Raw genomic sequence first — 54,100 nt, 5'->3', positions numbered from 1 at the left:
TTATGGGATGTTGTTGGATTGATTTATTGAAAGAATACCCAAAATGTATTTTAAGATGGCATTTCAGGCATTAATTAAATCATCAAAATAGTGTGTGGTTGTATTGTGGTGGGAAATATGTAGATTTCATTACAGAAATGTTACATGAAAGTTCAGGGATAAAGCACCCATAAACCTGCAGTATCAAATTTGATACACACATTTTTTGCTTGATTAAACTGTAATATAGAGAATGAATTGTTAGGTAATTATGTATTGTTTCATTACAGAAACTATTCATTTGAAACAATTAGTAACAATAGAAATGTTATTCTTACTGTAACTTCTTGAAAATGAGCAAAGGTTTTCCTGCAAATCGCGTGTGGATGTTTTAATGACGGCGACCATATTAAAGGCCAAAAAAAGCTTTTTAGGCCGTGGGCCAAGTCTGTTTTTCTCCTTTAGTTTTCGAATTGATAGATCTCCTCCAGGGAACTGGTTCATTTTTTATAATTAGCTATATAAATTGTTGTTGAGCACATTACTGCTTGTTTCCAACGTCAATTGTTGCACATTAAAATATAACGTAGATATAATCTCGCTAGCTAACCACAAAATGTTAGCCGGATCAATCAGTCGTCTACCAAGATAAAAAAAAATATATAGAATTAAGTTTTGCATATACAAATAAGATAAGTATATGCATCATAAAGGGCCTCTGATAAAATATAGACAGTGGACCATTCAACATTGTTAGTAATTTAATAAACTTACCTCAGAAGTTAGCCTACTCCACGGCCAGCAATGGAAATCTCCACGCGTTGAATGAATTGTTTCGAACTTCCGGGAACTTTACGAGGCTGCATACCCCGGAAGTAGGCGGCAAAACTAGCCACTGCACTAGCCATTATTATTAATCAAAGGAGATGTATGTGTGTTTTCCAAGCATTAATGACCTTTATTATACTTGTGAGCGGCACATATGAGGAGTTTCTGGGTGTTTCTCCCTCAGATCTGCTTCGAGGTCTTGATTGTGGCATTTATTTGAGGTTTAGAATCCAGTATTCCTGAACGTGCTACTACATTTCTCTCTGAAACGGTAGGAAATTAATTTAGATTTAATAGAGGAATTTAACTGTGACAAGATGATTGACAGGGCAGTTTAAGTGACAGATCCGTCCGATGAAGATGACGAAGTAGTATGTCCCAAAGCTTGCCTACTTTTTTGCTACACATTCAAAAGTAAATACCTTTTCCTCACAAAAAGAGTACATACTTTTATGGCGTAGTGTAAATTAGGCGAATTGGGACGCAGCATATGGCTTTACACGATGCCGATCACTCTGATTGGGTTTAGGTCTATCCAATTGCGCCCAGAGGCATTTGAGCGACGTCCGTTGGTAACGCCCCTTTGGAAATGAGTTATTAATGAAGCTTTGCCAGACCATAACTCAGTTACTACTGAGAATGGTCTGGTTTTAACCAGGCTAGGCTTTCAGTGAAAATGTAATAATCGTCTAAACCATCGCCCAAATAAGTGAAGAAATGAAACCAAACACCTTGTAATCACTGTTGACTTGGCTTACATGATGAAAAATCACACATCTCGCAAGTTATTTTGGCAAAAACGACATGTAACCAAATTCAAGGTTATTTTGGCTAGAAGTGTGTTGCTCATAGCCGGAGTATATCGGGTCTATAGTTAACCTAGACGGTGAAATGACGGCTATTGCTTGCTGGAAATGTAGAATGTACTGAAATAAAAGTGATTATTCCTTGTCTTGCTGTATATAATGGTGAGCATAAACTTCTAGATTTCACCTTGTTCACCTCTCATGCATCTGTTTTCACAGAGAGATTGAATTTGGCACAGTTGCAGTGGACTTTGTTTAAAAGTCTCAATAAATTATTTGATGGCGTAGCAGTTGTCAGCGGTCTGAAAGCTCAGGCGTCCATCTTCTCCTCAGATCATGAAGTCTAACAGGTCACGGTTCCTGAGCATCACACATTTCACCCATGAGCGAACAGGACTCTCCAGCGCCTCAGGCAAAGTACAGGCCCAGTGAATAACTCAGGTCAGGGTAACAGGTCCCGTCACTCGCTGAAGTTCAGCTGCAGTTCTGACAGAACCTGAGAGCAGACGCCATGGAAGAATGACGGGGTCATGTGTTATATATTTCATCATGGTGGATCTATAAATACAGATGTTGTCTGATAACATAGAGAGCACTTTCAACAATCCTAAAAATAAATCAGTGTTTTTTTGTTGCATTTAAGCAATGTGTCAAAAGCCATTATGCGATATTGTATACAGCGAATGTGATTTTCTAAAGGTTCGTAACATCTGACATGGCAAAAAATAAATAAATAAAGTTCCAGCTGTAAATGTCCCCTTTTGTCTCTGCTGTTCTCGGAGACGACACACACATCAGGCGGAGGTTTCCAAGCTGAACCAGACATTTATTCTTTAAAATACTGTTTGACACATAGGATCACTTATAAGTGTTGATACGCCACACTAATGAGGAAACGAGTGAAGAAGATGTTCATAAAAATTACTAATGGAATTACTAAATTCTCTTGGTAGCAGTTACTGAATTTATTCCACGTTTTGTTTACAGGCTTTGCACATTTGTTTGTGTTTGTGAGTTAGAGAGAGAGAGAGAGAGAGAGAGAGAGAGAGAGAGAGAGAGAACTTCAATCTGGCTGTGAATGAACTGAAAGCAAAAGCAATGAGAGTCTTCTACATGATTAAAAATACTATTCGACATGAAATTCCAATTCAAACCTGGCTAAAAATCCTAAAAGCAATAATTGAACCGATTGCTCTGTATGGCAGCGAGATATGGGGACCTCTGAAAACCCAAGATTTCTCAAAATGGGAAAAAGAGGAAATTGAAACTCTGCATACCCAAATTTGTAAAAGCATCCTAAAAGTAAACAGAGCGACACCAAACAACTCGTGCAGAGCAGAATTAGGACAATACCCCTTATTGATCAGTATCCAGAAAAGAGCTGTGAAATTCTCTTTGAAATTCGCAGTGACCCGAGCTCATACCAGCTGAAGCCCTGCGGTGTCAGGAGCAGAACCGGCACCGGAGCGCAGTGACCCGAGCTCATCCCAGCTGAAGCCCTGCGGTGTCAGGAGCAGAACCGGCACCGGAGCGCAGTGACCCGAGCTCATACCAGCTGAGGACCTGCGGTGTCAGGAGCAGAACCGGCACCGGAGCGCAGTGACCCGAGCTCATACCAGCTGAAGCCCTGCGGTGTCAGGAGCAGAACCGGCACCGGAGCGCAGTGACCCGAGCTCATCCCAGCTGAAGCCCTGCGGTGTCAGGAGCAGAACCGGCACCGGAGCGCAGTGACCCGAGCTCATACCAGCTGAGGACCTGCGGTGTCAGGAGCAGAACCGGCACCGGAGCGCAGTGACCCGAGCTCATACCAGCTGAGGACCTGCGGTGTCAGGAGCAGAACCGGCACCGGAGCGCAGTGACCCGAGCTCATACCAGCTGAAGCCCTGCGGTGTCAGGAGCAGAACCGGCACCGGAGCGCAGTGACCCGAGCTCATCCCAGCTGAAGCCCTGCGGTGTCAGGAGCAGAACCGGCACCGGAGCGCAGTGACCCGAGCTCATACCAGCTGAAGCCCTGCGGTGTCAGGAGCAGAACCGGCACCGGAGCGCAGTGACCCGAGCTCATACCAGATGAAGCCCTGCGGTGTCAGGAGCAGAACCGGCACCGGAGCGCAGTGACCCGAGCTCATACCAGCTGAAGCCCTGCGGTGTCAGGAGCAGAACCGGCACCGGAGCGCAGTGACCCGAGCTCATACCAGCTGAAGCCCTGCGGTGTCAGGAGCAGAACCGGCACCGGAGCGCAGTGACCCGAGCTCATACCAGCTGAGGACCTGCGGTGTCAGGAGCAGAACCGGCACCGGAGCGCAGTGACCCGAGCTCATACCAGATGAAGCCCTGCGGTGTCAGGAGCAGAACCGGCACCGGAGCGCAGTGACCCGAGCTCATACCAGCTGAGGACCTGCGGTGTCAGGAGCAGAACCGGCACCGGAGCGCAGTGACCCGAGCTCATACCAGATGAAGCCCTGCGGTGTCAGGAGCAGAACCGGCACCGGAGCGCAGTGACCCGAGCTCATACCAGCTGAGGACCTGCGGTGTCAGGAGCAGAACCGGCACCGGAGCGCAGTGACCCGAGCTCATACCAGCTGAAGCCCTGCGGTGTCAGGAGCAGAACCGGCACCGGAGCGCAGTGACCCGAGCTCATACCAGCTGAAGCTCTGCGGTGTCAGGAGCAGAACCAGCACCGGAGCGCAGTGACCCGCGCTCATACCAGCTGAAGCCCTGCGGTGTCAGGAGCAGAACCGGCACCGGAGCGCAGTGACCCGAGCTCATACCAGCTGAAGCCCTGCGGTGTCAGGAGCAGAACCGGCACCGGAGCGCAGTGACCCGAGCTCATACCAGCTGAAGCCCTGCGGTGTCAGGAGCAGAACCATCACCGGAGCGCAGTGACCCGAGCTCATACCAGCTGAAGCCCTGCGGTGTCAGGAGCAGAACCGGCACCGGAGCGCAGTGACCCGAGCTCATACCAGCTGAAGCCCTGCGGTGTCAGGAGCAGAACCGGCACCGGAGCGCAGTGACCCGAGCTCATCCCAGCTGAAGCCCTGCGGTGTCAGGAGCAGAACCGGCACCGGAGCGCAGTGACCCGAGCTCATACCAGCTGAAGCCCTGCGGTGTCAGGAGCAGAACCGGCACCGGAGCACACTCTCACAGCTGATGCTGAAACTACAGCCAGACCAGCACAGCACTATCTGGCCCAACCAAATTATAAAATTACAAAAACAAAATTACATTTCCTATTGGAAAGATGCTACTAAATCACAGAAGAAGATGGAACTCTATTTACACCTGAAAAGAGATTATAAACCAGCAGAACACCTGAGCTGTGTGAGAGAGCAAAAAGTGAGAAAGACCCTACAGGCTGAGTGACCACAGTCTGGCTGTAGAGAGAGGTGTGTGTGTGTGTGTGTGTGTGTGTGTGTGTGTGTGTGTGTGTGTGTGTGTGTGTGTGTGAACAGAGACTGTTCACTGTGCTCTCAGAGAGAGGTGTGTGTGTGTGTGTGTGTGTGAGAACAGAGACTGTACTCTCAGAGAGAGGTGTGTGTGTGTGTGTGTGAGCAGAGACTGTTCACTGTGCTCTCAGAGAGAGGTGTGTGTGTGTGTGTGTGTGAGAACAGAGACTGTACTCTCAGAGAGAGGTGTGTTTGTGTGTGTGTGTGTGTGTGTGTGTGTGTGAGCAGAGACTGTGTTCACTGTGCTCTCAGAGAGGTGTGTGTGTGTGTGTGTGTGTGTGTGAGAACAGAGACTGTGCTCTCAGAGAGAGGTGTGTGTGTGTGAGCAGAGACAGTGTTCACTGTGCTCTCAGAGAGAGGTGTGTGTGTGTGTGAGTGAGCAGAGACTGTGTTCACTGTGCTCTCAGAGAGAGGTGTGTGTGTGTGTGTGTGAGCAGAGACTGTGTTCACTGTGCTCTCAGGGAGAGGTGTGTGTGTGTGTGTGTGAGCAGATACTGTGTTCACTGTGCTCTCAGAGAGGTGTGTGTGTGTGTGTGTGTGAGTGAGCAGAGACTGTGTTCACTGTGCTCTCAGAGAGAGGTGTGTGTGTGTGTGTGTGTGTGTGAGCAGTGACTGTGTTCACTGTGCTCTCAGAGAGAGGTGTGTGTGTGTGTGTGAGCAGAGACTGTGTTCACTGTGCTCTCAGAGAGGTGTGTGTGTGTGTGTGTGTGTGTGTGTGTGAGAGCAGAGACTGTGTTCACTGTGCTCTCAGAGAGTGTGTGTGTGTGTGTGTGTGTGTGTGAGCAGAGACTGTGTTCACTGTGCTCTCAGAGAGAGGTGTGTGTGTGTGTGTGTGTGTGAGAGCAGAGACTGTGTTCACTGTGCTCTCAGAGAGAGGTGTGTGTGTGTGTGTGAGCAGAGACTGTGTTCACTGTGCTCTCAGAGAGAGGTGTGTGTGTGTGAGCAGAGACTGTGTTCACTGTGCTCTCAGAGAGGTGTGTGTGTGTGTGTGTGTGTGTGTGTGTGTGAGCAGAGACTGTGTTCAATGTGCTCTCAGAGAGAGGTGTGTGTGTGTGTGTGTGTGTGTGAGCAGAGACTGTGTTCACTGTGCTCTCAGAGAGAAGTGTGTGTGTGAGCAGAGACTGTGTTCACTGCTCTCAGAGAGAGGTGTGTGTGTGTGTGAGCAGAGACTGTGTTCACTGTGCTCTCAGAGAGAGGTGTGTGTGTGTGTGTGTGTGAGAAGAGACTGTGTTCACTGTGCTCTCAGAGAGAGGTGTGTGTGTGTGTGTGTGTGTGTGTGTGAGTAGAGACTGTGTTCACTGTGCTCTCAGAGAGAGGTGTGTGTGTGTGTGTGTGTGTGTGTGTGTGTGTGTGTGTGTGTGTGTGTGAGAAGAGACTGTGTTCACTGTGCTCTCAGAGAGAGGTGTGTGTGTGTGTGAGAGCAGAGACTGTGTTCACTGTGCTCTCAGAGAGAGGTGTGTGTGTGTGTGTGTGAGAAGAGACTGTGTTCACTGTGCTCTCAGAGAGAGGTGTGTGTGTGTGTGTGTGTGTGTGTGTGAGTAGAGACTGTGTTCACTGTGCTCTCAGAGAGGTGTGTGTGTGTGTGTGTGTGTGTGAGAAGAGACTGTGTTCACTGTGCTCTCAGAGAGAGGTGTGTGTGAGAGCAGAGACTGTGTTCACTGTGCTCTCAGAGAGAGGTGTGTGTGTGTGTGTGTGTGTGTGTGTGTGTGTGTTCACTGTGCTCTCAGAGAGAGGTGTGTGTGTGTGTGAGAGCAGAGACTGTGTTCACTGTGCTCTCAGAGAGAGGTGTGTGTGTGTGTGTGTGTGTGTGTGTGTGTTCACTGTGCTCTAAGAGAGAGGTGGAGACAGAAGAACACTTCCTGATACACTGTGATCACCATCACAGCATTAGATCAGACTATTTCACTAGAGAGAACTCCAGCTCAATCACAACAGCAGCACAATATGTAACAGCCACAAACTACGAGTCAGCCAGTGGACCAAACTAAAGTCAGAATCATTCTTATCTTGTCTGAATGTTGGTACAAATGTACAAAGGTGGGTTTTTTTGTTTTTTTCTTGTTTATATAAATGTATTCATGCAATTGTTTACTGACTGATTTATTGACTTTATTGATTATTTGTTCATTGCTTATGTAATGGCCAATGCTTTGGCAATACTGTACAAGTCATGCCAATAAAGCTCATTTGAATTTGAGAGAGAGAGAGAGAGAGAGAGAGAGAGAGAGAGAGAGAGAGAGGAGAGAGAGAGAGAGAGGTGAGAGAGAGAGAGAGAGAGGAGAGAGAGAGGTGAGAGAGAGAGAGAGAGCGAGAGAGGAGAGAGAGAGGAGAGAGAGAGAGAGTAGAGAGAGAGGTGAGAGAGGAGAGAGAGAGGAGAGAGAGGTGAGAGAGAGAGAGGTGGAGAGAGAGAGAGGGAGAGAGAGAGGTGAGAGAGAGAGAGGAGAGAGAGAGGAGAGAGAGAGGTGAGAGAGAGAGAGGAGAGAGAGAGGAGAGAGAGGTGAGAGAGAGAGAGGTGAGAGAGAGAGAGGGAGAGAGAGAGGTGAGAGAGAGAGAGGTGAGAGAGAGAGAGGAGAGAGAGAGGAGAGAGAGAGGAGAGAGAGAGAGAGTAGAGAGAGAGGTGAGAGAGGAGAGAGAGAGGAGAGAGAGGTGAGAGAGAGAGAGGTGAGAGAGAGAGAGGGAGAGAGAGAGGTGAGAGAGAGAGAGGAGAGAGAGAGAGAGGAGAGAGAGAGGTGAGAGAGAGAGGTGAGAGAGAGAGGGAGAGAGCGGTGAGAGAGAGAGAGAGAGAGGTGAGAGAGAGAGAGGTGAGAGAGAGAGCGAGAGGTGAGAGAGAGAGAGGTGAGAGAGAGAGAGAGAGAGAGAGGTGAGAGGGAGAGAGGTGAGAGAGAGAGGAGAGAGAGAGAGAGAGGAGAGAGAGAGAGGTGAGAGAGAGAGAGGGAGAGCGAGAGAGGTGAGAGAGAGAGAGAGAGAGAGGTGAGAGAGAGAGAGGTGAGAGAGAGAGAGCAAGAGAGCGAGAGAGGTGAGAGAGAGAGGTGAGAGAGAGAGGGGGGAGAGAGAGAGAGCGAGAGAGAGGTGAGAGAGAGAGGAGGAGAGAGAGAGAAGGAAGAGAGAGGGAGAGAGAGAGAGAAGAGAGAGAGAGGAGAGAGAGAGAGAGAGAGAGAGAGGGAGAGAGAGAGAAGGAGGAAAGAGGGAGAGAGAGAGAGTTTGGCTGCAACAATGACAGACAAAACTGTATATTTTGGTTGAACTCTTCATTTAAATCTTCAATATAAATGTAATTTGTACAATCTGTGATCCCAATCCGGTTTTCTTCAAGTTAATACTGAAGAGGAGTAACAAATAAAGTCTGTGTGGCAACAGTGCAGTGTAGCGCCTCACGCTGATGAATACATGAAGCCAGAGCTCGTGTGGTTTGAGCAAACACAGCTTCGTTTTCTGAAGATTGTGTTTTTGTTTCTAAATCCTCCTCAGATTTTGTTACAAACAAGGGTTTTCCAGGCTGATTTGGAAATGTTATCACAACACCAGGAACACACCTATCCGAGGATTAAAGGTGTGCTTTGCCTAATGGAAACAGAGACATTGTTTCCATGAGGCAACCCACAGCCAAAGGTGATTTGTTTAGTTGAACGTGTGAAGGTGTAAACACTGTCAATCTTTTGGTCTTGTTCCCAATTTTTTAGTAGTAGAAGCACTTCTCATTCTGTAGTTTCATTTCATTGCACTCTGGTGATTTTATTTGATCTTTACTGTATGTATTAAAGAAAGTTATATAACATCCAGTGCCTGTACCAACACAGACTAAACTCTATGGCTAAACTCTATGGCTATGAATTTTGACATTTCTGGTACTTTCATTTATGAAAACTCACCAAGATTTTGTATTCACAAGAATCAACTTGACAACCAAAAACAAATAATATTTACATTTTCTAATTCTAATTTCATAATATTCTATTTTTCCAATCCAAGGAGATGTCAAGCCTATAGATGTCAGGTCTTCAAACTGTATGTATTAACATGATACTTGTTGACTTGTATCCTAATGCAGCAGGTCATCCAGTTATTCAATGCATACAGAATATATTTGTAGCATGGCACACAATATTTACCATACTATACTGAAAAAAACATGAAGAGTAGTATGCATGCCATTAAAAACAGCCATTCTTTATTGCAATGTCATTTGGAGTCACTGGTTTAACTTTGTTTAAAGCAAATTGTATTGCTTTTTCAATTGGCTATGAAGAGCAGAGGCTCCAGCTTGGTCTGCCTGACACAAACACACAATTATCAAAAATAACATTTGCTTTAATTGGAATTAAAAGCAGAATTTCCATTGTTGAAATTCCACACGCAGTCAATTATGATTTTTTGTTTTGTTTTAAGAATAGTGATATGACTTGAATCTCCATCACAAGGAATAAATTACTGCACCTTTAAAGTCTGAATGGCTTTTTAGCGCAATTTTCCACCGGACAAAATTGCGATTGTTAACTCATGTTTTCTGTTCTGTCTGTGCGCACCAATCTTGCACTTCTATCTACTCCTCAACCAGACCACCTAGAGACTTCGGGTTTTCGGCATTATGTTAAGGAAGGTCTAATCTCGGGAACGCACAAAAAAAATCCAGGAAAAGATTTACTATCTCTAAGTGTTCTCTAATCTCTTAGTGTTGTGATCCCATGAGGTCAGAAAATTGCGCTAAAACACTCAACGAGTTTTTATTACTTGTTTAATTTACAGTTAAATATAGAAATGTTGTGAAAAAAGTTTCAGATAAAAAAATAATAATGTTAAGTCAGAAACTGAGTGAGTTTTGGAAGTTTGTGTGTTCAGACATTGGATTCAATGTCTAGAAATAAGAGTGAGATTTAACAAACAGCATCAAGCCTCATCCTCTGGAAATACTGTACATGATCAACAATGTGCAGAAATGTAATAATCGAATGCATTACCACAGTGTTTGAGCGGTTAATTACCTTCACTGTCACAAATCTTGAGCATTTACTCAAATTCATATATTCCTTTACTTTAACTCAATGCATAATGTCTACATTTTTACATTTATAACACCAGCAGGCACGTCATTTCTAAAACACAATCCAGAGTGGTTCCAGTTTTGTAAATGAATGTAATGTACAAGAGACTCTGACGCAAGGCCATTAACGCCCACTGGTGAATGCAGAACGTTACGCATTACGAGAGTCCAGACTCTCATGTTTGGAGAGTGATCCTTCGATTGAGTCTCTATGATCAGCACCCACGGCCTCTGCTACACACGTGAAACCTTGTGCCCTATTAAAAAAAGCAAAAACAAATGTGTTTAATACCATTATGTTTGTTGAAATTTAGTAGGAGTGTAACGGTGCACAGAAGTCACGGTTCGATACGCGTTCAGTACAATAGGAAAAAGCAACAGATCCCCAATGCTAGGTTTCTTACATATTTTGAACAAAAAGTCGTGCAAATTACAGTTTGTTCCACCTAGTGGCATTTAGTCCCCTAGTTGGTCCAGTACAGCCTCCTTTACACCGTGTCCTACAGGCCTGGAGTGGGTAATCGGGAGAATCGGGAGAATTCCCGGTGGGCCGCTTCACTTTTGGGCTGGTCGAGGATTTATTTATTTATTTATTTATTTTCACATTTCAATGTCACGTTAGTTACATTATAGGCCACACGCGTTCCGCATTCTGACACCGCAGCGCGCAGCCTCTGCATGGGTTGTACCATGTGAGGGAGTTCTCCCCTACCCTCCCATAGAGTTGGTTGGGTCCATAGCCCGTCTATTCCAAAACGTCTTCTCAGGTAGGCTACCGCAGCACCGCCGGCGCCTACCGATAGCTGGGCCGGCCCTACCGTAACGGTACGCGTCAGGGAGGATGGATGGGAGGAAGAGGCCAGGAGGTATGGAAGCTTGTTTCCGCCACAGAATAAAACATTTTAAAAGATAATTGCGACTTTTTATCTCACAATTTCGAGTTTACATCCCGCAATTCTGACTTTATTTCTCAGAATTGCGAGATATAAAGTCAGAACTGCGTGAAATAAAGTCGCAATTGCGTGTTATAAAGTCAGAATTGCGAGATATATAGAGTCAGAATTTGCGTGATATAAGTCGCAATTGGGTGTTATAAAGTCGCAATTGCTTATAAAGTCAGAACTGCAAGATATAGAGTAAGAATTGTGTGTTATAAAGTCGCAATTGCGAGAAATAGTCAGAATTGCGAAATATAAGTCAGAATTGTGTGAAATAAAGTCGCAATTGCTTCTTATAAAGTCTAAGTGAATTATTATTTAACCTTTACATTATTTGTTAACCCATGGTATTAATATAAACTACACAATAGTACGAGCTGAACTGTTGCTTCATTTATCCAATTTAGAAAAAGTGCTAATTTGGAATTCCACCATGGAAAAAGTGAGCCGGTCTTGGGCCTGAAACTCCCGGGCTGAAAAGTGGCCCCACTCCGGCCCTGGTGTCCTAACTACACGCGACGCGCGATAAAACGCCTCTTCTCCATGTTAATCAGAGTGTTTGTCCTAACCAGCCGCGACGGCGTCACGACAACAACAAACACAAAGTGTGGCGATGATAATCTCAGGTGCTGTTTATGTGCTTTATTTAATGTTAAAAGCGTGTATGTGAGACTGAATATCATTTAGTGCTCCAGCTTTGTAGCTGTAAAAGCAACGATGGATAATTCACCTCAGATCTTGAAATTAAACAAATGGAAACAAGAACGTTCAAACTGTGAACAAACAAGTGTATTCTTTGACAAAGATTGTTTTAGTAACTCAGCCTATGTATTTTTAATAACGTTTAAATGGTGTAATATTTGTGAATTTGATTATGTAGCTTCTTATCCATTTTTGACTCTCTGGTGCTGTGCACTCGCCGCGAGACTCCGCCCACACGCTGTTCTGATTGGCTGTGGGTTTTGATTGATTTTAACGCATCTCACAGTCGCGTCTAGTGTGGACAGACACATTATTTGTCGCTGGAATCTTATCGCATCGCTTCAGGTTAGAGTATTAAGCACTGAGCAGTAATGCACTCTTGCAAAAGAGTATTTGGTATTTGATCACAATCAGCTATAAAACTGAAAAGTAGGTGGAGATTTATAGCCTTTTCTCACAGCACTTGATATAATTAAACTTATCAATGGCGGATCCAGAAAGGTTCAAACGACAATCACCAGGAGATTCACCCGTTGTAAAACGCAAAAGACTTCGGAGAGGCTACAGAAAAAAAGAGACTGCAACGGCCCGTGCGAAAACAAGGATAATATCGGAAGGGCATTAAATGTAGTCACGCAATGCTGATGTTCTTAACATTAACAATTTGAGAAAGTATAATTTGCACAGTTTGACGTGACATGATAAGCGATCGTTAGATTTAATCGGCGCAATTACTCCTTAGTTGATCAGAACAAAAGTGGATGTTACTTGTTCAGACGACATTTTCCGGTGAAAATTCTTATGTTGGTCAAACTTCCCAAAAGTAGAATCTGTGATTGCGAATGCCAGGATCCACACCGGACTGACAGCTGCACATTCTCCTCAAAACATCGGATTAATCGGCTCTGTGCCGTGCCGAGGCACAACCCACGTACAGTTGATAATTCCGTGAATAACTACAATTGCAGATTTCGAACAGAGATGGCGACAAAGAGGAAAAACTACGGACTGCAGCTTTAAAATACTCCGGCATTTAACAGAAATTGAAATTGTGAATTGAAAATATGGCCAATGGAAACATGCAATTTTCGCATAATCTCCCATATATTGCAAAAAAAGTTTTCACGCTTTCATGAGGTTTTTTTTTCAGGCAATTCGAAATAGGAAATATGTGTGCGGCGGCTGTGATACACGTAAACCTACTAACATCCGTTGGAAAGACTTATCGCAAGAGAAAAAAACAAGACGTTTTAGTCGCATAACATCAGTAAATGGAAACGCTGTCATTTTGCAATCGTTTTTTATCAACATTAAGAAAATATCGCGAAAGTTTTGCGCAAATCTGTAATGCGCAATCTGTAATTCAGTTTCATCTGAAATACCCCGTTCTCCCGTTATTCAGTGTTCTATTTGACTCGAGGGAAGCCTATATTCGATTAAATCCTTGCTTATCGGGCTTATGCTACTCTGAATAATGCCTGAACTTCGTATTTTGAGCACTTCTTGCGTTGTTTTTGTCTCTTCACGATGACTCGCTTAATTTAGTCCTAATTTTTAAGTCGCTATGGACAAAAGCGTCTGCTAAATGACTAAATGTAAATGTAAATGTAATGGAAACGCGGCTTGTGTAAGTCGTCTGACTGTACGCACCGAACCGTGACGTTTGAGGCGAACACTTGTACCGTTACACCCCTAATATCTAGAGAAATGTTAAAAGCATTGGTATGCTCACTTCAACAGGTCGTCCAGCTCTCTCTTGATTCTGTTGACTACAGGCGGACCCTGGTACACGAGAGCCGTGTAGAGCTGCACGAGAGATGCTCCCGCGAGGATCTTATCCAGAGCGTCCCGTCCACTGGCCACTCCACCCACGCCAACAATGGGCAACTTCCCTACAAACTCACACAAAAGATTACTTCCTTATTAATCAAATTCACATGTACATTTCAATTAGGACTGACACGATATCTGAGGTTCACTACATCTATAGAAGTCTTGAAAAAGAATTATGCTATCAGTCAATGATTTGTGTTTTTTCTTTGGCTAATCAATCATACTATTACATACAAAAGAAACAATTCCACTTGTTTGTTACCTTGAGACTAAAAAACAAAACTGATAAAAGAGTATGAATGAAACCTAGGCATTATGGAGCGCTAAACTAAACTCTCACATCACCTTATTTATTGTATTTTATCTTTATGTGCCATATTTTCATATGTGTAGTATTCATTTTTAAATATCATGATTATCGGCAATACTGTTATATTGCAACACCCCTAATTAACACGATAATGTATTTCAATAGCACAATTAAGACAAATTCAAATGCTTGATTAAAAGATTTTGCCCATGTCTATTTTTACTACCACATAAAAAAAGAAATCTGAATACTTGATTAATCGTCAAAATAATCGACCGATTAATCGATTACCAAATTGATCGTCAGACAGCCTTAATCACGATTATCGACACCCTAATTTCAATCTATCAGTCTAAATACAAAAGAAGTGTGTAAAGATGAAAATAAGGCTTTAAGGCTACCTTGAGTCAGTGTGTACATCTCTCGCACGGTTTGAGTCGACAGCTCCTTCAGAGGCTGACCGCTGAGTCCTCCTATTTCATGCTTTTTAGGGTCTTTAAGAGTGTCTGGTCTGGAAATAGTGGTGTTGGAAACCATTAAACCATCAATGCCAACCTAAAAACCACACAAAACAACAACAATCCTGTAATTATGCAACTTGCCCATCTTGTAAATGAATCAGCCATAATATTTTCCCACATATTTTATTGACCTGTGAATTATGTGTAAGACTGACCTCCATGATGACCTCAGCAATGTCTTGCTTGTCCTGTGTAGAAAGATCTGGAGCGATTTTCACGACCACAGGCAGACGCTTCTCCATCCGCAAAGAATCACGCTCTTTAAGCACCTGAATAACCACCAACACCAAGACCAAATGAGGAAATAAAATATATAAAAAAAAAATGTTAAGCTGATTTACACACAGGACGAAATAAGTTCATTCGTTTTAATGCAAGATACAACCTGTATCTGACAATACAGATTTCACTTGTTTGAAGTTTATTTTCACCAGAAAATAAAAGATTTCACTCACTTTTATATAAAAATAAGATTCAACACAAATCGTACTAACTGTAGTGCAGCGACATCATGATGGTGTGAATATACCGTAGGACTGATATGGATATTAAACAGATTTATCCGCAATTTCTTTTCATATAACTTTTTTTTTTTATTGCACATGATTTAATGTTCCATGTACTTTGAGACGGCAGCTATATTTACATCCAAAGTGGAGAATTTAACTTGTGCGCAAAATTGGAATATCGCATAAAACACTCGCGGAAAAAAAGCAGGTCCCATCCCATGTGTTCAAGAGAACAAAATCATCACTTCCTGGGAAACTGGCTAAAAATATCTGCAATAAAACTGGAAGTTGCTCAAATCTGGCTCTTTTATATATACCGAAATAATATCGGTATTTTGTCCGATACCGATAAATCTTTATATTCAAAAGCCGATATACTGGCCGATAAATCTAAACCCAAATTTTTATATAATTTCTGAGAGCCTGAATATAAAAACAAAAGTCTCACCATTAAATAATTGTGTAATAATAATAATAATAATAAACAACAATTGTGTCCCAAGCACACAATTATAATGTTCTCATTATAATTTAATGCAGCCTATATGACTGCATTTTCCTTTTTTTGAAGTGATTACGATCATATTTTAAGCAATTCATCTGAAGTGTCTCAGTTGTACGAAATAATAAATTATTTATCGGCTGTAATATATCGGCCAAATTTTCTTATCGGACCGATAACGATAACATTACAAATTAACATATATCGTCCGATACCGATATGGTGGCCGATATTTCGTGCATTCTTCTTCACTGATGGCCATTCAAAACCAACCATGTATTCTAACTAGGGCTGTCAAACGATTAATCGTGATTAATCGCATCCAAAATAAAAGTTTGTGTTTACATAATTTATGTCTGTGTACGGAGTATAATTATTTTCTATATATAAATACACACACATGCATATATATATTTAAGAAAATGTGTTATTTATATATAAAATATTTATATATAATATAAATTATATATAATATAAATATATATACACAGTATATACATGCAAATATTTCTTTAATATATACATGCATGTGTGTGTATTTATATGTAGAAAATAATTATACACCGTACACACATTTATTATGTAAAAACAAACTTATTTTGGATGCGATTAATCGCGATTAATCGTTTGACAGCCCTAATTCTAACAAAATAAAATTAGTTTCAAGCAGTTTAATTTGCAAAATGTTTACTATAGCAGATTAAAGCTGACATATATACACAATATAATGTTTCAACAGGAAGAGATTCTTCTAGACCGTGGTGGATGTTGTTGAGAGCAGCTACTGGGTTAGTTCACCAAAACAATGACAATGCTGTCAGTAATTACTCTCATGTTGTTCCAACCCTGTAAGACTTTCGTTCATCTTCGGAACACAAATTAAGATATTTTTGATTAAATCTGAGAGCTGTCTCACTCCTCCATAGGCTTACTGAAACTTGCCGGCCCAGAAAGTTAGTAAAGACAATGTTTAAAATAGTCCAAGTGACTACAGTGGCTCAACCTTAAAGGATAATTCCGGTATTTAACACTTTGAGTCTATTTTGTAGTTTGTTTTGGATGAACAAGAGTGGTGGACAAAGAAATTTTGACAATGGTTCCTGTCTCGACTTTTTGACTATTTTAGAATTGCCCCTGACCGCTTTAGAATGGGAGTCAATGGCCATGCACAAACATGTCCTTAAAACAACCCTTAACGTTCGTTTTCAAAACTGTGCAACTCACAGAGTGGTTAGTGGTGTTCGTTGATGATTAAAAACAAATATATCCGTGCAATGTATGATTTCAATCCGTTTATTTTTCTATAGTGGAACTATTTTTTTCAGATACCTCACATATACCGCGTATAAACTTCCGCAACTTCCGTTGCTCTGCTCACGCTAGCCTTCTGAGAGACACCACTAACCACTCTGTGAGTTGCACAGTTTTGAAAACGAACGTTAAGGGTTGTTTTAAGGACATGTTTGTGCATGGCCATTGACTCCCATTCTAAAGCGGTCATGGGCAATTCTAAAATAGTCAAGAAGTCGAGACAGGAACCATTGTCAAAATTTCTTTGTCCACCACTCTTGTTCATCCAAAACAAACTACAAAATAGACTCAAAGTGTTAAATACCGGAATTCTCCTTTAAGTTTATCAAGCGACGAGAATACTTTTTGTGCGCAAAAATAGTGACTTTATTCAACTCTTCATTTTCTTCTGTGTTTCTCTGAGTGAGTTCACGTAGTGTAACAGCGCAGCGCTTCTGGGTTGTACGTCAGAACGGAGGCTCACTATTGGCCGACGCTGGTCATGTGTGTGATGCTGGCCAATAGTGAGCCTCCGTTCTGACGTCCACACCGTTCTGATGTGGGCCAACTCTGAGGCCCACACAGAAGAACATGAATAGTGGAATAAAGTCGTTATTTTTGGGGGGGTTTTGCGCACAAAAAGTATTCTCGTCGCTTGATAAATTTAAGGTTGAGCCACTGTAGTCACTTGGACTATTTTAACGATGTCTTTACTAACTTTCTGGACCGGCAAGTTTCAATAACAGAGAAGCCTATGGAGGAGTGATCCAGCTCTCAGATTTAATCAAAAATATCTTAATTTGAGTTCTGAAGATCAACGAAAGTCTTACAGGGTTGGAACAACATGAGGGTGAGTGATTACTGACAGAACTTTCATTTTTGGGTGAACTAACCCTTTACTGCAGTTTTCAGACCTGGAATGGAGTATCACCTTGTCCAGGAGGTGGCGCAGTTCTTCCTTGCCCTGTAGGTCTCTCAGGCCGGGAGTGTTGGGACTGCTCACATTCACTACCAGGTAGTCAGCGAGAGGACCCAGTGTCCGCACACCCTCCACATAATCTGACACCGCGTCTGCAGAAAGCTTGTTCTTCCCCAGATTCACGCCGAGAGGTTTACCCGCTGAGATTAGGCATTCATATGGTTACAGAGAAGCATGACTTTCCTGGCGAAGCCACTCGGATGTATTCAAATAAGTAGGAAAAAGCAGTGAATGTCTTTTTTTCCAAGGCATTAAGGGAAATTATATTATGTAAAGATATTTTCACCGATAAGATTAAAAATGGAAACTCAAACCCACATTCCCCTGCTGCCTTCACAATACATAAGAGTGAAATTAAGTAGTTGTGTGTCTGTTATTTACCTTTTGTTAGTTCTGACTGCACATGCTTTCTGGCTTTCAACCTTTCTTGCACCGCAGAAAGGCCACAACTGTTGAATCCATATCTGAAATATATTATACAGTAATTAATTATACAATTATAATATCTGACATTTACTTATTAAGTACCATATTTTGGAGAAACTATCAGGATGGTATTCTTCGAAGCACCATAATATTTGAGTTTGATAATCATAAGGATACATTTCCATCAGTACCATGGTACTACTACAGTGTTACCAATTATTGTGAGCCAGGTTTAAGTTTATTGGCCTATTTGCAATTGCTTATAAAAAAAAATAACACAATTGAAGCCGTAATTGATGTCCATAGCATAAACAATCATGGAACGTGTGCAGTTTAATATGCATGTGAGGGGTTTGTTCAGATCCTACGCATTTTAAAAGAGAAAGTCCAGACTTAAACTTTCAAATGGCGAGCAGCATTTGGCATTCAAAACCGGCAACATGGACAAACAGCATGACTCCACCCTGGTTTGAATGCCTGTGAAGAACATGTACACAACACTGGCCGACAGTATTGCTGATATTAATGACATTTATATTGTTTGATGTTGACATCAGCAAAAAATAGAAATTAGAAAACCTCATCAAGTCAGAAATTAGGATTCAGTTCAAGCTTATTTATAGAAAACAACAACAAAAAAACCCTATATACTTATTAAATTTAGCAATAAACTTCATTCACACTTAAGTATGAATGAAAAAGCACACCTCACAGATCGTGCACTGGAGTTTCAGAAGAGATTATAGAATACGGCTGTGAAAAGATTAAAATCATTTCAAGACATTTTCTATATCCTCACTGTCTCCAAAAAACACTACTTTTCAGGAAAATAATAATTAATAATAAATAATTAAACACTGCACTGTGAAAGTTGATATTGTGGCTTTATATGTATAGTCATTCACTCGCATGTGTCGTTATATTATTAACATTTTACCGAAATCAAGCTCAAATGGAGTTACAAGGTTTTTGAGCAGTGAATGTCAGACGTACGTGCATCTGTGCATCGCATTACGTTTTCATGTACTAACAGGTAATTAAGTTTATTGTAGCAAATAAATAAATATTAGACATTATATATATATATATATATATGGCCAACATTTATGTTAAGAAACACTACATATTTGTGTGTGTATATATATATATATATATATATATATATATTTATATATAGTGTTTCTTGAATAAAGAAATGTTGTACTTATTCAAACAACCAGTTCTTTACTTATCATTGCATTGCAAACAAGCAGAGACGCTTCAGAGGTGGGCGGAGTTATGAGGTTTGACTGACAGTTTTAGGCCAATGGCGTTACGAGGTTTAGTCACAAGCTCTCTACAATACGTTTCAGTGGTTTAGATATTTACAAAACCCACAGACAGACATAAAGGGTGACCAATAGAAATGATTTACGGATTTAAAAAAAAAGACGAAATATGGAGATACGAGGCAAGACAGCGACAATTGATAAGAAAGAAAAGAGAGTTGTGTTCTGTAATTAATTCTATAAATAATGCACTATACTCATCGCACAATATATGTGCAGCACAAGACGAAGAGGACTTTGAATTATGATTATTATTGATTATGGATACCCCGGCGTGTTTGTCTCCGCGGAGAAACCACATCCACACCTGTTAATGACGGCCTGGTCTGACTCCAGCCTGAACACACGGGGCTTTGGGTTTCCGTCCTGAGCCTTCGGGGTGACGGTCCCCACTTCCACGAACCCAAAGCCCAGTTTATAGAGGCCATCCACGGCCTCAGCGTGCTTGTCGAAGCCGGCTGCTATCCCAACCGGGTTCTGGAACTTTCGACCCATCACATTCACTTCCTGATGGACATAAATGAGAAAAAACTAAATTACTTTGTCTTGCCCTGAAATATTAATAAAACTGTTCTGACCCATTAAGCCGATATAGTGAAAGCTAATCTGAATGTTTACCGGCGAATCTTGCAGTTTTACAAATCTTCAAAGTAGGGATGCAAAAAAATGTATATAATTTTTGAGAGCCTGATTACAAAAACAAAAGTCTCACCATTAAAAGCCACGTCCCAAACATGTTCTCAATATAACTTTATGCAGCCGATATGACAGACTTTACTGTATTTTCCTTGATTCCAATCATATTTCAAGCTATTCAGAACCATCATGTTGAACAGTGCGCATCTGAAGCGTCTCAGCTGAAGGAAATAATACATTATTTTTATCGGCTTTAATATATTAGCCAAATTTTCTTATCAGGCCGATAACGATAACATTAAAAAATGAATGTATATCGGCCGATACCGATATGGTGGCCGATAAATTGTGCATCCCTACAATGCAAAGTACTAGGGCTGGGTATTGACACAAATTTCACAATTCGATTCGATTTCGATTACGATTCGACTCGATTCAATATTGATTATTTTGGATATCAGGTACAATACATGGCAAATTTTCTCAAGGAAAACAAATCTCTTAACTGATGCTGTAAACTATGGGAGTCAGTTGTAGCCTACTGTAATATTGAAGGTAAAAATAAACTTATTTGTATACAAACACTTAAAATACACTTTTATTTATTTTTATAATAATAAAGTTATATGAAATTATATAAAAATTTAAATGGTGGCTGTCATAAAAAACTTTCCAGATTCATTCAAACATGCATTAAATATTGAAGAATATTAAAAATGATAATGAATATGTAATATGGTGCATATATTTAGCAAAATGCTCCTCTCTAATTTTTCTAGCTGACTAACGAGTTTATGGTCACTGGATATGGTTTTTCTGAGGTAAATGTGACGTTACATGACATTGTTTACAAGCTGATTTACTGACGTCTTTCCACGGTTGAAACACTGATTGAGCGATTCCATGTCACATGATACGGACTTCGATAAGTTGTACTCTATCTTTTAACACACTTTCAGATGCTCATTCATGTTTATTTCACGCTGTAACTGGTGTTATTAAGGCGGAAGAGAAGATCATGTGCATCACTGGTGTTTCACACACTGACCAGTGACGCTGGATCCTTGTAGTTGTTGAGAGGCACAAGTCCAAGTCCAATCAACCGGACAGCCATAACATGAGCCGTCTCTGCTCCCACAAACCTCTGCAACACGGGCATGAGAGCATCGGCATAGAAGCGCTCGTCTCCCGAGGCCGTGAGGTATCCCAGGAACACGCCACTGCCACATCCGATGATCTTTAAGGCATCTTTCGCTTGTTTCTGCAAAGAGCAAGAGAGGATACTTGAGCAACAAGAGACCATGCTTTTTTCTAAAACCCATTATCTGCTGAAACCTCAGTAAGACAGTGCACTGCACTCCCATCACTCCCATTTTAAAAGAAAGGATCCCAATCGCACACTTTTGGGTCATTCTGTCAACTCAACCGGAGGTCTCTGCCTGGCTACAATTTTTGATTTTGATTAAAAAAAAAAATTCTGCTGAAAGAAATACATGAATGAAGATGAAAGCCAAAATATATAAGGGGGTCAAAATGACAATTTTCACATGAGATTTCGAGCCAAATTACAGTGAGGTAAAATTATTTTAGAAAGATCATTTCGTGAAATCTGTTGAGCAATCTGTGTTGCATTATATGCTTTTTTACCCCAAGTTTGCATGCCTGTAACTCAAGAAATATTAAAGATATCTTAATATCCTTTTAGATTCTGGTTCTTAACATTTCATTTGGTATCTTAATTTTGAGGAATATCTGAACAAGAGATATTTTTTAAACTAGAAATGCATCTTGTTTTTTTCTATCAACATAATTGCATAGAAAATGCCATAAATATTCTTTTTCAAAAGTTTGCATGCCTGTAACTCTAAAAGTTATCTCAATATTCTAATTCTTAATAATCTTTTCTTTTAAAATCTATATTTTTAAGGTCCTATATGATTCAATCCCATAGATACGGGGATCTCTATGTTCAAAAAGATGAATTTTACCTATTTCCAATGATCGAAAAACCAAATGTTTTCAAACAGCTGATATTTATTGTGTTTAAAGAAGAATGTCTGAAGAACAAATAATATTAAAACCAGAAATGTATCTCGTTTCCTTTTATCAAAACAATTGCATACATACAACAATACCTCTCTTAAGTGCCAACTGCCATTTTCCCAAAGTTTGCGATGAATCTAAACATAATTTTAGATTCTTGTTCCTATGAAACTTCTGACATTTGTAAGGCCCTATATGGGTCAATCCCAGAGAAATTGGGATCTCAATGTTGTAACATTTACGATAATGCGTATTTGTACTCTTGGTAGCTTCAGAAGCTTTGAGGACAAAATCCCTTCTTCCAAATATCTCTAAAACGGATTAAAATATAAATTCTTATAAATAAACTTTTGAGAGCAAGTTAATGTGACTCAACTTGACCATCTCAGTGGATTTCAGTGGAGGTGTGCTCTATGCAAAAACACAAGTGCGTTTTCCCCATTTTTGAACTGCCACCATTGGCATATAATGCAACACAGATTGCTAAAGTAAACAGATTTGACTATTAGACCTACCAATCTCAGTGTACAAATAAAAAAAGTTTGTTTTTTTTTACACCACTGTAATTTTCCTCCAAATCTCAGGTGAAAATGATCATTTTGACCCCACTCTACAAAATAATGGATTGGTCAGTAAATATACATCTATGATATTTAATATTTTGGCTTTCATTACTATTTATGTTTGTCTTTCCCCCCCCCAAAAAACAGAGGAATTGATTTGACAGGGAATGACACTATAAACGTGAACTAAAGCTCAAAATCATATTTGTGGACACATGCACGATTTTGCCTTTAGTACTGAAATGATATATTACAGTCTAAGTATCCACTAAAAACAAAACAAAAATATTATTTTACCACCATAAAGCCTAGTGGTGGCATAATACCATTGTACTTAATGGTTACCATATCGCTATTTTGTTATATTTTCCATGGTACGTCCAAAATACCCGTGGCATTATCCTGGTACGCTTGTGTTAGTGTAAATCATCAGAACAGCTTTCGACAAATTACAAAACACAACGTTTACTACAATTAAACCTTTCATTGCAATTAAATAATCCTGGGATGATTTAAGGGTGTTTACTGAAATTTCATAATCACACAATTTAACTGGGAAAATCAGCTGATTGAAAAACGTTTGAGACACAAAACTAGGAAAAAGTGCCAGATATGACAGCTGTAAATGCATGCTCTGCTCGAGTTAATAACGCTTACAAAAACACTAAAACAAACTCTAACATTCACCTTCAGTCGTCCCGCCATGACTGTTGCATGACAGTCAATCCAAACAACGTGCAGAGCTTCGCCACTCACTTCCGGGACGAAATCTCGCGAGAATAAAGTAGCCCCGAGAACCAAATTCACATCAGGTATTTGTTGTAACACAGCTAAAAGTGTGATATTGTGATCCATCTTTTCTTTGAATGTGTATATTCGAGATTTTTTTTTTGTTTGATGTCTCTAACTTCATTTCTAGGCTGTTTGGAACATTAATAGCGACAAATTCATCTGTATATGATGTAATATTGTCTTTTGTACAGGATACCATTGATTCCCAAAGTAGCCTATATTTTTTTTATTTTAAAAATAGCTATATTTATTTTACTTGGAAAATATCACATTTATGTGAAGAAATGGGCTAAATCTAAGCCAAACTGTGGGCATTTTATAAAAGAAATTAAACAATATGCCACTACTTCAATAATATTAAAAACAAAAAAGACACTGTCACTTTAATATGTAATTGTTCACCCCTGACATTAATTGTTTCCCCTTATACACTCCTCATATATATTTGTTTTCATATTTGCTGTGAGTTGTATATATTTGTACACATTTATACATTTTCTGTAATAATAAATAAATAAATGTGTGATATTAACAGTTAATTGAGAGGAATTATTCGTATAACACACAACACTGTCAATCGTGACTATTATAAACAGTTAATGTTGCATTTGGTTAGTTGTGTAATATAGGCTTACTTTTAAATATTTGATATTGACTATTGCGCTGTAAAACATATGTTCATGATTTGTTATCACGACATTTATTCTTTTGTCAAATCAACTTAATTTATGTGGTTCAGATAACATAATATTTTGAATTTCTGTTGATTAAATCAATCTCCTTCATTGTATTAACTACAAATTTTTAATTTCAATGAATTTCAAGGCCTTTTTTTAAGTTAAGCCAACAATATTTATTTCACAGTGTAGAGTTAGAATAATGTAAGTATGAAAACGTGTCATGTTTTCATGGCACTTCCATGGCTTTATATACACATATATACATACAGAGAATAACCATGACTCTCTTTTCCATCATCACTGCACAGGATTGTGTGGCTTAAAATCAAAATGTCTTTATTTCACAAATCTGCAATCATAGATAATTCAGTGGAAGCTTTCGGAGAGTCTTGGTTTAAAGTCAGACTTTGCATGTATTTGAGTGCCTGCCCCCATTTCCCTAATGAAGTTAGTTCACATTCACTGTTTTCACAAAGTGAGATTTGAGATTTGCCTAAGATGTACGTGGACTCCCTGTTCTCTAGTCCACTCAAACGCTCCTGGACTGAAGGTTGCTTTTTAGCTTTTATCAGCCATGGCCGTCTCAAGGCAAGTGCTTGTTTATTGCTGGATTTCAATCGTTTTGATGCCGCTTACAACTTGTAAGAAGGAAAATGGACACCAGAAATATGATTATGGAAGGAGAGTTCTGGAAACTCACGAGGGAATAGCGTACGAGTTTGTTCAAGAATCCATGCCATGGGTTCAAGCCCAAGAGAGATGTGAAACACAAGGTGGACATCTTCTGAGGGACTTGAACGATGAGATTAAGGAGCTCTTGCGAAGCCAGTCCACAGAAACTGGACCGTTGTGGGTCAGTCGGGACGTGACGTACACAAACTCCATCAGCGGTGAGTAAAGCTCACAGTTTTCCATCTTTACACCATCTGTACTTCTTATATGTGACTAGAAAAGTGCCTAAAACAGAGGCTTTAATGCGGAGAGGTGTAACAGTAACAGTCTCATGAGAACTTTTGATTGAGGTTTTGTATTCCAATCACTTCCTAGATTTTGGATGGAGAACTTTATTTGATTGGGCAGGGCAATATTTTACCGGATGTCTGTGTATTATGCTGTTCATAACATACAAATAATGATTCCAAACAGGGTTTTTTACAGTCTGATGCCTTATGAGATCCCAGAAACCAATGTGGTGATTTGAAGGACCTATTATGTTAAAGTTTATTTGTTTACAGGGGCAGTGCACATTAATAAACACGGCTGTAAATGTGCCATAATTAGCCAAAAATGCCTTGACAGAATGTTAAAAAGTCACTGTAAAAACAAAAAACCAAAGCATCTTATATTAGTAAGCACACACACACACACACACACACACACACACACACAAAAGAGAAAGGGAGGAAAACATTAACATGATTCCACGCAGAAATCATGTTAAAATACAGTAGAGACAATTTTATCTAAACAGATATTGATACGTAAGGGGTAAGAGAGATAGTGACAGGAGAAAGAGCAATTTACAAGGAGGCTAAAATCAGAAATATTAAGATTCTAATGTTGACAGTGCTGAGTAGAAATCAGTTTTAAAGATGAGACTTTATGTCCCCCTGTTGTGAATAATTTTACTCACCTTTGATCAACAAAATGACAGATTTAAATATTTTTTCCTTGAAACAAAATTCTTCATGCCTTAAAATAGCTTGAATTAATTTGCAAATTCTATGCATATGCAAATGAGCCCCGCCTCCACTCACTCACTCACTCAGCTCAGAGATCCACTGGTTGACGATCACACGTTGATCTGATTGGTTACAAGGTAGTTTGTGACGTCAGAAACACCAGCGATTTCAAAGCGTGTTTTTGAGACTGTCTTTGGTTCACTGCAGTTTTAAAGAGAAAATAATTTACACATGGTTTGTCTTAAAGCATATTAAAAACATCAAACAGACATATAGACAAGATTCAAAATTAGATTTTCACCACTGGGGGACTTTAAAATAACCATATGTATCCAGTTTTGGATCTTTCTGTAATCTCAAGAACTTTTTAATCTCAGGAATCTCCCAAAAACCATATACAGTGAGGAACAAACCCCACTGAACCTTTATTTTTAATGTAGCCTATATGGCAATAAAAAATAAGTGTTTATTTTTATTTATTTTTACAGGATTTGAGCCAACAACGCCAGTCTCATTTTCTCCTCTTAAAAATCATGGCAGTGATGTGAATAAAGATGTATTTGCTTGCACTTATATGGTCATCAACCCATTTCAGCTGGTGACCACACCCAACTGTACTGTGAGCTTCAGTTCTCTCTGCACGCGAGGTACAGCAACACACACTCACATAACATGATATGACATAACATAACATAACATAACATGACATAACATGACATGACATGACATGACATAACATAACATAACATAACATAACATAACATAACATAACATAACACATATAACATATAACATATAACATATAACATAATATAACAAAAAATAACATGACATAACATAACATAACATACAGTAAAACACATAACACATATAACATAATATAACAAAAAATAACATAACATGACATAATATAACATAACATAAAATAACATGACATAACACATAACATAAAATATAACATAATATAACAAAAAATAACATAACATAACATAATATAATATAACATAACATAACAACATAACATAACATAACATAACATAACGTAACATAACATAACATAACACAACATAAAATAACATAACATAACAACACATAACATATAACATAACATAAAATAAAATAACAGAACACATAATATAACATAATATAACATATAACATATAACACAACACACAACATAACATATAACATAACATAAAAACATATAACATAACATAAAAACATAACATATCACATAACTTAACATATAACATAACACATAATGTATAACATAACATAACATAACACATAACATATAACACATAACATAACATAACATAACAACAACATATAACATAACATATCACATAACATATAACATAACATAAAACACATAACATAACATATAACAACATAAAACACATAACATAACATAACATATAACGTATAACACATAACATAAAATAACATAACATAACATATAACATATAACATATAACATATAACAACATAAAACAACATAACACAACACAACACATAACATAACATAACATAACATAACATAAAATAACAGAACACACAACACAACACAACACAACATAACATAACATAACATAACATAACATAACATAACATAACATAACATAACATAACAGAACACACAACACAACACAACACAACACAACATAACACAACATAACATAACATAACATAACATAACATAACATAACATAACATAACATAACATAACATAACAACATAATAACACAACACAACACAACACATAACACAATATTGCCCAGAATCACTGGGCTGAGATCGCGTGCTACACATGTTCTTTTACACATGGAACAGAATGTAACGTTGCTCTTCTGCTGTTACAGATGCACACACACACCTGAAGAGGAGCCGCAGAGATCTTACTGACACACTATCATCAATGCAAGGCATTTTATCTACTACTAATCTATTGAAGGTTGGTGAGGTTATTCAATTCTGTTAGATCAGTTTTGATTATATGTGCATATGTCTTATATAATCAGATGCATCATTTTAGCCAGGTCTGTGTCATGAAAGCAGGCTGAAAAAATAAATGGGTAAAAAATGAAAGGAAAATACATTTCGGTATAAGGGTATGAAAAAGCTAAAAGAAAGATTTTATTGTAGAAATGCACAAAGCACCTGTGAGCTTTCTTGAAATGGCCCAATACATAGGATGTCAAATGTCTTTTGTGAAGTTAATAACAAAACAGATTTAGTATTTTTTATAAGAGACTGGACCATAACCAAACAATGTGTGCATGAGTTGGATGTAGGATGAAAGCCCACTCTACCCACATCTTTACAAGAACTGATGTATGAAGTAAATTACAATCTCAACAACAGTTTATGAACTCCGAACCCTTTCTGTCAATCTTGCAGAATGCCAAAGAAGTGTTAAGGACTTTGGAGACGACAACGGAAGAAATGTCAAAGGAAGATAGGGTGATGTATACATTACATTGCATTATTAATATATATTATTATTGCATATAGCATTTTAAAAACAGGCTCGAAAATATATTTGTTCTGCTGGCCTGTACGATTTTAGTAGCATATTTTATATGCATGGCAAATAAATATTTTTCACTAAAGATTACGTTTTTGTTGTTGTTGTTGTTTTACAAAAATAAATAAATAAATAAATAATTTAGTAGGCTTTTAATTTGCCATATCTTCATTTGTGTAAGCCAGCAAGATAACTTTACCATATTCAGATCAGCAGAGTTTGAAAAACAAGCTTCTATTATTTTGTTTTACTCTGATTCACTATGGCACGCCGATTATAAGAGTTTATATTTTAGACATGTCAGGATAGTTTTGGCGGCAAATTGTGTACATTCGTCACTCGTCATCTCGTAATTTCCGTAAATAGAGAAAAGTTGCTCCGCCTGTCTGGTGTGGGAGTGGCAGAGGTTAGTTGAGTGTGTGTGTGTATGTGTGTGTGTATGTGTGTGTGTGTGTCTGGTGTGGGAGTGGCAGAGGTTAGTTGAGTGTGTGTGTGTATGTGTGTGTGTATGTGTGTGTGTGTGTCTGGTGTGGGAGTGGCAGAGGTTAGTTGTGTGTGTGTGTGTGTGTGTGTGTGTGTGTATGTTATGTGTGTGTGTGTGTGTGTGTGTGTGTGTCTGGTGTCGGAGTGGCAGAGGTTAGTTGAGTGTGTGTGTGTGTGTGTGTATGTTATGTGTGTGTGTGTGTGTGTGTGTGTGTGTGTGTGTGTGTGTCTGGTGTCGGAGTGGCAGAGGTTAGTTGAGTGTGTGTGTGTGTGTGTATATGTGTGTGTGTGTGTCTGGTGTGGGAGTGGCAGAGGTTAGTTGAGTGTGTGTGTGTGTGTGTGTGTGTGTGTGTCTGGTGTGGGAGTGGCAGAGGTTAGTTGAGTGTGTGTGTGTGTGTGTGTGTGTGTGTGTACCTACTTAACTTTGTTTTGGGGACAAATTTGTACCCAGAAGTGACCAAAACCTGACAAAATCTCCAAAAACCTCCCTTTAGGGACGTCCTCATTTGTAAATCTGGTATAAAAATAAAGAAATTAAAGTTTTTTTAAAAATGTAAAAATGCAAAAAAAATTCTGTGATGGGTAGGTTTAGGGGTCAGGTTAGTGTGTGTGTGTGTGTGTGTGTGATGGGTAGGTTTAGGGGTAGGGTTAGTGTGTGTGTGTGTGTGTCTGTGTGTGTGTGTGCGAGAGAGAACAGAGGAGAGTCTGCTGGAGAAAAGAGAACGAGACAGAGCTCGTAATAAAACAAGAACCAACATAAGCTTGGCTTTTCAGAGATGACGAGAACTGAGGGATTTGAAATGTTGTAAAAGCGATGCGAAGATGACGTTTGTATTACTCAACAGACGAGTAAGGTATTTTACTGAAAGAGTAAATGATGCATAATTACATGCAATTAACCCTCAACTAAAACCTAACCCTACCCTAACCCTATAGTAAGTACATGTTGTTAATTATTATTACTCAGTACTTAAATATATAATTACACTGTAACAATGACACCTTAAGATAAAGTGTAACCTAATACTCATCCGCAGTCACGCAGGGCCAAAGCACAACCAAAACAATGTTTTTCTGCAAAATGCATGCAGTAAATGCATAGTGTAGGCTACCTTTAATATCAAAAGTCTGCCGTGCTTTAATACATGTACACAATCAACAAAAGTAAAATGACAACCCAGCATTGGCCCGATAGGCCAAGGAACAGTTCATTCATCTGTCCTGAACCTCTCTCACACTGATCCTGTGCCAACATAACATCTTATTGCTGATCCTTGTATGCGTAATAACACCTCTGATAATATTCTCATTGCTTTAAAATCTGTAATCAATATATTCCGTTTGTTTTCAGCATAGCACATTGATGTATGAATGTAAATTCATTTCTTTTACTTAATCTGATAGGTCGAATACCTGCAAAACATATATGATCACCTTCAAGAATCCGATGTAACGGATGACGTCCAGCTTGCTGAAATCGCCAACAGCACTGCAGCCATGCTTTTGTTCTCGCAAGAGTGTGAACCTGAGAACATGGAGGACGTAAGTCGAGTTATCAATGGATCAAATGATTCGGAGGCTGATTGAGAAAGATGAATGCTTTACATCGTTTTAGCTGTTGATCTGTGGATATTTCTATTGTTCATCAAACAGCTCGAGGAGCTTATTACTCTGGCCGGCCTCATTTACGCGAAGACTCTCGCCAGCAGCGGGGACCTTGTCAAGGAACTTCCCACAGGCACCATTTATGTCACCAGGTCATTATAAGTTGATTGATTACTGGTTTATGGTATCATATGCAATGGCTCATCAGCTGTGTCTCGATAGGCAAGATTCAAAAGCCCTGGGTGGAAAGTCTTTCGGCTCAAAGGATGGAGGACATTGCATACTTCCAAATATTTCTTCAATGACAGGCCAACTGCCCTCTGGGAATGTCAGTATCCAGGTGTGTATTTTTAAGCGTAACTCATAAAATCAGCTACATATTTTATTTTTGCAGTGTACATTTTCAGAAATAGTCAACCTAGATACTAGGGGTGTAACAATATATCGCAATACAAAAATGCAAGAATATGTATCGTGGATAGTTCACCCAAAATAAAAATTACTGTGAGAAACAATTCAAGTTTTCAGAGTTTTAGTGCCAGTACTATATTAAACTACTATATTGTTGAATATAATGTATAATAATGCAATGGGGGAATATTTGTGTAAAAAGTGTCCTACATTATTTTAAATATATCTAGTCAGTGAAAGATTGCAAGCACCATTTACAATCATTTTCTACCATCATGACAAACAACATTTAAAAAACAACAACATTATTCTTACAGCTTTTCCAATTTAAAGAGAATCCAGTGCAATCGAAGTCCAACGAAAGCATCACTGGATCAACTTGCAGCTTTTCTTTGCAACAGGGAAACTCTTCAGTCAAATTCTCAAATCTCACAGAGAACATTGAGGTAAAACTAAATACGTGAACTCATTTGATCACATTAATTAGAGAACCATAGAGAGCTCACATCATCAATTTGATGTACAATGTGAATATTGAATATTGCCTTGCAACAAGTATTGTGAAAAGTGCTGTAATTTTTTTATATAAAATAAAATAATTGAATTTAGTTAAACTCTTTCCTGCCAGCATTTAAAAAAAAAAAAAAAAGTTGCCAGCCACCACCAGCGTTTTTGATCATTTTCACAAAAGTTTCACGCCCCCAGAATATTTGGTTGTATGAATATCTGAACATGCATTAAAAGAAAGAACTGCTTTTAAACAAAAACGCAGTTTTATTCTAGCTTCATGCATTATTTTTTATCAACACTTGAATTTGGGGAAGTTTCATTAAAAAAAAGCAACATTTTATGCAAAAAGCTGAGAAAATCACGTTTTTGTCAAAGACTACATCCAGATGTGATTCAGAGCGATGATCAAAACACAGATGGAGTCGATCGAGTCCATCAACACCCCAAAGCTCCTGTAGGGTCGACATTTCATTCAGTAACATCAGGCCGTTTTGATTTACATGCTGTTTAATGTTGATGATAGCGTTATTTTACATATGCATATGATTACATATGCTATATGCTATGCTATCGCTCTTTCAGAAGATGTGTAATAGCGCCCCCTACCATCTAACAGTGAAAACACGATAAAAAAATCTGTGTTTTACGGGAAAGAGTTCATTGGAAGTAAAATAAGTAGTTACTGATACGTCTCTCTGTACAGATATATCTGCCTCGGCCTGAAGCGCCTCAGCCTGAAGTTGTGGATATAACCTGGAAAAAAGGGTTCGCTGTCACCTCAGCGTTCAACATCTCAGACGTAAACGTGACCGTAGTTGTTACAGCAATACCAAGCCAAAACATAACTCTCAGATTTACCCTGTACTCGCCCGATGAGGCAAACACCACCTCTTTGAATCAAAGCACTATCGTGACCTACAAAGGTAAAGTTTGGGAAATGCATATATAAAATTAATAGTATTGCATGTACTAGATAGATAAAGACTTAATCATTAAATTCTTATTTACAAAATTCAGTCTTATTTTGTGCAATAGATGGTTATCGCTGGCTGATCACCCCGGATATGACAAAGGGAATCGATGGGACCTGGAAGGTGTCGATATTACCAAATGCTACCATCTCAAGTGAGACGGTAACCTTCCAAATCTCCGTTTTTGTAACCAAGTGCCTGTTTTGGGACCAGAAGCTTGGAGAATGGAGTCGAGAGGGCTGCATGGTAAGACTTCATAATCGCTGATCAGTTAGCAATATACACGGTCTTTTCATAACATTTATGATCTGATGTCTTTCCGAAGGTTGGTCCCAATACAATGCCGAACCTAACTCACTGCTTGTGCAACCACACAACGTTCTTTGGGAGCTCCTTCTTTGTGATGCCCAACCAGGTTGATCTCTCCCAGACAGCAGCTTTGTTTTCCACAATAGATCAGAACTATATAGTGGCGGTTTTACTCGGCTGCTTCTTCGCCCTTTACCTCATGGGTGTAATGTGGGCCTGGTACGCCGACCGCAAAGCTCAGAGAACGGTACAGTATACTCACGTTTACTTGTCTTCTTCACACACTGGTTTGACTTGTTGAGGGTAGAGGCTCTAGCTACGGTTTTCACCTAGTGGATGATAAAACATCTCACAAAGTCCCATAAACTTATATTCAAGGACAGACCATATGTAGACATCAGAATTGTGAGATACAGACTCCCAATTTATTTTTTTCAGTTGCGAGTTTCTCACAATTCAGACTTTTTCTCGCAATTACGAGTTTATATCTCACAGTTCTGACTTTTTTTCCCTTGCAAGTCCAAGTTTATAACTCGCAATTCTAAAAAAAAATCCTTGCAAGTCCAAGTTTATAACTCGCAATTCTAAAAAAAAATCCTTGCAATCCAAGTTTATAACTTTTTCTGACTTTTTTTTTTTTTGCAGTTGCGAGTTTCTCACAATTCAGACTTTTTCTCGCAATTCCAAGTTTATAACTCACAATTCAGACTTTTTCTCGCAATTACGAGTTTATATCTCACAATTCTGACTTTTCCTCGCAATTTAGAGTTTATCACTCGCATGCATTTCTGACTTTTTTCCCCGCAATTCCCGACTTTGTTTTTTTTTGCAGTTGCGAGTTTCTCACAATTCAGACTTTTTCTCGCAATTCCAAGTTTATAACTCACAATTCTGAACTTTCCTCGCAATTTAGAGTTTATAACTCGCATCTCTGACTTTTCCCCCGCAATTACGAGTTTATAACTCGCAATTCTGACTTTTTTCTCTCAATTCCAAGTTTATAACTCGCAATTCTTTCTTTTTTTTGCAGTTGAGAATTTAAATCCCACAATTGTCACTTTTTTTCTCACAATTAACTTGCAAGTTTGTTTTCTTGCAACTACAAGTTTAAATGTTTATAGTTGTACATACTACGTACTTTATTGTTACTCTTCTTATATTGGATTTACTAAGAATGTCTCATAAAACAGAATTTTAACCTTAAAAATGGCAAGACCATAAAGAGACATCAGAAAATGTATTTATTGCTATTTTCCATTTTATTAGGACACAATAAATAAAATTATTTTATGGCATATATATGCATTTCATTGCAAATCAATGATAATTGAGAGATAGAAAATGTTCCCCAAAGCCTGACTTGTCATATTTGACATTAACATGAAAAAATGTAAAAAATAATTTTTAATTTGAAACATTAAAAAATAATGCATGAATAATCAAGTAAACCCAAGTTGCTTCAGTCCAGTAAATGTTTATCTTACATTTACTTTATAAAAATCATTAAAGATTTCTGAGCAAAAAAGATTTTACTTGATAAAAAAAGTATGAACTATCAATCAGAGGACAGAAGGCATGAAGTAGATTGTGTACAACAGGCTTTTCAGAAAAGTTTTGGTCATATTCATAATTTATAGGCCCTAGAAATTTGCATAAGATACAGTAAGCTAATATATTCATAAAAAAGCATTATAGTTATTGTTCAACAGAATTTTACAAAGAATGTTTAGTTTAAGTTATGAGAGAATAAATGTTTAAAAATGTTGATTAAAATGTTGCAAAACATTTAATTTTTTAATGAATTTCTACCCCACAAAGGGGCGAGGTATCACAGACATTTACAGACAGATTATGAAAAATGTCATGAAAATGTTAAATTCATAAAATTTCAACATAAACGAAATAAGCTAACACTTAAAAACAACATTTTATAATCATCTGAAAGTGAATAGATTTCCCACATATACAGGTGGTCATGTTGTTTTTAAATGCGGCTCATTATTTAAACAAAGAGTGCATGAACGAAGTCACCAGATCTAAATGTTCACAACAAGCTTCAAGAAATGAGACCTACATTTTTCCTGTGTCACCTATTTTAGGGTTAATGCTGTAGAAATCAGCCGATCCCACTGCATCCATTGATACACCATGCAGGATTGTAGTAACATACGTCTGAAACGTGGTTAAATGTCTGTGTCCACAGCGTAAGATGACTCTTTTGGAGGACAATCATCCGTGTGCCCAATACAACTACCTTTTATATGTGCAGACAGGCCACAGAAGAGGGGCTGGCACCACTGCTAAGGTGATATTCATATTTATTATTTCTTTATTTTTGCCGTGGTCCTCATTGGTACGTTTAGAAGGCGCATTACTAAAGTCTTTCTTTTGCCAGGTAATGGTGACCCTCCAGTTCAGCGAAGGACAGAGTGAATCTTACCACTTGTCTGACCCTGAGAAGCCAGTGTTTGAGAGAGGAGGTGTGGATGTGTTTCTGCTCAGTTTACCCTTCTCTCTCGGAGAACCGCAGAGCATTGAGATATCGCATGACAACTCGGGGAGCAACCCTGATTGGTGCGTGTCTGTATGTCCTGGCTTTTTGCATGGGTTTTCTTATGTTTGCATAGCAAGGCGGAAACAGAGTACACTTTAAAATTAGCTGAGTATTTTGTGTGGCTTAGTATTCCTTTTGTATTTCATTTAATCTTAAACGTCCCACTTTATATTAGGTGTCTTTAACTATTTTGTCCACACATAAAGTAAAATATTTATTGTTCTGTGCAATGTATTTATTATTGAAGCTTGTTTCCGCCACAGAAAAAATAAATAAAAAAGGTAATTGCTACTTTTTATCTCACAATTCTGACTTTATAACACGCAATTGCAACTATATCATGCAATTCTGACTTTATATCTTGCAATTCTGACTTTATAACATGCAATTGCAACTATATTATGCAATTTTGACTTTATATCTCACAATTCTGACTTTATAACACGCAATTGCAACTAAATCTTGCAATTCTGACTTTATATCTCGCAATTCTGACTTTATATCTCACAATTCTGACTTTATATCTCACAATTCTGACTTTATATCTCGCAATTCTGACTTTATATCTCGCAATTCTGACTTTATATCTCACAATTCTGACTTTATATCTCACAATTCTGACTTTATAACACGCAATTCTGACTTTATTTCTCACAATTATGACTTTATAACACGCAATTGCAACTAAATCTTGCAATTCTGACTTTATATCTCGCAATTCTGACTTTATTTCTCACAATTCTGACTTTATATCTCACAATTCTTTCTTTATAACTCGCAATTGTGAGATAAAAAGTTGCAATTATCTTTTAAAATGTTTTATTCTGTGGTGGAAACAAGCTTCCATAATTTATTGTATTGATGTTGTACTGCAATAGGGGATACGGGTAAGGTTAGGACAGGTTTAGTGGTATGGGTAGGTTTAAGGGTGGGTTAAATGCGAATAATTACAGCTGTAATTACATGTACATATTTTTTTTAAATATAAGTACAATGTAAAAACATGTATGCACACAATAAGTGCATCGTATCAAATGAGTAATTTAAATGTGAGTACGTACATTGTAGTTAAAGACACTTAATATATAGTGGGTCCAAATTAAATAACTCTATAATGAATAAATGCATTTATAAAATCACACTTAGGGAAAAGTTTTGTACTCTCAGCTATAAGAGTGTTGAAATCACAGAATGCATGATTTATTTTATTTTATTTTGTGTGCAATATGTCTATTTAAATATGTGTATTTTGTGTAGTATGTGCATATTATGCGTGTTGAATGTTGCTCCTGGTACAGTCTGTGAAAATACATTTCCTCTATCGATTTCTTTATCATAAATGTTGAACTCTTTTGAAGCTGCAATGATGAATGATGGGTGAGAGAAATATGCCTATGAATGAACTGGGTTGCATACGTCTAAAGCATCAGAATTTTCTCCGTCAGGTACTTGGATAAAGTGCAGATGCAGGATTTACAGACGCTGGAGGTCTCACACTTTCTGTGCTCCTCCTGGCTGAGAGGCGAAACGTGCAAGAGGACCTTCAACTCAGCCAAGATTAATGAAATCGCAAGCTTTGGGTAAAAACACTGTTTACACCTGGTATTAAGATGTGTTTTGGTCGATCGGATCACAAGTAGACGAGGGAGACACATTCCCGTTTACACCTGGTGTTTAAATCCGTCTCTTTTGTCCACTTTCAGCCACTTTTGTCCTGATTTCTTCGAGGGAAGGGTCTATGAATGGGTAAATGTGTGTGTTTTTTTCAGATCTTTCAAGCTAATGGACAGAATAAGCTCACACAATTTACATATGAATGCGCACAGAAATGACGGAAAAACACACAGAGATCATCAGCTTTCGTTTCTGCTCTGACACACACAAGACCAGCCGAACGCTGTGAGTGTGTGTTAGAAATCAGGAATGGTGAGAGGGAATGGTCTATTGGAGGGTGAATGTGTGTGTTTTTTCAGATCTTTCGAGCTAATGTGTGTTAGAAATCAGGAATGGTGGGAGAACATTGTGTTTGGTACGTTTTTCATCTTCAAACCAAACTTGGGTCTAGTTTAAATCCCGTCTGGCTAGAGCTCTTCCCATAATGTTCCCGCATTAGATCAGTAGACGGAGAGAAGACGGTGTTTTGTGGCTGTTTGAACACATTCGATCACATGAGCGTTTACACTACGAAAGCAATCCTAATGTGTTTCCCACTTACTCTGGAAGTGGTCAAAAGTGGACAAGCTCAAAACGTTTCAGACCCTGTTTACACCTGTATTTAGAGTCGTCCACTTGTGATCCGATCGACCAAAACTCATCTAAACACCAAAAACGACATGTTTAATTATTAAACTTATACCTGCACTACCAGTCAAAAGTTTGGATTCAAGTACTCATTCTTTAACAGTGTTGGGGTTATGTAATCAGATTACTTTTTTCAAGTAACTAGTAAAGTAATGCATTACTTTTAAATTTACAATAAAATATGTCAATTATAATTACAATTTTAACTTTGCAGGTCAACTAACTAAGTATTAGTAGACTATTAGGGCTCAAAACAATTTTTGCTGATAATTTACTCACCCCGATGTCATCCAAGATATCCATGTCTTTCTTTCTTCACTCGAAAAGAAATGAAGGTTTTTGAGGAAAACGTTCCAGGATTTTTCTACACAGAATGGACTTTAATGGCAACCAACTATACCAGTGTTCAAAGAAGGTCCAAATGTCCGTCTCAATGCAGCTTCAAAGTCTCGACACGATCCCAGTCGAGAAATAAGAGTCTTATCTAGAGAAACAATCGGTCATTTAAAAAAAAAAAAATATATATATATATATATATATATATATATATATATATACTTTTTAACCACAAATGCTCATCGTGTACCATCTCTGAGATGTGCGACGCATTGCGTCATCACGTTGGAAAGGTCACGCGTCACGTCATCTATAAGTTATTTGCCTGTGTACTCCGGTTCAAAAAGGTAGGAAAGGGAAGAAAATCTCATTTTCTCCTCCAACTTCAAAATTGTCCGACATCTTTGTTTTAATTTATTATTATTATTATTATTATGGAAAAAAAAATTGTGACCTTTCCAATGTGATGACGCAATGCATGGTGCATCTCAGAAATGGTACAAGACGGGCATTTGTGGTTAAAAATATATATATATTTTTTTTTTGAAAATGGCCGATCGTTTCGCTGGATGAGACTCTTATTTCTCGACTGGGATCATGTAGAGACTTTGAAGCTGCATTGAGACGGACATTTGAACCTTCTTTGAACACTCTTCTTTGGTTGCCACTGAAGTCCATTCTGTGTAGAAAAATCCTGGAATGATTTCCTCAAAAACCTTCATTTCTTTTCGACTGAAGAAAGAAAGACATGGATATCTTGGATGACATCGGGGTGAGTAAATTATCAGCAAAAAATTTTTTGAAAGTGAACTAATCCTTTAAGTGTAACCAATATCAGCACTATATTCAGCACACCAAGCCTTTAAGACAGTGAGAATCAACCAGACTTTAGAGTGGTAGTGCAAATATTAAAATATTTTGGATACATGTTACCTTCCTAACTAAACCACCCCATCCCAGGAATATCTTCCAGACCCGGACATCTTCTGGCTTCCGGGACGAGCACATCTGGGTGTCGATCGTGGACCCGCCCCGGCGCAGTCCCTTCACACGCGTGCAGAGAGTCTCGTGCTGCATGTCTCTGCTGCTCTGCACCATGGCCATCAACATCATGTTCTGGAACATTCCCACTGACGAAGAGTCTCCTGTCCTTCTAAAGATAGGTCAGAAAACCTCCCAGCTGCGTGTTTCATTTGCTGAGATTATGTAACGCTCAAATGTGCCGTCTCACTCTCAACAGCACTCTGGTATTTTTATGCAACGCATCGTGTTTGAGAGAGTCATGCTTTTGAGGGAGCAAGTTCTGTTCAGTTGCTTATTCATTTATGTTCAACATTACACATATATATTTTATAATAGACAGTATCTCTCTCTCTCTCTCTCTACATATATATATATATATAGTAATATATATGTATGTATATATATTACTTAATCTTATTAAACGCAAATTTGGCTGAGTAATTACACCCGAAAGATCATTTTAATAATTTTAAGGCATCAGATAGACATTACAAAAAGTAGATTTAGAAAAAGAATATTTGATTTGATTCAATATAGAATTTAGGCTTCAACAACCATTAATTAATTGATTGCATGCGTTAACATGCTAATTTTGACAGCACTTTTTTTATTTTTTATTTTCAATTCAACTTTATTCCAGACTCATGGTCCAATATAGATACATACAGGACACACACACACAAACACACCAAATAGAAAGAAAAAACAATTAAACAGGCATTTTAAAAAGACAGCTGCGCCAGTGCCTCCACAGCTCGGACTGGTAGCGGACTGTAATAAATCTAATATTTGTTAGTGACATAATTATTTCATTCTCAGGTTTATTTAACCTACAGATAAAGTTATACATTAACTTTCGCAAAGTTGCTTGTAGAGTGTTAATTCGAGCTGTGACAAACGTTTCACTCGCACTAGTCGCACTGGTCGCTTTAAAAGCACACGACAAGCATCATTGTGCAGCTTTTGCAGACTGGCTTTTTATAGTTAGTCCAAAGATGGGCCGTGTACAGAGATGGACAATATGTCTCAAACAGAGTCATCTTAACATTGTCTGTACAGTGTCCAAACTTCCGTGTGAGAGTATTAGCCTGGGCGTACAAAGTTCTACATTGTCTAAAAATGGCTTCATCATCAGACATGTCCTCTGTGAAGATATGCCCAAGATACTTGATTTTCCTTGTGACCTCAAGCACAACATTTGACAGAAAGAAGTCCGGAAATTTCATAAACTTGTCTTCCTTGGTCCTACAGATCATGACCACACTCGTAGTTGCATTATACTGTATGTCATTATTCTAGACCATAACTGGGGACAAGATCCCCCCCACAGCAAACACACTGTTCCCCCATTTGATCTGCATCGTTTGCTGTGTATACCAGTAGGTTAAAGGGATGGTTCAGAGTAAAATCACCCTAGGGTCCTTTGTACCATGACCATGGCACCAAACTTCTACAGTAGTACAAATAGGTTCTGTACTCATAAAACGAGGCATTGGAAAGCTTGTAAGTACATCAGGAGTTTATTTAAATAACACTTGCCTGATGGCTAATGCTACCGCTAACCCGGACACCGACGTCACTTCACTGAGTTGAGAAAAGCATGTAAAAGTCCTGGCAGAAAGCGATGCATAAGGATGTAGTGTAACGACGAATTATTATTTTTTCCGAAGTGTTGACAACTTAGTGTTAACTTATAATTGTTATAAACTGGTACTACCAACAAAATATTAGTGCATTCCTGGAACTGGGCGTCGTTACACTACATCCTTATGCATCGCTTTCAAAGGTACACCTTTTTGGATTCATTTAATAAATAATTTTCTGTGGTTTACTCTATCGAATGCTTTAGATGCATCTAAGAAACACAAAAAAATGGAGGAGCTCTGGTTTTTATATTTAGCAATTATCTCTTTTAAGAGCTTATATACACATGTCTGTGCCCAGCCAGCATAGCTTTAAAACCAAACTAGTTATCCGTAGATCTAACAAATTCTGAGATCCTGTCCAGCAGGATTAATTTAATTATTTTTGACACTCTGGCCAATGCTATTGGTCTGTAATTGTCAGAACTGCCGACTTAACAAGACAGTTAACATCGAGTCAGGTAAAAAAAAGTTGTACAAGAAAAGCAGTAAAACAGATAGAAAGCAGTGGAGCCAACCTTTGAATGCTCAGCAGCAACACCATCCAACCCACTAGCTTTATTATTAGACAATTTGCAAATTGCTTTGGAAACTTCAAGTGACAGAATTATATCTGTGCTGTCAACTTTACTCACAGTATAGGACTCACTCTTAACACAATTAAACTAACTACTGTAGTGTTGTCGCCAATGTTCTAAGATATTATCAGTATCTGTATATATTTATTTATATTATTTTTACTGAAAATATACATCAGTACACAAAATATTTTCTTGAATTTTACAGGCTCTTTTCAGCTGACATGGCAGGAGTTCATGGTAGCCATAGAGAGCGGTTTTTTCATGTTCCCCATCAACATCCTCATCATTACTATCTTCAGACACATCAAACCTCGTTTTCTCCTGAAGAAAGACAAGGCTGACTCCTCCAAGAAAACTAAAGGAGCTGCTGTGTCTATGAACACCATCATGAAGGTACTTGTAGAAGTAGTTCTGAAGCAGAATAACGGCTCTATCGAATAACTCTGCTGTCTCGAGTATGTATTGTATGTATTATGTGTGAATGTTCTGTTCTTACTCTAAGGAAACCATAGGGCTGTTAAATCATCTCAGCAAAAGCCCCAAAAACAATCTGGCTGCCAAAGAGATACTGCCTGAAACAAGTGGTGATCTTTTCTGGGCCCTGAAGAAAGTGAATGACGTCCTTCAGCTTATGCAAGGTTCCTTGATCAGTACTACACATGCACATATTTAGCATTATGTTAGTGTTCATGATACGTATTACTCAGTGTTATTTTAGTATAAAATACTGGCTTCAGTAGCAGGAGGAGGGTTTGGGGTGTGGCTTCAGTAGCAGGTGGAGGGTTTGGGGCGTGGCTACTGTAGCAGGCGGAGGGTTTGGGGTGTGGCTTCAGTAGCAGGCGGAAGGTTTGGGGCGTGGCTACTGTAGCAGGCGGAGGGTTTGGGGCGTGGCTTCAGTAGCAGGCGGAGGGTTTGGGGCGTGGCTTCAGTAGCAGGCGGAGGGTTTGGGGCGTGGCTTCAGTAGCAGGAGGAGGGTTTGGGGTGTGGCTTCAGTAGCAGGCGGAGGGTTTGGGTCGTGGCTTCAGTAGCAGGCGGAGGGTTTGGGGTGTGGCTTCAGTAGCAGGCGGAGGGTTTGGGGCGTGGCTTCAGTAGCAGGCGGAGGGTTTGGGTCGTGGCTTCAGTAGCAGGAGGAGGGTTTGGGGTGTGGCTTCAGTAGCAGGCGGAGGGTTTGGGTCGTGGCTTCAGTAGCAGGCGGAGGGTTTGGGGTGTGGCTTCAGTAGCAGGCGGAGGGTTTGGGTCGTGGCTTCAGTAGCAGGCGGAGGGTTTGGGGCGTGGCTTCAGTAGCAGGCGGAGGGTTTGGGCTGTGGCTTCAGTAGCAGGAGGAGGGTTTGGGGTGTGGCTTCAGTAGCAGGCGGAGGGTTTGGGGTGTGGCTTCAGTAGCAGGAGGAGGGTTTGGGGTGTGGCTTCAGTAGCAGGCGGAGGGTTTGGGCTGTGGCTTCAGTAGCAGGAGGAGGGTTTGGGGTGTGGCTTCAGTAGCAGGCGGAGGGTTTGGGTCATGGCTTCAGTAGCAGGCGGAGGGTTTGGGGCGTGGCTTCAGTAGCAGGAGGAGGGTTTGGGGTGTGGCTTCAGTAGCAGGCGGAGGGTTTGGGTCATGGCTTCAGTAGCAGGAGGAGGGTTTGGGGCGTGGCTACTGTAGCAGGAGGAGGGTTTGGGGCGTGGCTACTGTAGCGGGCGGAGGGTTTGGGCTGTGGCTTCAGTAGCAGGAGGAGGGTTTGGGTCGTGGCTTCAGTAGCAGGCGGAGGGTTTGGGTCGTGGCTTCAGTAGCAGGCGGAGGGTTTGGGCTGTGGCTTCAGTAGCAGGAGGAGGGTTTGGGGTGTGGCTTCAGTAGCAGGCGGAGGGTTTGGGGCGTGGCTACTGTAGCAGGCGGAGAGATTGGGTCGTGGCTTCAGTAGCAGGCGGAGGGTTTGGGGCGTGGCTTCAGTAGCAGGCGGAGGGTTTGGGTCGTGGCTTCAGTAGCAGGCGGAGGGTTTGGGGCGTGGCTACTGTAGCAGGAGGAGGGTTTGGGCTGTGGCTTCAGTAGCAGGAGGAGGGTTTGGGTCGTGGCTTCAGTAGCAGGCGGAGGGTTTGGGCTGTGGCTTCAGTAGCAGGAGGAGGGTTTGGGGTGTGGCTTCAGTAGCAGGCGGAGGGTTTGGGGCGTGGCTACTGTAGCAGGCGGAGAGATTGGGTCGTGGCTTCAGTAGCAGGCGGAGGGTTTGGGGCGTGGCTACTGTAGCAGGCGGAGGGTTTGGGCTGTGGCTTTAGTAGTAGGCGGAGGGTTTGGGGCGTGGCTTAAGTAACAGGCAGAGGGTTTGGGGTGTGGCTTCAGTAGCAGGCGGAGGGTTTGGGGTGTGGCTTCAGTAGCAGGCGGAGGGTTTGGGGCGTGGCTTCAGTAGCAGGCGGAGGATGCTCAATTGCTAACTCATGGTACATAGTAACACAGCTAACACAGTTGGGGAAGGTTTGCAAGGTTGTTTGAAAATATGATTTATTTTTGTAATTCCACTAAAAACTAAATACTTCACCTTAGAAGTAAAACTAAATAGTTCTCATTAGAATTGTTTTTCAAATGTGCATGTTTTATATTATACAAGGACTCATCATAGCTCTATTGTGTGTTCCCATTCAGTGGAAAGTGGTGACCCTCATTGGTCGTACTGCAGCCGCTTCGTGCTCTATTCGCTCAGCCACATTTCTCACCTACTGGAGCACGTGGGAGAAAAGGGTTTATTTCTTAATGAAGAGCTTCGGGAGGCTCGTGGAAGGGTCAGTGATCTGCTGAAGAAAGCTGAAATAGCGTCTGTCCGGTTCACTCCCCAAAGGTCAGGACTGTCTCCTCTGCAGCTTCTCCTATTGTAAATGTATTAAAAATTAAAAAATGTGCTGTTAAAAGCTGCACTTTTGCTACCAAAAAAATTACTGTATAAATGCACTGATATGTATGGGGAAGCCCGTTTCCGCCACAGAATAAAAAATAAAGAAGTTATTTGCGACTTTTCATCTCACAATTCTGACTTTTTTTCTCGTAACTGCGTATTATAAAGTCAGAATAGTGAGATATAAAATAGCAATTCTGATGAAAAACTTACTTTTTCCTTAGAATTGGACTTTATAACTTGCAATTGCGAGTTTATATCTCAATTCTGAGAAAAGATGTCAGAATTACGAAATATACTCGCAATTCGTGTTATAAAGTCAGAGCTGTGAGATATAAACTCGCAAATGTGAGAAAAAAAGTCGGAATTGCAAGTTAATTTTTTGTTTTTGTGAATTTTGTTCCAGTCTACCATCTGTGCAAGTAGAGAAGAAGAAACAGGGTTGGTGGTTGCCTTGGTGGTTTCTTTTCATTGGCTGGTTCCTGCTTTTAACCATGAGCGGTTTTTCCACCTTCTTTACCCTGCTTTATGGCCTCAAGTACGGAAAGGAGTCATCCATACAGTGGGTGATCACTCTTTCATTATCGCTTGTCCAAAGCATCTTCATCTTGCAGCCCCTTAAGGTAAGAACCAGGATGATTACTGGGGGCTTCTCAGGAAAAATAATCTTGAGAAGCAGGAGACTTAAAGGAATAGCTCACCCAAAAATCTGCTATTCTTTACTGGAACACAAAAGAAACACAGAACAATGTTCATACGGCTGTTTTTTCAAGCTCCAAAAAGGACAAAAGAGCCTATATAGTCACGGTGAAGTTCTTTTTCGTTCTTTGCTTAATATGTAAATATGTGCTGAACGCTATTCTATCAATAATAAAATAAACTCACAACAAAAAATGACGGCGGTGAGAAAACAGCCGTTAAGAAAGCATCTGATCATAGTGATATGGATATGTTTGCATCAGCTGTGCAATTCAGCTCTCTGGTGAAGTCACGTGACGTTTATTTAAACAGCATTTGATCCAGTAGATTTCTTTAGGCCTTGTGTCTACCAGAGTGTTTTTTTCCCGAGGCTAGTGCATTTTTCCAATTGTTTTCAGTGGGATTTTTTAAGATGGCAACAGTGTGATGAGGCATGTGAAGAATGTTCAACTTTGGGTAAAACGCAGCGCTCATCACTGTCACTTTTTACCCAGCCATCCAATCACAGTGGAGGAGGGGCGGGACAAATACCACACCGATCAACCGTCACATTGCGCTTGTACAACGATAACAAACGACAACAAGCATATCTCTTCATCCAAAACTAGAACCAGAGCAAGTACATTACACTGTCGACATCTTGTTTTATTCAAAAAACTATTGGCAAAATCAGATACTAGTAACAGTTCTGCGGATCTTCCGTATTATAGCACAAATAGCATCTTAACTAAAAAAATTTAAAAACATGTGCTGCCAAAGCAAAAAAAATAAACATTAAAAATTAAACATTAATTAATTGTGTGTCCTTACAACAGTTTCTACTATAAAGCGTCTCTCCAGTGTGTTAATGTTTTTACTCGCGTCTGACCTCGACGGACTAAACAGAAGAAGGCGGAGCCTCAGAGCCACACCCACCTATTACATCATCAATACGGACCAATGGTAGTTCAAAGGCGTTTACCAAGCTGATTCGAACTCCAAACAAATTTCATTTCGTTTGAAATGACGTCTCACCAGTTTGTTCTTCGATTTGACTTGAAGTATATTGGGGGCCCTTAAAAGTATATTACACATTCCTCTCAAAACAAACCTCTATATTTTTTCGAAAGTTGTAATTCATTGTAAATCTTCCTGTAAAGTAACTAGTAAATGTCACGACCGGCTCAAAGCCGTGACAAATAAGTGGAGGACTTAATAAAGGCTGGTAAAGTTGCAACAAGTTTTATTAACATAAGTAAGAAAATAGGTGAAACGGGAAATCAATTACAAAATAACTTACAATTTCTGTCTGACAAACGATGTTAAAGTGTCAGACAGAACCAAGCTCAAAATAAATACAAAGGAAAACATAATCAAACAAAACAGAAAACAAACACAAAACAAACGGGAGAAAACAAGTCTCACAACATCTCTCAGCACTGGAGCTCTCCGAAGCACACCTCAACATTCTCAAAGCCTAAGCTTATATACAGGTGAACATCATTCTCTTGATGGCCCTGCACAGGTGTACATCATTCTCCTGATGAGTCTCCCAGCCAGACCCACCAGTCGTCAACAGCAGGCACAATCAGAGACTCGTCACATAAATGAATAATGCATTCTTAAAGGAGACATATCATGCTTTTAAATTGTTCCTTTTTACATGTAAATCATACATTTGTAGTCTATATAAAGCGGAACTGCAATGTTTGGGTCTGAATTCCTCATTATTATAGCTCCACAGGCCCCTTTTCTACCCCTTTTCTGATGTGCGTCTGAGAGCAACTTGTTTTGGTGCGGTCTCTTTAAATACAATTGAGACACTTCATACCCCGCCCCCTCTCCAGGTTGCAGAGGTGACACTCGATTCAACTCCACCCCGTTCGGCCATTTTTGTAGTTTGATAGCAGAGATACGATTATCTGCGGCACAGAAACGTTTTATTCACACGTTATTAACAAAATGTCAACAACGGAAGACTTGTCCAGCCAGCCTTACATGTTCGAGCCAGAGTCGGAGCCGGAGCGAGATGAAAATGAAGACGATGAACCTGTAGAACAACGTCTTCATATGGATGTATCGCAATGGTGTGTTACTGTATTTACACATGAAACTTTGGTCTTCCGACCTTTTACCACCGTGTCGATTTATTTTGATTAATATGTGCGAGGAAAAGAGAGAGCAAGACAGCGTCTAGTTTGGAGACGGTGATGTCTTGTTTACACTTTCGCCTGGCTCTGAAGAGAGAGAGTGCGCGCGCGACCGGCTCTCTCTCTCTGCTCGTTCTTTCAGTTAAAGGTAGGGTAGGTAGGAATTGTCTAAAAAACTTCTTTTCCAACTTTATTTATATATCAATACATAATTAAAATGTAAGTACTCTGAAAAAGAAAGTATAAAAATCGAGTGTCTGTAGACCTCTCACGACTGTTTTAAAGACAGCTCATTATTTCCATTCACTCCACCCCCTCCCTTCTGGGCTCCTTCCAAAGCCACGCCCCCAAAACACATGAACGCGCGACTCCGACCTCTGAACTGGAAGACGCATTATTTACCTGAGACGAGCGGAGAGGAAGGAGCACATTATCATTATGAATATAAACAAATAAGATGTATTTTAGTAGGCCTACTCACTATCAAGCTAGCATATTGATATTGGTAAAGTTTAAAATATATATTTTTTGATTCGCTAACGAGCTAGTTATATCTATAAGGCAAAGCTAAAAACAGGTTGCATTGCATACACGTTTTTCCATTACCATCAGTTACACTGTGATGAAGATGAATTTCGTGTAAGATTCATAACATATACGGTGTTCTGCATGTAAGAGTTTCCATGATGAAAGCATTGTTGACTCTGATGAGGACTAACGTTACACTCCAGAGACAAGTACCGCATCGTCAGCTCGAGGACAGGTCCGGGGTCGAGGGCGAAGCAGAGGAGGTCGTTCAAGAGGCCGTGCAACTAGGGTCCGAGGATATTGACACGCGTTTTATTCAAAGACTTTTTGTTCATTACCTTTTCTAGTACTGTCTTCCTTTTTTGCCTTGTTTGCCTTCGCTAACTGCATATGCCGGTAATGTGAATTTTTGATTGCTCTTTCTCTGCCATTGTTTTGCTATTCCTAGGTTCCGTGCCTCTTGAATTCCTCAAATCAAACGGGTGCGCGCGCATATGGGCAGATCCTGTGTGGCAAAAGGGTGGTTGCCATGGTTGCGAGAGAGTGACAGTCGCCTAAGCCAATCCTTTGTTTCGTCCCGAATGGAAATAATGAGCTGTGTTTAATACAGATTAAACGGTCTAGAGTCACTCGATTTTTATACTCTTTTTATCAGAGTACTTACATTTTAATTATGTATTGATATATATAGAAAGTTTAAACAAATTTGGAAAAAAGTTTTTTATAAAATTCCTACCTACCCTACCTTTAAACATCTAGCTGCTAAACATGCGTCCTGTAACAAGCGCAGCAGTTCATCTACATTAAACGGTGTAATGAAGCGTGTGGGTTACTACATCCAACAACCGAACATTTTAACTTACCCTCTCGTAACTTCTGCATCCTTTAGCTTGGACTACAAAATTGCAGCGAGAAATAAAAATGGCGGATTGCTCGAAGTGTTGGGCCGGAAGTCAATGTCCTTATTTGGCAGTTCCGCTGCAAATACTGTGACGTAATAGTTCAAAAAACGTCATAGATAACAGAAAAATCGGAACAGGTTGAAAAATATGACCAAAACAGAATATAAAGATATCAACGAAGCACCTGAAGAGAATAATTTCAAATTTTCTGTACTTCTAAACACTCCAAATATACAACAAAATGCATTTAAGGGCTAAAAAAGTGGATTTAGCATGATATGTCCCCTTTAAGTACGAATGAATGTGAGTACTGAGAATGGGTAAATGTATTTATATATTATTTAGGTGAACTATTCCTTTAAGCAACCGTCTCTGTTTGCTCTCAAACTAAGTCTAGGAGATACAATTGAGATTACTGTTCTCTTTCATAACTGTTATGGATGACAGGTGATATTTGTGGCGATCTTCTTTGCCATGATCCTGAGGCCAGTAGCTGTGGAGAACAACGAAGAGGTGGAACTGCTCCTGCAGGGTGAGAACATGCACACGATACAACTAAATAACCTTTTCTGTGCCAATATCCCAACACTATTACCATATTAATATTAATGCCTTGTTGCGATTTTACAGAGCAAAAGAAAAAATGTGAGGAATACTCTGGGAGATCGATATCCTGATTACGTCGCGCCTCAAATTCAAATCGAGAAGGAAAATGCTTGGTTTGAGATGTCATCAAACTCACCCAATTTTATTCTAGATTCTGGTGTTGGGAACAGAGGATGCCATTTTCATAACTATGTAAATGATCGGCGTCTCACTGTCTCTTGCAGTTTATAATCCATTTGTGTAGGCAGACTTCATTTTTCATGTTAGTATTTTAGTAAAATTCCTATGTGTACATAACTCTGTATCAAAAAAAAGTTATTTAGTCAATACCGTCACGGTAACAATGGTCTTCAGTTCAACACTCTCATCAAGGTTTATTTTTTCTGATCAAATAAAAAAAACAAAAGTGGGCTTTTTAATAGACCATAGCAATAATGTGGTTTGAAAAATAACATCTATAGATGCAGGGATTATTTTAAAAATGACTGTCTGAAAATATATATAGATCTACATTCTGGTGTTCAGTATCATTCTAGACATTATTTAAATTACTAGAAGAGCAGATTCTCATAACACTCACATTTTAGTAACTAACTTTGGTAACCTCCGCTGTGTTTCTGCTGTAATTATTGAGATTTTGCTTAGTGTCATCTTAGTCTGAGAGCTATATTACATAAAAAAAACCCTGAATATTCACTATTATGTCTCAATTAACTCCATAAATACTCTGTAAAATGTATTTTAGCATATCTTCAATAAAACACTTATTTTCCAATGCATTTCAGTGTATCATTGAAAATATATATTTGACATTCAATGCAGTTATGATCATGGAATAGTTCAAAACTACTGCTGTGATTGCCCCTTTTGGGTGGAAGCAAAAACATGCAGTTTTCATGTTGTAATGTTTCTTTAAGACCCATCTTTGACCTGAGCCTTGCATTCTGTGTATTTTTGAATGCAAATGAGCTGCTGTTTCCCAGAAGTGGGCGGAGCCTTTACGGCTCATGCCTCAGAAACTCTGCCAACAACAAACACAACATCTGTTTGTTTTTGATGATCATCTCTGCCGCTGTGTTACTCATGTGGCATTGACTTCTGACATTCAGTTTTCTGAGCACGCACACACACCCAAATTATGACTAAAGACTAGGAGAATTAAATGAAAGGTTTGGGAGAAAATGATTGCATTAAACAATAATGATTGCATTTTTTTTCATGCAATCATAAATAATTATATTAAGCATATTAATTCTATAAGCCAAAGACGATTGATTATTGAGAAATAACTTAAACGAGTCCACTGGGTTTGAGCAATGATTGAATAGCATTATACTGTAGACAAAAAAAAGAGAGATTAATACAAAAAAAAATGTAAAAAAATAAACTGGCAAATCAAGCGCAGTGCTGATGATCGCCTCACTCAGATAATGTTACACATTAAAATTAAAGATAACACACAATCAAGTCTAAGTCAAAGGTTTTAAATATTGATGTTTATTAAGTTAAACTAAATTAGTTTAATTTTCTTCTCAAAACTGGCGTTTGTCCACTGACATTAATGCAGACATAAATCTGCATTGTTTATCCTTTTGATCTTTCATTAAAAAAATCCTAACCTTTCATTGAAATAAAACAATTGAACGTGGGGGAAACTCAAATTATTAAATAAATGTTTTTCTCCAATGCATGTTGGCCACAATTATTGGCACCCCTTGAAATTCTTATGAGTAAATTATCTCTGAAGTATATTCCCATTCATATTTAAGTTATTTTTTTAGCACACCATGGTAATGAAGGACGAAATTGTCCTGCCATGTCTTTCTGTTTCACAGGAGTATAAATATGAGGAATCACAAAGGCCAAATGCCCTTAATCATTCATCACAATGAGTAAAACCAAATAATATAGTTCTGATGTACAGCAAAAGATTATTGAGCTTCACAAAATAGAAAGTAGCTGTAAGAAAATCGCTAAAGCATAGAAAATCCCCATTTCCACCATCAGGGTGTAAAAGAATTACCAGTGTGAGTTTCCAGACAACAACATATAGTGTCGGCCCAGATCCGGCCCACATCTGGTACACGTGGATTCAATGTGATCTGGGTCGACACTATTTTGCTGTCTAGGGCCAAAATCTGTATGAAAAAGACATTTTTATTTTGCTTCGCAAGCACCACTAAGCTTAACTGTATGCATTAAAGGAGGGACTGAGCTGTGGATTAGAGTATCATAGACATTTGATGTTGGGTCAATGAGCCAGTAAGCAAAAACCAAGCAACCACCTTAGCAATCACTTAGCCTAACCATCTAGCATTGTGGTGCAACATCATGGCTCAAGCAACATGCACATTTTCTTCAAAAAATAAATATATATATAGTTCTACTAGTAAATCTACTCTTTATATTTCCCACCGAAAACTTTGGCCTAGAGCAGCCTAACCACTCACAATACTTAGCCAACCACCAAGAAACCAATTCATCAGCAGGCGAGTTATTGCACACAAGCACATTCTCTATACAAATCATAATATATGCACAGTCAAACCAAAATGTATTCAGACACCTTCAACATTTCTCTCATTATCACAGTTTATTTTGCTATAGTTTAGAAAATGGTAATAAAATATGACAAGAACTCAGATTTATCAAATCAGTTGATATTTCACTGGTTTCTGTTAGACTGTCTCACTTATGTTGAATATCTGTCAGCTGTTAAATTTAACTACACAATTAGATAATACCGATTTAGGTCAACAAATTACCAAGCAATGCTTCATTTTGTTCAGTCTGTAGCAATTAGAGACAAAACACTTCAGCAAAACATATTCATGTCAAAGTGTCTGAATAAATTTTGGTCCCAATTTAAAAATAAATAAATTTTACTGGTAGTCAATGTATGAAGAATATCTGGGTATAATATGTCACATTTTACTTTATTATGCTATCCTCACTTACATAAATTAACTATAGTGTCCTGCACCCACTAGTAAAAAATATAAAAAATTATATCTGATGTCTTAATAATTTTTGGTTTGACTGTATATATATATAATCACCTGATTCACCCGACGTTTTGGGTGCTGTGAATACAGAGATGCTGTTTACTCTTGTCACTAAGGTCACATGTTGGCCCTGAAGCGCTGTGAAGCCGACAGGAACATGGTTTAGGGTTTATGTGTGTGTTTACTCCGTTCCAACTACAAATATGTAAATCAGTTCTTTGGAAAGATTGCTTTTGGCAAGGAGACAGTAAAGGTCAGTGTGAGATGCAGCCAGAAGTGCTTTCAAAATAGGGCATGTTCCCCCATTGTTTTAGCTTTATGGCCTAGATTACATGGAGATATATTCTGCTAAAATAATTATATACAAAACACCTGTGGCCTTGATTTTTCTTTTTCTTTTTGGGTAACGTCATAAAATAGCTTGTGGGGTGAAAGTCATCCACACACACTTTTTTTTTTGAGGTGATACAAAAATAAACATCTTTAAAATAAAAAAGGTTGCGTTATAATGGAAACTAAGAGGACAGGATTCAAAGTGTTATATTCATTAAAAAATCATTTTCGGGGAAAAGAGAGAGACAGTTTTCTGTCTGCTGTGCTTCTATGTGAAGAATGGCACAAGCATGTGTGTGTCGTATTTCACCCAAACATCAAAAGCTAAAAAAACAAGAAAAATAAATATAAATGTATAAAAAGTATAAAAATGCATTCTATTTTGGGACCATTAAGATTTTTTTGCATTGAATTTTCATGTAAAGCACCTCCCTCCCCAGACATATAGACATGATCACTCCTAATTACGAACTTGACACATTTATTTTTTCATGCTTCTAGTTAGAAGGACAGATGTGTGTTCTTGTGAGCGTGATCACAGGAACTGAATGTTCTTCGAGAGAACATGTTCCTCCTACAGCTGTCACATGGATTATTCTCCAGGCCATCGACTCACAGCTACACACTGAAATTACCTCAGGGGTTTTAGAAAATAACTTATTACCTAAGTTGACAAAAGTAACCCTTATAAATAGTACAGAATTTAGCTTCATAATCAAACATGCTCGTCTTAGGCCTGGTTTATACCTGGTATTAAGATGCGTTTTGGTTGATCGGATCACAAGTTGGTCGATCGACCAAAACGCTTCTTAATACCAGGAGTAAACAGGGCCTTTGATCTTCAAGATCTTGATTAGCCTTTTCAATTCTGCTTCATTACGGTTAAAGCTAAACTTTGCAGGACAAGAATTAAATCAAACTAAAGCTTGACTCTCTTTATTTTCTTATTGGTCCTCTTGCGAGAATGAACCTCATTGGTTCTTGCAGAAGCTCAAACGTGCTGCGTAACACGAGAACGAACCTCATTGGTTCTTGCAGAAGCTCAAACGTGCTGCGTAACACTAGAATGAACCTCATTGGTTCTTGCAGAAGCTCAAACGTGCTGCGTAACACGAGAATGAACCTCATTGGTTCTTGCAGAAGCTCAAACGTGCTGCGTAACACGAGAATGAACCTCATTGGTTCTTGCAGAAGCTCAAACGTGCTGCGTAACACGAGAATGAACCTCATTGGTTCTTGCAGAAACTCAAACGTGCTGCGTAACACGAGAATGAACCTCATTGGTTCTTGCAGAAGCTCAAACGTGCTGCGTAACACTAGAATGAACCTCATTGGTTCTTGCAGAAGCTCAAACGTGCTGCGTAACACTAGAATGAACCTCATTGGTTCTTGCAGAAGCTCAAACGTGCTGCGTAACACTAGAATGAACCTCATTGGTTCTTGCAGAAACTCAAACGTGCAGCGTAACACGAGAATGAACCTCATTGGTTCTTGCAGAAGCTCAAACGTGCTGCGTAACACTAGAATGAACCTCATTGGTTCTTGCAGAAGCTCAAACGTGCTGCGTAACACGAGAATGAACCTCATTGGTTCTTGCAGAAGCTCAAACGTGCTGCGTAACACTAGAATGAACCTCATTGGTTCTTGCAGAAGCTCAAACGTGCTGCGTAACACTAGAATGAACCTCATTGGTTCTTGCAGAAACTCAAACGTGCTGCGTAACACTAGAATGAACCTCATTGGTTCTTGCAGAAGCTCAAACGTGCTGCGTAACACGAGAATGAACCTCATTGGTTCTTGCAGAAGCTCAAACGTGCTGCGTAACACTAGAATGAACCTCATTGGTTCTTGCAGAAGCTCAAACGTGCTGCGTAACACGAGAATGAACCTCATTGGTTCTTGCAGAAACTCAAACGTGCTGCGTAACACGAGAATGAACCTCATTGGTTCTTGCAGAAGCTCAA

The 54,100-nt window shown here is 39.2% G+C and overlaps 2 protein-coding genes across 2 annotated transcripts; one reads left to right on the top strand and one right to left on the bottom strand.

The window, feature by feature from the left end:
• Positions 1–9,752: 9,752 nt before the first annotated feature.
• On the bottom strand, positions 9,753–23,433 carry dhodh (dihydroorotate dehydrogenase). Its single transcript, XM_084107672.1, has 9 exons — positions 23,362–23,433; positions 21,117–21,329; positions 19,740–19,939; positions 18,060–18,142; positions 17,631–17,818; positions 14,554–14,667; positions 14,279–14,432; positions 13,467–13,626; positions 9,753–10,351 (listed from the first exon to the last, which is right to left on the bottom strand). Exons 1-9 carry the CDS (start codon positions 23,377–23,379, stop codon positions 10,246–10,248), a joined length of 1,236 nt encoding a protein of 411 aa, XP_083963798.1. The 5' UTR covers positions 23,380–23,433; the 3' UTR covers positions 9,753–10,245.
• Positions 23,434–24,687: 1,254 nt separating this feature from the next.
• Positions 24,688–49,576, top strand: pkd1l3 (polycystic kidney disease 1-like 3). Its single transcript, XM_084109852.1, has 21 exons — positions 24,688–25,036; positions 26,317–26,475; positions 27,691–27,782; positions 28,229–28,291; positions 30,243–30,380; positions 30,492–30,595; positions 30,666–30,783; positions 31,172–31,300; positions 32,068–32,287; positions 32,400–32,581; positions 32,661–32,891; positions 34,848–34,949; positions 35,040–35,218; positions 36,644–36,778; positions 38,796–38,998; positions 41,288–41,475; positions 41,585–41,720; positions 43,688–43,880; positions 44,341–44,557; positions 48,640–48,724; positions 48,823–49,576. Exons 1-21 carry the CDS (start codon positions 24,721–24,723, stop codon positions 48,867–48,869), a joined length of 3,237 nt encoding a protein of 1,078 aa, XP_083965978.1. The 5' UTR covers positions 24,688–24,720; the 3' UTR covers positions 48,870–49,576.
• The last annotated feature ends 4,524 nt before the right edge of the window (positions 49,577–54,100 follow it).

Source organism: Abramis brama, assembly GCF_963993115.1.
Source record: "Abramis brama genome assembly, chromosome: 3".
NCBI lineage: Eukaryota > Metazoa > Chordata > Actinopteri > Cypriniformes > Leuciscidae > Abramis > Abramis brama.
This window is presented reverse-complemented; position numbering and strand designations above follow the sequence as displayed.

Excerpts from the sequence above, each read along its gene's own strand:
- dhodh (XM_084107672.1), bottom strand. Across the intron at positions 17,819-18,059 it reads GCAGTCAGAACTAACAAAAG|CGGGTAAACCTCTCGGCGTG; the intron begins GTAAATAACAGA and ends GCCTAATCTCAG. Across the intron at positions 14,433-14,553 it reads TTGCTGAGGTCATCATGGAG|GTTGGCATTGATGGTTTAAT; the intron begins GTCAGTCTTACA and ends TGTGGTTTTTAG.
- pkd1l3 (XM_084109852.1), top strand. The coding sequence starts at position 24,721 with ATGGCCGTCTCAAGGCAAGTGCTTGTTTATTGCTGGATTTCAATCGTT. Across the intron at positions 32,288-32,399 it reads CACTATCGTGACCTACAAAG|ATGGTTATCGCTGGCTGATC; the intron begins GTAAAGTTTGGG and ends TTTGTGCAATAG. Across the intron at positions 32,892-34,847 it reads ACCGCAAAGCTCAGAGAACG|CGTAAGATGACTCTTTTGGA; the intron begins GTACAGTATACT and ends CTGTGTCCACAG.